The following is a 61,008-nucleotide window of genomic DNA, read 5'->3' on the forward strand; positions in this document are numbered from 1 at the left end:
GTGCCAAATTAGCCCTATTGCCCTCTCCTCTTTTGATACCTCCTTGCTGCATTCTCCTCCTTTCAATTCCTCCTTCTCCACAGCCACATCAGCAGCTGATGACCTGCATGAGTCTCAGTGACTTGCATCAAGGCAGCAATGTGACGAGTACAGCTCTGTCGCTGCTGGGATTTGAGCACAGCAGCTCACAGGCAGCTCTGGTTTCTGAGTTTCTGAGCCACACAGCACCGCTCTGCTGGCAGCAAAGAATTTTGCTACTCCAAAGGTTCAGGCTTCCTATTGTAAGAGAATTCAATGCTATCCCAGGTGAAGATTTCACCTTCTGTAAAAAGATCAATGCCAAATGTGCATTGTTGAATACCAGCACTTCCAGTCCATTTTGTTATAATATCTCTAGCACAACCTATTTGTTAATTGCTTAGTGCTAATTATTGAAGTCATAGTTAAGAAACACAACCAAGGACTTACATCGAAATGGATTATACACACATAATAATGGATTCATCACACATAATCTCACACTCTCTACATGCTGCGCATACACGTAATCTTTGCTGAGTAGTTTATAAACAGGACTTTTCTCATAGCTGGATACAAAAACATACAGTGCTTTTAAAAATCTCAGTTAATGCACTAATTTAAACTGGATTTGTTTCTCCTGACTACACACGCACACAATTGTACAGATTTTTTCTAAAAAGAAGTCGTGTTTACTCTTAAAGTTTTCTGACATCTCTACTAGTCACTTTCATTAAATGCAGCATATTGTCGGAACCAAGCATTTAATAGTACGATGAAGTGCTCTGGCAAAAAAAAATCGATACTGATCAAATAATTGAAATAAAGAGGAAGAGGCCAGAGAGCAGCAAAAGACATTTTGAAAAAATAAACTTTATTTAAACATTATTAACTCCTTATAGCTTGTAAGTAGTGTCATGTCTGCGCAACAGTAAGATGTGAATTGCAGCTGCCTTTCACATGTTATTTAGAAGCCAGTTAACGTTAAAAAGGAAGCTACTCTAGTTTGGAGTGAATCCAACAGTCTAATTAGCTTTGCTGTGCTTTTGAAAAACAAAGCACTCCGTAATCCTACTGAAGCAGGGCCATGATTCATTACCAAAGCATCATTTGCAAAGTCCGACAGCAATAGGTTATATGCATGAATGAGTGGTGAAATCTAATCCTTGGCAAGCAACAGATAAAATATTATTTTCAGCATTGCAACAAGAACAGCAAAAACAGGCAAAATTCAGAACTCAGCATGGGATAGTGAAGTCTATGAAGTCCAGCCCCTGCCCTAAAGGGATGTTTCAGCTGGCTAATCACAGAATATATGGAGTTTAAAATGAAAGTTCAGGAGGAGGTCAAACCCTAATCTCGCCCACTTCCACCTACATACTGTATAAATAAATATCACACTCCTCGCTTGTGCATTTCATTATCATTTCCCTCCCTCCTCCTCCTCGACCTTGCAGTACAGTAGCTCTCTGGCTTATCCTTTATTAAAGCCTCCTCCTCTTCTCCCTTTTAATTGGAGGTTTACCAATTTATTTACTGAAATAAATCTTTGTGTGTGTAAATGATAAGGTACCTTTATTAGGGATGTTCCAGCCATAGGGAGTCAAGTGCCAACATATCTCTGATATCTTGGCACATACTCAAAATATTTTATCAACAGAAGGTAATTCCCAGCAAGACCATATGAGACAGAACTGCAAGCTCCTTGCCTGCACATTACACATCCATCCAACTACACTATACATCAGCTCAACCCAGATGTGCTTGACTATTACATTTCAATATAAAAAAGTTTCTTTTTTCATTTTGGCATCATTTTTATTTAACGTATAAATGAGTTAAAGAGATCCAGTCTCTTCTGCCTGATGTATTGCAGATTGTATTGGAAGGTTTCTATACAAACCTATTAAACAGTTATTAAAAATTCATATTGCATGTTTTTTTCAGATTACAATATGTAGAGCATATTAAAAAAGTAAAAGCAAAAATAGACATTAAATATACTCATTAGCTTTTCCCGCAGTGTAATAAATTATGCCTTAGTAAAAATGAAAACTTATCATGTCCTTAAATTTCTAGACCATTAAATGATTTACTTATAATTTTTGTCAACTCCTGTCATCACTGTATAGAATACAATGTATGTTGATTGTGCGGGCATGTCTTGAGGCATGAGATAAATGAGCCAGCTGTGGAATAATTTGCAATATGAAGAGCTATCAGGAAGAATGGAAAAATCTATTTGAGCATTTCAGTAATGAGTTTTAGATTATAAAGCCATAGAGCAGGGCAAAGAGCAAGGCCTAATCCAGCCGTCTCCCCTTGCCTCAGGTACAGAATGGCCCTCATTGGCATAAGATGTCATCAGGCATTCTTAATTAGTCTCAGCCCAGATGTTTGTGGGAAGAAACAAAAGGGAGCAAGGGACCCGAGTGATTACACAGCTGTCAGCTGGAGCAAATCAAGAAAATTCTCTTTCCTCTCTCATCACTCACACAGAGCTGAAATCAATAACTACTTTCGTTTTTAAGGGAGATATATTTATATGGCTTTACAATTCAAGGTCAAACGGTTTTCAATTAGTAAAATATATGTACTGTATATGGCACATGCAACTGGCTTTCGCAGCTGTTGGTGAACTTGGGCATGATTCTCATTTATTGTATTCTACTCTGCTCTGACAATCTGAGCTTCAACAATTATTGAGAACCTTCAGAACTCTGCCTGCTAACTGCTTTCCTACTGAGTTTCCCTAGTGCAAAGAAACAGAGGAGGAGTTGTCAGTCATTTTGAACTTGCCTCCCCTGGTATAATGTATACCACATTATAAACAAGAGTAACAAAGCAGGATGAGGCTGCATAAGAAACCGTTTAGTATTTCGTGAATGCTTGATTCGATTTTCGACTGAAAAACATTGTGTTATTAGAACTATCCATTTATAATACGCTAATGGAACCTATTGTTCATAATGAAACTTATCATAATGCATTTTCATAGAATGATGGATTCCAATGCATTTTCACCTCTAGGCAATTTTGAATTAAATGGATGGTAATATATCTTTTGTTTTGTTTTGTTTTTTCCTGTAGGTTTTTTCTGTATTGTATTGCACTGCACTTTAAATAATACTTTTAAAGTTAGCAAGTGAGCCAGGAGATACTGATTCCAATGATACTGATAGATTCTTGGACAATAGAAAAATAAGGAATATACAACAATGCAGGCATCAGTGGAAGATGGATAAATAAAGAGAGAACTTGACTTTAGATTGGAATGGTCCCTAGGACACATCTGAATGTGCAGATAACCTATTGTACTTTTCTTGAGCAAAATATTTTAGAACAGAATATTTCCCTCAACATTAATCTCCAGTGAAATATTGAATATTTGCTTAATATTCCCTGTTCGTTGTTTCAATAGACTAGAACGCCAGTGTGACTTGATCAATGACCCATCTTATTTACAGAAGGATGATTTGGTAGGGAACTGAATATGATTGCAGAGCACAGAAAAGCACCCATCTTAAACAGGTGCTATGACAAGAGATACTGTCTATGAGTCTACCTTTCCACAAATACTTATATTTAATGATATCAAAGATTTATTCACTGTGTCTCTAGGAGAAGCCTGCTGATAAAAATGTGAAATTTTGAAATAAATTTCACAACCTTATGTAGGGTCCTTAAGGAGAAAAATAACCTTAGGAGACTGCTAAACCTAATTACAATGGCAATGGATTGCATGTCTTAAAGGTTATAGTTCAGGTAAGAAATTGTATTTAAAAAGAAAGTTTATATTTTAATGCTGGTTGTTTTAACATAAAGATTTATGAAGACTCCCTCTTTTGCAGTCAAGTATGAATGCAAAATATTACATCTGCCTAGTTAAAACCATTATACAGTATCAAGTGCTCCCAGAGAAATTAACTGTAATGTTGTAAATCTATCAGAAGTCTCCAGAAGACAATTCAGTGGATTGAAGGACACTCTGCAGAACAGGCATAACAATAAGAATAATTGCTGTGAGAAATACCATTACCCAATGCATAAAGTGTTTAAATAAAAATGGGTCTAATTTCTAAAATATATTTTCTGCTTGTAATTGTGACCTGTTTAAAGTACTGTAGGTACTGTAATTCAACTGTAAAAAACTGTAAAAAAACCAAGCAAGTATTTTGCCTTCTAAGTTTCCTAGTTCTCCTTTACCTCTTGACTAGCTAATGTTTGTTAGAAATGTATTCATGACCATAAGTAATTTTAGATTATCTTCTTATTACAATCACATTATTCTATGTTATAAACCTTGAGCCCCTACTATGTCCCGATAGCATAGGAGACACAACTTCTGTGTCCCGGTTGTTTTGATTTTAATGGTTAGTTTTGGATAGTTTATTATATTCTGTCAAATTTAATGGTATACACTGGATACATTTTTAAAGACTAGCTATTAAATGTTCTGAATATGATAATTGTTCGTTACACACTTTTGTGAACGCACTAATATTAAAATAAGGCTTGCAAAGGGTGTCAGAACATATGTTAGCCACTGCACATGGCACAAAGCATGATTCTGTTAGCTCAATTTGCTTACTTTCCTTGAAAATATGTTAGCCACTGTGCCTGTAAAGCTCTGACGACTACAGGCAGATGGTGACATTCCTTCATGTATCAGCTTTGTTACTCACAAGGTGTGAGAATGTGGCAAACTCTTCACCAGCTCTCTCTGATTACTGCTGCCCTAAATAACACTTGTACTCTTCACTGTGTATCTTCTTAAATGAACTGTAGCATCTAACACTGTGTCAATGTTACATTTTTAGAATGGATGCGTTCCGTGGCTAGTAAATCTACCGCTGAGCTGCAAACATCACAAACATCTAACTTTAACCACCTAAAATAAATTCCTCAGATTTGCTGGATCTTCGTTGGGCATTTCCTGAACAAGCTCTCACATCGCCTCGGCAATAGATGGGAAGACCTTACTCATGACTGAACCAGAGCATCTTTCTTTTTTAAAATATACTCCCCATTATTTTTGCATATAAATCACTACTAGTTTGTCCATTATATCAATGTATATCTCTGTCAGTGCAGGTACAGGTGTCTTTCCATTAGAAACTGCTTTAGACACACAAAACAAGCGATTTGACTTCATATGCAAATGACTAGATCAGTTAAATGATGGAATACAAATAATCTACGGTCTTGAAGACTGAAGTTGCTCATTTTTTATTTACTGTGAAATAATTATGTATAAAATGTTTTGGATAGTATTGTTATTAATAGCATTACTTCTAGTAATGTACAGTATTTGTAAAGCTTGAATACTACTCTTTCTGGGTTTTAAGGACAGGATATTAAAATGTTTTAATAGGGTTAAGTTTATGATTTCTTTCCATATTGTTGCCAGATTGGAATTTTATTTCATGTGTAATTCAATAATGTTGCCTCTTCCTATTACTATTCCTGTTATAGGAACTATTACTTTTCTTTTGGGTGAATATACCAATACTATTCAATCATTGCTATATGAGCAGTTTTTATGCTTAAGACACAAAGTAATGAAGAAAATATTTTCAGTCATAAATGATTTCACTAATGATAATTTCAATCTCAAACTGAATTGATTGTGCATTACTGAAATGCTTGATGTACTTTCAAAAATACATTCATGCAATAAAGAATTTCATTAATAGTTCATTTACAAGACAGACTATTAACTTTGTATCAAAGCTATACTGAAATCTATTCACAACCTAAATTTACTGAAACTGTTGTGCTGCCACACAAAAATCATTTTATTCCTATCAATTCTTTAGTTGGTGCCTTTCTGAGGAATCTGTTTTGCTAAGGATGAACAAAAAATGATGTCCTTGTCCATAACAGCCACGTTGCATTGTGTATCATTCCACACAGACTGTAGTACGTCTGATTTATTGTCAACAAGGAACTGTTATCACACCACAACAGAATTTGGAATCCCAATGCAACTAAAGAGAGTTTTGGTTTTCTTCTGTCATATAAGATTGGATATGGTGACAGCTCTTTTAAAGTGAAAATGTAAATACAGCAGTATCACACGATCCGTTATGCGAGGGGAATGAAAGACTGCTTCTCCACTGGTGTGACAGTCCTGACCTTGGTGTAAAACAATTTGGCGTTACAATGTCCTCCTAGATAGGAAATGCATCACACCAAGAGAAAAGCCAAAAACACAGGGATCCTTTAGAGGTTCAAATAACACAATCCAATCAAGTGATTTCCTGCTCTTAGTGTGTGTACATTACACAACACTAAACATAGAGAGTTTAACACTTTGGACTGTCACAGCATGTGACAGAATGTTTGTCCTGCAGAAGTTTGAGGTACATCTCCAAAGACCTAGCTAACCTGCAACTGACACGATTACTGGCCAGTTCAGGAATACCTGGGATTCAAATGCTTATTGCATTTTCATGGAGTACCAGAGACCAGCAGAAGCAAAAACCTCAACAGTTGGCCATGAGATCTGTATTTGAATGCTGCACATGAGCATCCAGAAATGAAGTGTGGCTGGATCGTCAGTGTCAAAGGGAGGGGAAGGCAAGAGTGTGTCTCTGCTCTGTCTGAAAAAGGCATGACACTTGCGTCTCCCCCCCCCCTACCCCCATCTAAAGCACAAAAGACCAGTGTCCTACCACTGAGCCGCTCGGAGAAGACAGATTAAACACTTCATCCCCTAGCCCACAGCGTCTTTCTGAATCTGAGCCATTGTGCTATCAAGCAGCCCTTCCATATTTTATGTATTTTTTTCACGCACCTTTTTATAAACTTTTTTTCATCCTTTTTTCTGCTGTTATTGTAGAGAGGCAACATTGCCATCTATTGGAAAGAAATATATTCTGCATAATCACCTGGAATGGAAAAGCACCTTCTTTTATGGCATCTGCCTTTTTTATGAATGGCAATCCTATTTGCAGTGATGTAAAAGGTTGTGTGCTCAGCCTACAGTGTGCAACTGCTTAGAAAGTGCATATCAATCATATGGTATCAGTTACTGAAATCACATAAAACACTGAAATGAATCTCTTAGTTAAATGTACTGTAGCTATCTAGGATGACCTGCCATAGGTAAAAGCTAAAAAATAATTCAGTTTTCTGGTTTCCCACAGCTGTAAGATTCTGAAAGGCCTTTAAGAATCACTTTTACAACATTTAAAAGATATTTAGCATTTAAAAACCACCAATTTAAATTTGCTGTAAAGCAACTGCATGAAGGTTTAGTGGACAGTTATTACTCTTTGTCAGAAACGTGCCTATGTGTGATAACTATGGGTTTTAAGGTGTATATTAAGTATTTTTTTTATTCAATATATGACAGTATATGATTTTAATTAGTAAAGAACTAAAAATGTAGAGATATATTCATTATAGTCAGTATACAGTACTAGTGTTCTTTCCATTCATGTACTGTATGTTTATCTATATTGCCTATCCCTGCAAGCAACAGGCACAAAGCAGGATTCACACTGGATAAAACCCCAGTCCACAGCAGGGCAGACACAGCAACAAACACACTCACACCAGGCCAGTTTTCCCAGAAGCCTATTAACCTTCCAGTATGTCTTTAGGCTGTGCAAGAAAACTGGAGCACTGACAAACCATAGTAAAATCAATGAGCAATTCTTCAGGCCTTCGTATTGCCTGTGGGAGCCTCATCAGTTTCTCCATCTTTCTTGTTGTGTACCCACCTTATTTTGGAATCAACAATTGTTTTGATGACTGGGCTCTCTGGTAATGACCCCTGTCCCACTTGGGAGAGGAAGAGACATGTGGGCGTACTCCTACCCTGCAGAGCTATTCATCTATTTGACAAGCTGCAGGCTCTACAGCACCTGACAGTAGAGCCAGTGCAGACAAGGTGAGTGGCCAGTCACACGATGACATCACTGGTAGGCTGTAGGTAACAGCACTCACTGTTGGCTGGGATGCTAAGAAAACCCTAGATTACTAATTCCAACTCTATCCCAGCAGCAACTATTCACAGCCACCTAAGGAATCGTGGTCATAGTCTCCAAATGTTACTTATGACAAATGTCTCTGACAGGCAGGCATATCAGAAGAGTCTATAAACATGTTGTCTCTCATTCACCCCATGTGGAGCAGATGTGAGCAGCAAAGCACCATTGGTAAACAACTGGCATTTCCAAACAAGGTGGTTACAATAAATCAGAAAAGAACTGTGATTTTAAATATTCAAAAAGCAGTCACTCTAATTCCAAGTCCTGTGCGTACTTTGATATTTGATCACTACGACATTTATATGTAAATGAACAATAACAAATACTGCATACTGTAGGTAAAGATTAGATTATACCAATTTACACCTATATGTATCTATATGTAATTTACAGGGGTTCTCTATGTATTTGTTAATAATATGGAAAGACATATATACATTTGGGCATATATTTTGTCATATAGTTCTTTCAGTGCAACAGAAGAGAGCTACAGACTTGTTTACCTCCTGTATATTAGATTATCAGATCGCCTGCTGCTGTGTCATGAGTTTCCTACACTGAGCTTTAATGCCAGGATACCGATTTCTGAATTAAACAGAATGTCAAAGACAAAATAAATAAATAAAGCACATTTAATATCAGCCCTTCTTTCTGTTCCTTATCTAAAGTGGAATTGCTTCGCGTTTTTATTAACTTTCTTCTTGTGCGGGCTGCAGTGAGACTGACTGTGATACAGGTGAATGAGTAATTCACATAATTTACAAAACCAAACAACTGAGGCAGAAAATCTGTGGACCAAACACAAGTGTGCATATTAGGGAGTCTCCTTATAAGAACATACATAACTTGAACTGATATCTCAGGAAAGGTGTATTTGTTTCAGACCTATAGTACTTTAAATTACTTAAATTCACCATGGATGTGTCCAAAAATTGACAAGTAGTAGTAAATGAAATAAGTTCTTAGATTAATGTTAAGTATTTTCAAGCAGACCACATATAAGATTTACATTCATTTAAGCCCAACTATGTGTAATCCAACTGAAATGTTTTATTCATGCTTATGTCACTGACAAACAATTGCATTTTTCATGTGAATTTGAACTACTAACAAAGGGAGTTTTATGCTCTTGGATTTATATGTTTTGCAGATTAGAAGACATAGTTCAATGACTTGAAGTCACAACTCATAGAACGAGCTGCACAGCCAAATCCTATTTCCTTTTCCAATCAGCACGTATGTAATCAAGTTATCGAGTCAAGCCTTAATGGGATATACAGTATGTCTCAGCTAGGTCACATTAATTAAAGGCTCTTCTCTCTCTTTTAATACTATACTGTAATTGGAGCAACCAATTGCATGACTGGATGTTTGCCTGCTTGTTTGTTTTTGAAATTTTGATATTGTATTCAGTCTCAGTTTGGGACACTTAGGATTCAGTACTGCAGAGGTAAACCAGAATTTGATGACAATTTGATTGTCACAAGATCATGCTTATGACAGTAATGCATTTTGCACAATGGGCACATTGCAAATGTATGAATACAGACTTGGGTCTTTGCACAGTCTTACAGTCTTATCTATTTACAATGTGCAGAGTGTCTTTGTTTAAGTTATTTCAGCTTACCTGGAGGGAATTAGTCAAACCTCCCATTAAAAAAGCCCCAAGGAAAAAACTGATTCCTGAATTAATGAAGCACGTTAGAGAAGAAACCAGGCCGGCTATCACCAGATCTCAATCAATTCCTATTTCTATTTCACAGTTTCTACTATTTACCTCTGCACCTCAAGGACATACAGTAAATCTAAGTAAATCTGCTGTAAAAGTCAAATGCATGCTTGTTAAAAACATTTGTTCAGCAAACTTGTAAAAAACAATCCACATGAACATTTTTCAACAAAGTTAGAAACAAAGTTGTGAATGTTGGATGATAACCTAGAATGTATTTGCAACTTAATGTGTTTGATTTTTTTCCATACATTTAAGATGAAAGTCAGGTCAGAGAAATGTTTCTTGATGGATGTGGTTAATTATGGCAGTGTAGATCTGTCAGGTAGAACAATCAAAGCAAGCTTCAATGGAATAAACATTTAGCTGCTATCATTTTGAGAGTTAATCTTTTTTTTTAATGCTTCATTCAATGTTAGTTGATGTGCTTGTTTTGGATGTTTTATCTTCGTACTGTATATTAAATGGCACTTTGGACTTAACATTTAATTACAATATGATTTTTGTTTTGTAAAGTTAAGCCCTGTTTCATTTTTTTACAGTTTGTTTCCAAGGGCTGTACAGAGATGTGCCCATTAGCCATTAGTTAGTGCTGCTGTTTTACAGATCTTGGATCATGGGTCCTGTTTGGGGCTGAGGCCCATTCTGAGTTGAGTTTACATGTTGTTGTTTTTTTCTGGGCTCTATAACTTCCACTCACCTGGCAAAGAAATGCTCGCTTGATTAAATGTAATTTCCAACCCGTGCTTGTATGTGTCAATCCCATCCTATGAATAGTTCCTCTTTCCACTCCGATTTCTTGTGAATTCAGGATAGTCTCTTTGTTGCTGTGGAATTTATTACAACATTCTGTTCCTATTTTCATACTAATGACAGAGCTTTATGCTCTCAGTTTTTTAAATCCAGTTTTTAGGAACAAAGATGATTGTCTGTTTCTACTTGTTGCACAAACCCTTAAAAATTAACTTTAAAAATATGGAATGTTTCCCATTCACTGGGGAAAAATGCATTTTACATGCAATAAAAAGGTTGAATTAAACCCTGAACACTAAAGTAATTCCATTCAGCTTCTGAAAGTATCTGGTTCCATTCTTGTGTTTATTTTCCAGCCATAACCTCAGGTATTTACTAATTATGAAATCAAAATTCATTACAAAGAAAACAAAAATGATGTAATGGAGAATATTTAGAATGGTATATCCTTACTGTTTTAAAAAATCACTCAATTCTATGTTATTTTCGATTTGAAAAGAGAAACAATGAGCTCATTATTGAGCTAACCTCCAGAGCATTGCATGTTTCCAGGGAAAATAAATTTGTCCAATAATCAATTAGGTTTCCTGAGGAACATGAAAATACCCTTCACTGAAATTATATCAGTTATTGTTCAGATTTATCTTAGTACTGTGGCTCACCTTCAGTGACCAGAGAAGGGGAAGATAATACACTTTTCTTTTATGAAATTTCATATCTATTTCAAAATGAAGGTGGGCTTCCATCTGAGGAAAGGAAAAAAAGAGTCAGGGTTGGAAAAGCCTGTAATCTGTTATTAAACCATAGAATAGAAAAGAATGGGTTCCCTCAATAAAACCATTGACAATATGATATTTATTGGTAATTTAGTGACAACATAACCAACACACCTTAGATTAATTTACCAGTTGCAGCTACAATCTATGTATATATTGTTTGTGTTGCCTGAATGCATGTTTTACCATTACAGTGGACCAGAAAATACACATCTATTTTCACCTGGTCGAGCCTACTTCTACAAATGTCTGTTTTTAAACGGAAGCTTTGCTAACCAAGCTAAACGCTATTTAATCCTTGAATGTGTCATACAATCAGATATTTTTGAAGTGCACAAAAATGGGACACATTTCCACACTTCTCATAAATCACTCCTTAGGCATTCAATTTGTTTCATTTGTAATTTGAAACATTTGAAATTTGTTTCATTTCATATGTATTTCTTCTCTATTATACTATATGCATAACTGTAATTTCATGCATAGACGTCTTGCTGCTTTGAAACATTCTTACCAGTATATTTTTGTCTTCTTATAAAATCAGCTACAGCATGAGGCTAAGAGTTAATGATTTTTTTATCATAGCAGTCCATTTCCACTTCATTTCTTCCTTTCCATCAGGGAAATGGATTAATAGTTTATTTCACATTGAAGATAAGTAGCCTACATCCTGTGTGTACATGTGTGTGGGGAGCATGGAGGGTTGACATTAGATCAGTTTTAAGTCCTGGCCTTCTATTCTGATGCTGTAAGCATTAAAGCAAGTGGTGTAAGGTTAAATGGTCCCCCATAGTTGACAGCATCTGAATCGGTTTGGCTTCTGTTTTTCAAATTACAGATTGCCCTGTCTTTTTTTGTCAGCAAGCTCTTGATCAAGACCTCCCTTTCTCCTGTGCTAAATTCTGGAGGTTTATTTTTCAGAGACTCACATTTTCAAATTTGGCCATGGAATAGAAAACCAATTAAATGAGCCTGAACTACTGTAGGAAGAGTTTTACTAAGCCGAAAGCCCTCTTAACTTATGTAGAACTTATGTAGAAAAAAGGCTTGCTTACCTGCAATCAGAATGAAAATCAGAATGACTCTGTTTTGGAAAAAAATAAATATATTAAAGAAAACTATATTGTGACATTCTGCAATATGTAAAGATTTGGATGATTTACTATCTACTCCTATTAAAGCCCTCTCATAAAAATGCTGGGTGAATTCATATTAGCTGGAGACATTACCATTACTTATCACTTACTAAAAGAGTGAAAACTTGCGTCTGCTGTATGATCATGTGAAGCACACTGCAGTGTTTAAAGATAAATCAGGTGTTTTAAAATTCAGTGACTATCACGCCTCTGCATTTGCATTCTATCCCATCCTTTCTGACATTTAACAACGTACAGTACTGGTTTTGACAGGAGAGAGCACCATTTTGACAAGTTGTTTACGTTACCAGAAAGCTGAGATGGATTAGTGTTTGTTGGCAGCACACAATACCAGGTTGGTTCTCAAGGGAAACAAAGTGTTTGAGTAGGCATTAATAATGTAGGTCCTCTGTGTAGCTTTGTCTCCTATTAACAGCTCTGTTAACACAAGAGGGATTAAAACATTAAAATGTTTTAATGGGAAAAATAAATTAGGCGCTTCAAAAGGACTGCCTAATAAATGAGGCCGACTCTACTTCAAAGTCTGTGAAACGCTCAATTACGAAACAGGTAAAAACAGGGAAACCATTGTCTAAGCAAGATTCAGAGTGAAATGACCATGGGGACTTAAACCATCCTCTTTCACTTCATCAACAAATTATACATGAATTCATGTTCTTGGGCTGACTTGTAGTATCGACAGACAGCAGTTATGTTGAAACTCTATGTAAGTCCTAAGGTCCCTTTCGGTAATCAATTGGCTGTTCTTTAAGACGCTGATTAAACCAAGTGGAAAGACTTGACACCAACACTCAAACTGACCTTGGTGCTTGGATTGCCATAGGAAAATACAATGACACCAATGTGTTGTCTGACTGTTTTGTAATTGTTTTAAGTATGTATAGATCATTGTGGTACTGGGGTCACTCTTGTAAATGTGTTGGAAGGCAGTGTTGTTTTTAACAGGCTTGTAAAATCAGAATGGCTCTGATTCTTTGAATGCTTGGACAGTACTTCACAACATTTCACATTCAGAAACACATTAGATTGCTGAGGCTCATGAGTCAGGCCAGAGCAGTACCTGTGGTGGCCATGTTCAAGTTAGAGAATCACTAGAATTCTGGAAAGGAGCAAGCAAGCCTGTCACAGGTCTTCTGGGAAAATGTTTATTTTTTTACATTTCTTCCCTACACCTTTGTTGAGAGCCCACTTTTTCAAGCTTCAGCACTGATTACAGAGCTGTATTTAGCTGCAAACATTACAGAGCTTATTTAATTTATTTTGATTATGAAAATTTTCTTCTCTGAAGTTTTCTGGGCAAATGCTGTTAGACACCAATAACTCATGTCATCTTCTGGCTAATGTTGACACCGACACAATGAGCTGTTGCTGCTCTCAACAGCACATTTGACTTTTTACAAGCACTGCAGGTTATGCTCTGGGGCAAACTTAAGTATGAATGGGGGTTTCATAATACAGGGCACACAGGAGCGTGTATTTTACATAAAATACATCAAAAGCAGGAACTTTATTCTATTATTTAATTTCATATGTGAAGAACATATTTCAAGAACCTAAAGGGAATGCAAATATGGCATTATTCAATTTAAATGTATTAATGCAAAAGAATTTTAGAATAAAAAGGCAAAAATGGAAATGGAAAAAATATAAAAAATAAAAGTGTGATCTAAAATAAGTGTGTTGATGTGTTTAAAAAATGTATTTGGCACCCCAAAGTTATTTTTAATAACTTAAAATTAGAGGTCACCTCTTTCCTTTATTACTTAGAGGTCAATTGTCATTGAGGCAGTTCAGGCACATGGAACTATACAGAAAGAAAACCAATTGGGAACATTAAAATTAATAAAGATGGATGCGTGACATTGTATCATGTGATAATTGACTGAAGGCAGTGCAATAAAGAACTGAGCAGTATCCTGGGGATAGTTAAGCCACAAATTTGAGCTGGTCAATGGACTTCAGATATCGATACAGACATGTGATTTAGGAGACAAAAGAAAAGGACAAAAGTCTTAAACATCTCCATACCCCAGTGTATAATTAAAAGAAGTTATCTGTTATAGCTTCTTGCCACTGGAGTCATTGTCTTTCCTCACCTTAAGAAGGTCACAGCATCTCTGTTCGGAATAATTTACACAAATTGTTGGGACTGGATGTGATTGTGGTCCGGGTTTTAATGTATCTGAAGCCTTCTTCATGACATAGAGAAGCTCTACAACCCTTTTTAAGCAGTAAAGGACTCGGAATTGGCTTTTTGGCCAATGAAATTTTTATCTGTAGATATCTTTGCATAACCTTTAGCTACCCTTGGTATCAAAAGTCCCAAAACATTTATTATCCTTATGGGTATGTAGATCTACTGTATGTTCGAAGAATCTGTCACAGTTTAGCAGACCTAACACTAGCAAGGAAACCTGTTATATCAATGGCTCCACCCACCTGGATACAAAACCTGCTCCAGACAGAGCAAAAGTGAAAAAGCAGGTTATTTCTTGCGTGCTCTTGATTTCACTTCCTAGTTGATCTTTTGGCCTGATTCTGGGTATCAATCAATTAATAAGACAACGAACGGGGTTGTTGATTAATTAATCATTAATCAGAACACAAAAAAATGTAAATGTCAGCAGAGAAGTGCACATGTTTTTCCATTGTAAAACCTCAAAGCATTAACTGTTTTAATTTCAATTACATTTTATTATTGAGAGTTTTCAATTCCAGGCAAGGCAAGGTAACATTGAAGAACCCCATGTAATTAGTGTATCAATAAAAAGCCATTCATGGAAAGGAAGGTTGCAGACTATAATTGACGATAACACAGTAACTATTCCCCTGTACTGTATGTGTCATGAAGCTTTGGAAATGGTAATAGCTATGTAGATAACAAAGAAAATCAGTAACTTAAAAGCAAGGCAGAAGAGTCATAAACTTCCACACACAAAGCTGCTGCGATTATTATTTTATTTCCCCCTGGTCTCTTCTGGAGAGGTAATGGGTGAATAAATAGGAATGGACATCACTTGGGCTTAAATCTGCCTCTGGGGCTCCTCAGAGCAAATCACAACCACAGCCTCTGCATCTTTGCTCCTAATAAATACAGAACTGACTACCTTGTTTGCACTATCATTATGCTATACTGTCACACTTTAACTTTATTTCAAACACATTAAATATTTAACCTAGTTGTTAAGAGGTTAAGGCTACATGGCTTGGTAGATTATAATCAACAGTGCAAATCTTTCTCAATGTCTTCTCAGTAACCGGTTATTAGAGACACAGCATAGTCCTGTGGAAACACATAGGTTCAATTCATATGCAGAAAGTACTTCTATTTACCTTTTCAAAATCTTGGCAAGTTTTTCATAATACATTTGTCATAATTTTGTGAGAATGAAAACATTTCAGTATCTTCAGTCCAACTCTAGTATAAGAGCAGTTCAGCGTATGAGCAATTTGAAATACAGACAGTTGGTTGTGATAGAGCCTTAGATCTTCACTCGTGATCTTCAGTCCTAAACTTGACTTCACGATACAGTATGTTGACGACTGTTGTAGTTCTCCAAAAAAGACTGAAATGGGGAATATATCCAGCAAGCTTGCAGAATGTTTGTACCCGGGTGCATAATGTGCAAAGAACTTTGTGATCAGCCAAAATGTTCATCTCTAAGCAAGAAAAAAGATCAAATGCAAAGAGCAACAGGCTCCAGATTTAATTATGCACACACTTATAAACCCATACTATATGTATACAGTAGGTATGGTATATACATATATGTGTGTGATGAATGATTCCTCTTTTAGAAGCATCCATGTAAATGACTTAACACTCTGACTGTCAGAATACATAACTCACTTCCTTTAATCACCATCCACAGGGTGCCCGAACAGGAAATTATTGCTGAAACTTCGCTTTTAAAGGCCGAGAAAAAAAAATAATGTAATACCTTATTGTAAGTGGTGCATGGGTGTTGAAATCATTAAGAATAACTTATGGCTTGTTAGGCTGCATTGCAGTATTGCTGCCATTTCTTAATTGTGTCACTTGGAACATTTCAAACAGGATATTCTGACTGCAGTTCTTTATCATTTTAATTTCACTGCAGCAAAATCTGTGGTTCACTCCAGTTCAACAGGGCTTCATTGTCTTACTCAGCTGGTAATTACTGGAAAGTCTTTTGCCATAAAAAAGAGAGTAACTACCAATGTGAAAACCACAGGGAAACCTTACATGAAAATAGCCCTGCCCAAGCTAGGAGTAAGTAAGATTGTAGAGAACCACCAATATAAAAGAAGGTGTTTGATTAAGTATTATTGGGAAAAAAAACACATTTAATGAGCATTACCAGCATAAACCATTTTAATAAACGTCTGTACTTACACATTGATCCATTTTATATATTTTAAGGTACATTCATATAAAACAGTTTGACTTTAAATTACAAAAGAATATTACCACAGCAATAAAACACAGCATTAAATGCAGGACAATACATTCATAATATTAAACCGATTGTCCATTTATAAAAAAAAGAAAAGAACATGAGTTGCTAAATGACCGTTTCCCATAGAATTCAGGTTATATTTCAGTAATATTTTCACAAAATTAAATTGAATTTTTGTGTCTTGCGATTCTTCATTTTCAGTACTCAATGTTCCTATCATTCTTATATATACAAATAGACAGGTGACAATGTGCTCATTTGTTTTTTTGCGTGATATTTTATAGTTAAGCATCATCTTTAAAAGAATAAAAATACCCATAATTGTCTTAACCAATACCCATGCACTGGTTACTGTAATTCCATTTTACTTCAATAGGTAGATGAATATGAACATGTTTAGAAATGTTAAGAAGATTAGTTAGATTCATCACACCAATTGGAGCAAATCCTTTTACATTGTGCATTTTTCACTTCACCAAATACTGTACTCTTCCTACCAATATGTTCTCTCAAATGCACTTGAAATCAATATCTAAATGGACTTGAAGTTATTTTTTTAATTGAAATAGACAGAAACCCAATCATCATTTGTCTAAATAGCAACAAGAGAAATTCTTACTATTCATTTGGACTGCAACTGATGAATTTTTTTGTTGTTTTGAAAATGCATTTGTTTGGTCAGCTTACTCACCCTGGGATATTTGCTAAGTGAAACAGCAGTTGGCAAGCTGTTGGATCTTTTTCTCAAGCTTTTACAAATGTTGTATTCTCCAAAGGGCAATTCTGTCTCTGCTCTTGAATCTCATGAACTAGTGGACCTCCGCTGAACTCATAAAAATGACGCAGAACGAATTTTCAGTAAACATTTGAAATATAAAGTTATTACGCATGAACACTCCTGTCATTCGGGGTGTACTATTTTCTCTCACTTTCTGATCATGTACCATTTCGTTTTCTTTCCCTCAGGTGGCTAACCTTACCTTTCCTTTTCGTTCTTTGCAGAAATACACAACAACTTGTTTCAACAGTTCAAGTAGGCTGTAAAGGAACAGGTAAAGGTTTATTCCATGCTGAAAAGAGAAGAAAAGAAACACAACGTTTCAGCTTCGGATGTCCTTCGGGTGATAGTTCCCCATTTTGCCTTACAAAAGTAGCTGTGGTAGACCGATTCAAGAAGCGGCTGCAGTTTCAGTCGATTTACCACTAGATGCCGCTATTCAGCCTCTTATACTTGTAAATAGCTACAGTGGGATTTCTTATCTATTGTGTGCATGTAAGCTTTTGTTTGGTATTCAATGGGAATGGAGCTACTGGAGCTGGAGTTTGTTTTCAGTGCTGAAATTCATTGTTGTTGATATACAATCTGAAAAGGATGATAATACAGCCTCCTGGATTCTACTTCTTGGCTAACATTTTGGTTTGGTTTGGTTTGGCTGTCACAGTAGCCTTTTAACTTTATGGGTGTTTAGAAAGGAAAAAAAATGTTGGTGATGAGGAACACCTGAAATTGAGCCAAATAGATCTGCTTGGTAGACAGAATGGATTCGCTGCTATAAACACACTGGCTGCTCATGTACAGTTTGCTTTGAGTTGTAAAAATCACACACATGGTTTCCTTCTGCCTAACCCAAGCTGTATTCAAGTCTCAGTTTTAATAATAGTAGAAAACATTAGTAGAAGCTTTGAATAAATTGTTGATGATCATAACATACATTTCTTGGAACTCTTGATTGTGTTTGAAATATCTAAGCCATTTCCACCGCGGTGTATTTCCACATCAATAGAAAGGAAATTTTAGCATTGGCTGTAGTATGCCTCCTTGTCTTCTGTAAATAACAAAAATAGTTTCTTTGTAGTGTAAATTATGCCCTCTCACATAAATTCCCTTTGTGACTTATCACCAAGGAGCAGACTGTCCCCCAACCCTTGCTTGCTGAAATTGTTTCAAGACTGCTGTTCAAGACATGACTCCTATAACACAGAGGGCATTTAATGTATTTGTAGAAAATAAACAAAGTAGAAAACATTCTGAGATTCATAATTAGAGCCTGTGTCCATGCATGACCTATTTACATTTCTTTTTATCTGCTTTTTGCTTTCTTTTACTTTTCCTTCTGGAAATGCAGAAAGAATGTTTCCTGAGAAGACAAACTGCTGTGTATTTTTTCTCAATTTCTCAGTAATGCTATAACTCTTTCATTCTGTAACATTCTGTGGGCAATATACAACAAAATAGTTCAAATGGATATCTGTAGATATTTGACTTTTGCTGGCTAGAGCTCTTGTTTCCTCCATTTCAAATTCTTTATGTGATTTATTGGTGCCATCTGCTGGTCCCTTCCATTTTCTTTGGACATAATGGAAAATAACTGTAGCAATGCCGCAAACCAATGAAGAGATTGAAAAAGACACATTGCTTTTTGTGAGTGATTCAGTGTGTCTTTATTACTCAATATTTGCTTTTCTGAGATAGGATGGATTTGTTCTGGGGAAAGCCACTTTCTGTAAAACCTCAAGGGAACACTGTTTTTTTAATAAACACATATTAATAGAAGCATTATTCTTCTTTAGTATTCAGTAATTTGGCCTCCCACTCTTTTATTGTTGCAGCATGTCTTACAGGGATTCATAACCCCAACCTGCACACGTAAATAAGGTGAAATAGCCATGACAGCTGCCTTCTGTTGAAATAAGCTATGAAGCTAGCTTGCAATATGCCAGATGAAAAACAGGACCTTTAGCATTAGTATCGTAGCTGGAAGACGTATATTTACATAATTCACTATGTGGAACTGACATTAGGTTATGAATCACAATGACTGAGAGAATCACAATGTACGGTGCTGTGCACTCATTTCACCGTGTCTCAAGGAACTCACTGGCCACACATTTATTTCAAATAATCTATTTGTGGTGCTGCACAAATGAATATGGTAAATACATGAGTTAGACAATAAAGGTTATGTGTAACCTTTATAAAAACATAAAATGTACTTGATATTGGAGATACTTCCAATAAACAATCTACATTAATAACTCCCAGAGAAAACAAAACCAGTCCAGCTGCTGGCAGAGCAGATAGGATGTTGTTTAATGTTAAGCATTGCCAAAGATTTGTTCTTACTATAAACTGGAGGTGTGACGTTGAAATTCACACACATTGAATATACAGTGCCTTGTGAAAGTATTCGGCCCCGTTGAACTTTTCAACCTTTTGCCACATTTCAGGCTTCAAACATAAAGATATACATTTTTTATTTTATGTGAAGAATCACCAACAAGTGGGACACAATTGTGAAGTGGAACGAAATCTATTGGATTTTTGAAACTTTTTTAACTAATAAAAAAATGAAAAGTGGGGCGTGCAAAATTATTCGGCCCCCTTGCGTTAATACTTTGTAGAGCCACCTTTTGCTGCGATTACAGCTGCAAGTCGCTTGGGGTATGTCTCTATCAGTTTTGCACATCGAGAGACTGAAATTCTTGCCCATTCTTCCTTGCAAAACAGCTCGAGCTCAGTGAGGTTGGATGGAGAGCGTTTGTGAACAGCAGTTTTCAGCTCTTTCCACAGATTCTCGATTGGATTCAGGTCTGGACTTTGACTTGGCCATTCAAACACCTGGATACGTTTATTTGTGAACCATTCCTTTGTAGATTTTGCTGTATGTTTGGGATCATTGTCTTGTTGGAAGATAAATCTCCGTCCCAGTTTCAGGTCTTTTGCAGACTCCGACAGGTTTTCATCCAGAATGGTCCTGTATTTGGCTGCATCCATCTTCCCCTCAATTTTAACCATCTTCCCTGTCCCTGCTGAAGAAAAGCAGGCCCAAACCATGATGCTGCCACCACCATGTTTGACAGTGGGGATGGTGTGTTGAGGCTGATGAGCTGTGTTGCTTTTACGCCAAACATATCGTTTTGCATTGTGGCCAAAAAGTTCGATTTTGGTTTCATCTGACCAGAGCACCTTCTTCCACATGTTTGGGGTGTCTCCCAGGTGGCTTGTGGCAAACTTTAGACGAGACTTTTTATGGATATCTTTGAGAAATGGCTTTCTTCTTGCCACTCTTCCATAAAGGCCAGATTTGTGCAGTGTAAGACTGATTGTTGTCCTATGGACAGACTCTCCCACCTCAGCTGTAGTTCTCTGCAGTTCATCCAGAGTGATCATGGGCCTCTTGGCTGCATCTCTGATCAGTCTTCTCCTTGTCTGAGCTGAAAGTTTAGAGGGACGGCCAGGTCTTGGTAGATTTGCAGTGGTCTGATACTCCTTCCATTTCAAGATGATCGCTTGCACAGTGCTCCTTGGGATGTTTGAAGCTTGGGAAATCTTTTTGTATCCAAATCCGGCTTTAAACTTCTCCACAACAGTATTACGGACCTGCCTGGTGTGTTCCTTGGTCTTCATGATGCTCTCTGCGCTTTCAACAGAACCTTGAGACTATCACAGAGCAGGTGCATTTAAACAGAGACTTGATTACACACAGGTGGATTCTATTTATCACCATCAGTCATTTAGGACAACATTGGATCATTCAGAGATCCTCGCTGAACTTCTGGAGTGAGTTTGCTGCACTGAAAGTAAAGGGGCCGAATAATTTTGCACGCCCCACTTTTCATTTTTTTATTAGTTAAAAAAGTTTCAAAAATCCAATAGATTTCGTTCCACTTCACAATTGTGTCCCACTTGTTGGTGATTCTTCACATAAAATAAAAAATTTATATCTTTATGTTTGAAGCCTGAAATGTGGCAAAAGGTTGAAAAGTTCAAGGGGGCCGAATACTTTCGCAAGGCACTGTAGTAGGAAGCTTTTTCTAGCTCCCTATTACCACGTATGATAACACATAATCCAAAGAAGAGAATGGCTCTTAATTTACAGACGTAGAAATGTGAAGTCAACATACCAACAGTATTTGAAAAACTTCACAGACTACAAAAGAACAAAGGAGAAGAGTGGATCCACAGTACACTTTTCTCTTTTCTTTGCTCATTCCAAGTTAAAATCAGCAATGTCCCAGCTCCCTTCCACTGAACAAAATCGGATTTCTTCTAGACCCTTCAGTGAAGAAATGATGGATTACAACTGATACCTATCAGAGTGTTTTAATGTAAACCATGGTTACTATCACTATGTGATCCTGCTAGAGCGTATACAAACAATATAAAAATGTTTTTTTTTAAAGAGAAACAATAAATCCTTTTTGATCAGGCTCTGTAGCCCAGAAGATGTCAAGAAAGATTTGTGGAAGAATGTATTTTATAGTGGTTGCATTCCTAGGCTAGGACCCGTGGGACACTGAGACTTTGGATTTGTGGAAATTGCATGGTTTGTGATCTGTACAACATGGCATTGGGAAATTATGAATTAGAGACACTTTCTCTAGGGTCAGAAGTTTGGCTTTGCACTTGCCAGAAACTACCCCTCATGTGATCTTCTTAATCACCTCCAGGAAGGTCTATAAATTGGAAGCATCCCTCCACTGGCTACTTGTTGGAACAGGAGTCTCAACAGAGGGCACAAAGTTTCAGCTTCCAAATTCCACACTGTGTCTGAGCTAAGGAATCACTGACAGCCTGTTGTGCGCAAAGATCTGTAAAACCCTCTGAATCAAGCTGTTTTGTCTGTTTCTAGTCATTTTATCTGATGTGGCTTTACACAAGGGTTTCAGTGGATGAAAGTTCTTTTGGTATGTTTTTTTTTTATTATTTGTAACGTCTTTTAATATATTCCATCTTAGTAAGAGTCTTTGTCTTTCTGTTCCTTAACTCTCATGGTTATCCCAGTGGTTGCTAGTGCCTGCAAATAAAAAATCCCACCTGTGGTACTCTTTAGAAGATACATGTATTTACATTCCCAGTTTGCCAGCAAAACTAATAAACAAGTTAGAAGATGATAGACATTATGAACATATTTTTACTCTTAGCAAGTTTTCTGTCACAAATGATGAATAACACCTAAAGGAGTCTTTTGCTTACAGCTCTCATTTAATACCTATTTTTCTTTTAATATTATCCAATTGTTATGGATCTACTAGCAATATTTTGCATAAAAGAACCTTATGATGCTATTGTTTTAAAATATTAATCGAAACATGAAGGCCAAACATGGATCAACAATTTAAATATACTAAGTTGCCTTCATAAGTTCTGGTGTTTTTAATGACATATTAGATGAGAAATGTGCAAAAAGTCATATTAAGCAAGACAAGAGTGAGGTGCACTTAAAGAGCTTTAAAGAACATGCAGTCTATCTTTCAGTTTGAAACAAGGAATATCAAAAAATTAAAAAGTAAGAAAATATAAGTTAAAGATGAATGGAAAGTGTATCCCTTGCTCAGATACACTGACACTTATCACACACTTTATATACAGTTTCAACAGCAGCTGTATGCCTTGGAGCTTTATTATTTCACATGTCACTCAGGGTTATTGTTCATGTGGGACTGTAATGTGATTTGCAGGCACTTACAATGCATCAAGTGAGGAACTGTCACTTAAAAAAGGTAAATCAAACTGGTATATTGTTATTTCTCAATCCATTATTGTACTGTACAATTGACCATTGGAAGTGATGCTATGAGATACAATTTATCAAAAACAATTCCAAGCACTACTGAAATATTAAAAAGGTAAACCAAAACTAAGTATGGCAACATACAGTATATGTGAACAACCTACTAGAATGCCACAGACATTAGTACAGTATGTGTGGCCGATAAGGCCTGTGTGCTCAGCAGTTAACACTGACATACACATTAAGCAGGCAGGACCTCCAACAATTTCACTCCATTAAGTTACTGGAATCATACAAATCAGGAAAGATCCAACTGAGCAATAGCATTTCTAACCGGGTATACAGTAGCTACTGTATCAGCTCTCTTATCTACATAATAGAGAGATGAGAAACAATAGCAACCATCAAGAAACAATAAATGAGGGAGGCCTAATTCTTCTCCTAAGAAGCTAATTTAGTTTGGTAATATGGTCACATTTAAAAACGTGCTTTATGATTTTGCTTCTCCTCTTATTCTCTATATATGTTGGATCTTCACATTTTTCTTTATAGTATTTTCTGTTCTCTTCACCCATAAAAAACAGCTTCTGATACAGCATCTTGGAGAACCATACACAAAACAAACAAGGTTTTAATGGGTAACCTGCACCATTAAAGAGCAAAGGCATAGTAATTAGTTCCTCTTATTTTAGACTTTCTGGCAGAAGTCTGAATTGAAGCAGTGTTTTTGCTGTAGCTGTACAAGTTGCAAAAAAAGTAAGCTAGGAGAAGAGAGGCCTACATAAAATTCACCACAATTAATTGTAATTACAAATACAATTGTACTTACAAATACTTGTACTTACAAATACAATTAAAAGTACAACATGATGACAGTGAATTCATTTTCTGTCTTACTTATATACTTATCTTCAAAATAAAGATACAAATGGAAATTATAGGACTTTTTCAAATTGGCCAATTTTTAATTGTAACCTTTCTGTTGTTCTCGTGTACTTTTAGATTAATGGATACAGACAGTAACCTGAACTGCAGAGTACAAATAAAGTCATGTAAAAGAAAATAATTTTGTTATTGTATTATGCATACATTTCACAAAGAGATTGATCATTTTTCTTTGTTTTGGAGTGTTTATCTGACCCCTCAACCCCCCCCCACCCAACTCTGGTTGCAAGCCTGAGGCATGTGGCACAATTGTCACATTGTGCATCACTGAAGAGAGAGAAAATGTCAGACAGTTCATGGAGTTCCACATGAATACATGTCACACGTACACACGCAGCTTATTCATGCTAATTCTACTTGTGATCTGCCAAAGCAATGAGCAGGGGAATTGGAGATTTCATTTCAAATGGACCAGCTGAACAATATGTCTCTTTCTTCAGCTGCTTAAACTCATTCCACCAGCTGGTGGCCATGAAGTATTCATGCCAGATATATTATTCAGATAACAACAGAAACTCTTACCCTGCGGATGTGTCAGGCTTTGGAATGGGGAAAGAGGGGCCTGCAACAATTGCATGGAAGTATTCTGTAACTTACACTAAATTCAGTCAATGTTTTGAGAATTCAGCATTACATTGGCAAAAGAACAGTAAAGGATAAAGCAAATGGTTTTAGAGATACTAATGGGAAACATTATGAACAGGAAATGGCTAATATATTAAATGAATATTTCACTCAGTGTCTTTATTGAGGAATAAATTGATAACAACCCCCAGGCAAAGCAAAGGCAAAGTTCTGTATTAAACAGTATGAGTATAAGTGTTACAGGTATTAGAAGCATTTTAACAAAACTATTCTACTAAATCTTACAACAAATGCTCAAGACAGGAATATTACCACTTAGTGGAAATCAGCGATCCTGTGCATTGACTTTGTAGGCTAAGTACTATAAGAATTAGACTAATTGAGAAAGTCCTGTTTTGAATATCTGTATAATTTTTAAAACCTTATGTGTATCAAACTTTTTGATTCATTTACTCTCTTTTGTGGTGGCTCTGTTGCCCTAGATAACTTGATATATCAAAAATGGAAGTTTTTACCTGAATGACAACCTCAATCACTAGGTAGTCAATAGGTATAAAATTGTGAGACAGTATTTTAATTTAAAGGTACTGAGAGGAATGAACCCTGTTTGAGTTGAGTTTTTTTATATATTTCCCCATCACTGAGAAGATGACATGTGATGAGATAGCTGCTAGATCACATTACATCATCAAGCCTGACTAAAACCATCTACTTCTTTTATGTGAGATCTTGCAGGAAACAGAACAGAGGACAAACTATTACTTAAGCTATTGCTCAAAAATAAATTTATATTCTTTTTCCCACTGATATTTATGCTTTTTCCAAAAAATTAAATAACTGAGTAGGCTGAGTCGGCCTAGAGTTTAGGAACCATTCGGAACCCCCAGATATTATAACGTATTTATTAAAGAAGTTTTTCAAATGCATGCTGCACAGCACACACAGACAAAAGATATTTAAGATATTGCAAAGTTAGTCCAAGTCCATTAAACATGAGCATAAGAAAACATAAATCATTAAGTTGGTGAAGTTTTATGCACGTACATTCAAAGGCGTCTTTAACTGTTCAGCAGTTTGAAGCCTCCTTGTTAATATTCTGTATTACAGCGGGTGCATAAAGCCTTTAGCAAATCATCTTTAAACGTACTTTGAGGGGGAGCTGGAGCCTATCCCAGCAAGCAACAGGCATAAGGCAGGATACATCCTGGATGGGACACCAGGCCATTGCGGGGCACACACACTTACACCAGGGCTCATTTTCCCAGAAGCCACTTAACCAACCTACATGTCTTTGGACTGTGGAAGGAAACTGGAGTACCCAGAGGAAACCAGCTCAAAACACAGGGGGAAAATATAAACCACATACAGACAGTACCCCAGGTCCGGAATGGAACCCAGACCCCAGCCCTGAGAGGCACGACTGTGCTTCCCACCATCATAACTTACTAACTCAAACTCCCAATCCATATTAAAATAAATGTATATCTCCCAGGTGACTCAAGTAGGAAAAGTCCTTGTGTGCAGTACAAATTTAACTGTAAAGTGTAGACATCTTCAGTCTATGCTGTGCTATGTCATTAGCCAATTGTGTAATGCACAACTGGCTGAGCACCACCACCCAGCAGGGCTCAAAGAGTCAGGCAACAGCATCTCCGAAAGCTTTCTAGGCTCTTGTGAGCCTGCAGTGTTATCAGTGAGCACCTAATTCAATACTAACTCTGCTGTAGATGCCCAGTTTAAAATGATGAAAATGGCTCAGCAGCACACATTCTGGAAGAAGGTGCCTGCATTGTTTTCAGCTCTCCTACAATTCTGCAAGGGCCATACTGTATCCCCGAGCTGAGCTGATAGAAATTTGGCATTTCCTTATTCGAGCACGCAAAGAAAAAACAGATGGCCAAGATAAACTGTAAAAAGCTAAGGAACATTAAGTTTTTTGGGTTAAGATTTAATTTGATAATGTCTTTGTAATCTTGTTGGATAATTTTAATGTTACTCCCAATAAAAGCTTTGCTTCCGAAAAACAGAGTTGTTTTGTTTTTTTTTGGACAGTTGAGAGCAAAATTCTTCTTTTTATTGAAAATTTAGAAACCACATTTTTTTTAATTTGAACATTTTCTGAAGCAATTAGAAGTTTCTGTTTCTTGGGGACCCGTCAAAACTGTGGAGAATTTTTTAATGAGTTATTCTTGAATTAATCCTTTTTTTCTGTTGCTTCAAAAGTGCTTAATTTATAAAAGATGGCAAACTTACTTTTAAAGTAATTTGATTCTGTAATTTTTTTTTGTATTGTGCATGTGCTCAGTCTTGCTCTTGAATTCGAGTTGTAAAATACCTTTAGGCCCAGACAAAAAACAAACATGTCTCACAAAATGTAGGACATCTTTGCAGACAGGACTTATACTCCAAGAAAACTCATGTAACACAAGAAGACATGACAGCTCTAGAAATGTTTCAAGTGAAATGATCTAAATGTGAAAAAATGCAAAATGTGTCTTATGTTAGTCTTTGTCTCCACCAAGTGGTATAATAACATACATACACCTAACATTTATCATTAAACTGTTTTCATTGTGTACATTTTATAATAATAATAATAATTGCTTACACTTATATAGCGCTTTTCTGGACAGCCCACTCAAAGCGCTTTACAAGTAATGGGGACTCCCCTCCACCACCACCAATGTGCAGCATCCACCTGGATGATGCGATGGCAGCCATAGTGCGCCAGAACGCTCACCACACATCAGCTCTAAGTGGGGAGGAGAGCAGAGTAATGAAGCCAATTTATAGAGGGGGATTGTTAGGAGGCCATGATTGATAAAGGCCAATGGGAAATTTGGCCAGGACGCCGGGGTACACCCCTACTCTTTTCGAGAAACCCCCTGGGATTTTTAATGACCACAGAGAGTCAGGACCTCAGTTTTACGTCTCACCCGAAGGACGGCGCCTGTTTACAGTATAGTGTCCCCGTCACTACACTGGGGCATTAGGACCCACATGAGACGCAGGGTGAGCGCCCCCTGCTGGCCCCACTAACACCTCTTCCAGCAGCAACCTATAATGCTATGTTAAGACTTGAACCTGCATAAAAATGTCTCCCCCTTCTTGAACTTTAATATTCAATTAATATTTAATGTGGTGCTGCAGTGGTGAGCATTGCTGTCTTGTATCTCTGGGTTCCTGGGTTCAATTCCGTGGGTGCTGTCTGCATGGAGTTTGTATATTCTCTGCATGTTTGTGTGGGCTTCCTCCCACAGTCCAAAGACATGCTGGTAGGTTAATTGGCGTCTGTAAAAACTAGCCATGATTGTGTGCATGTCTGTGTCTGTGTAAGCCCTGTGATGGAATGGCATCCCGTCCAGGATAGCACATGGATTTTATAACTCAGATTTATGGAAATAAAATAGTGCAGGCTAAGTGTCTGCTTTCATCAAGGGTATGGTTGTGACGAAAAAGCAAAGTTTAGATGGTACTGTATGATCATTCTAAAACCTTGTTTCGATTTCACTGGATTTCACTTTTGAATCGAATATGCACTGACCGCATTACCATTTTAAGTAAATTTCTTATGACACTTCAATTTACATGATTCTTATGATCTGATTTAAAGGATACCAGTATAAGAGAGTGCCAAAATATCTGCAGGAGAATAGGAATGCCTCTTATTTTAACTGTTTTTTATTCATCCTAATCGATTGTACAGTTATAAACACACTCTCTACATTGCTCTCAAATGTTTTATTCCAAATATGCAACACAGAGGTTTATTATTTAGGTATACGAAAGAAATTATGAACAAAGTAACAAGATTTTCTATAGATTCAGGTATTGTTATCAAACTAGGAAAGTTTCAGATAATACCAAATTTGAAACATTAGCAATGTCCATTAATTTAGTAAATGAAATTAAAAAAGATACAGACCAAATTCAAGAAAGGCCAAACACCAGGCAGATGACATTTATTGTGGACAAGTGTAGGGTTTGGCACTTGTCCATTCTCCCTTCTCCCTGCTCCCTTCTGGGAACTGTTGTCTAAACTCCAAAATCAGAAGGAAATATAATGAATACATTCTTAATACATCATTAGACAAAATGTGCAATACAAAGCATGTCAATCATTACCCATCTTCTATTTATAGTTTATGTTTTTAATACCTGTATGCAAAGCACTGCCTGGTATTTGCCCAGTCTTGAATTTTACTTTAATCTTCTTTTAAATTTCATTCGTTGCATCTACAGTGATTTCTAATCTTTCTAAATCGGTATTACGTGAAATCTGCCTAGTATACCAACAATACCAGAATCCAGATCCATGCTGTAAATTACGAAGAGCAGAGGTGTTGGTACAGAGCTCTGTGTTACTCCACTAATTGCAATAATCTGCAATTTCCCTCACGGGATCAATAAAGTATCTATCTAATTACATCACCCCAATTTTAACATTCACCTCCTGTTCAGAGAGTTCAGAAAAAAAATGAGTACCACTTGTTTTCTATAAACCAACTTAATTCGAAATTAACCAGTTTTCTTTTTTTTTTACCAAAACCTAGGCTGAATGGTTGTTCTGCAATGATAGAGAGAAGAACATCACAATACAAAGTTATACAATATGCTAGTGCCAAAGATATCTGACTCCAAAGCATCTCATTCATGATTCTATGTAAGAAAAAGGAAGTGTATAAGGCTGAGGAGCTGTTTTACAATTTAAGGTAAGAAACCTGATTTTAAAATCTATTAGCTTTATAGGTCCTCTGACATTAAAAAGAAACACCAAGTTTAAGTTCAGTACTTTATTGCCATAACAACTAATTACATGGAATTTGTTTCGGTGAGCTCATTCGATTAAAGGCATACAATACAAATAGACAACATAAAGCCGATACTGGAATGCATCCACCCACCATCCTAAACAGGCCCCAGTAATAAAATAAAGAACAATAAGAAAAATAACACTGAGGCCTGGTAGAGTGCGATGCAAAGCATTTCAGAATTAGAGTGCAAAGTTTATGCATATTACAGCCTCTGGACAGGTTTTTTTTTTTTAATAATAATAATGTTGCTTTATTAGCCCTATACAATTTCTTGCATTAGGAATTCGTCTTTTCGCATACCCCAGCTTGCTCTCCATGAGACACAGACACACAGACAGGGAGAGAAGTTTGGGGTCAGAGCACAGGGTCAGCCATTTATACAGTGCCCCTGGAGCAGTTGGGGTTAAGGGCCTTGCTCAGGGGCCCAACGGAGTAGGATTCCTCTGCCGGGATTTGAACCGGCAACCTTCTAGTCACAGGCACAGATCCTTAGCCACAGAGCCACCGCTCCGCTGCTGTTATGAAGCCTGGTAGTCTCTGTCTTGACGGACCTGAGTCCTACTAGAGAGGAGGACAGGATGGGGAAAGTTGGTGAGGATCTTGTGAGCTCTGAGTTTCAGTCTGGAGAGGTAAAAGTGGGGCTACAGAGAGTAGGTGACATCCTACATGTTTGGAGGCAACGTACACACCTCTCTCTAGCTGCTTCTTGTCCTGGGCAGAAGTGCTGCCAGACCACACAGTGACAGAGACGGTCACAGCACTCTCAACGACAGATCTGTAAAAGAGGGTTCTTGCTTCCCATGATGCTCCAGCCTCTGGTGAGCTTTCCTGACCATAATGGGTGTGCTGACCTGTGTGTTGGAGATGGTGGTGCCCAGGAACTTCAAATTCTCCACCACCTCTACAGCCTGACCATTGATATATAGTGGTTGGAGTGCTCCTTTGCAGCGCTAATGTTCATTACAAGTTCATTCGTTTAACTGACATTAATTTCTAGGTAGATTAGGCTGCACCATTCAACCCATTCAGCTACTGTACTTCATTCCTGTATGCTGACTCGCCGTTCGTTGTCTGTGATGAGCAAAACACCTCTATCTGCATGTTTAGTGTAAAAATGGGGGTGTAACCAGAGGCGTGATGCTCGCATTGTACAGTATACACAGTAATAATATAAAGGGTACACATTATGGGGTCATGGGTAAGTAAATATATGGTTTAAACATGAAAAAAACATTAAACTGATGTAATGATTAAGCTGTCACAACAAGAAACAATACAGTGAGCCAAGACCGAGTGGCCTCCACTCATTTCTAATTATAAAAATATAAGAAAGGCACTGTCACCAATGAGTTGAAACCACCTAGACTATATACAGAACATTTGGTTGCTAAAATAGCAACCGATTTATCTGAGGGTCTCCCTCAGCTTCACAATCATGGGTGCTTAATTCATGGCATGGAATGACTCAAAAAAATGTAACTTCTCCTCATGTTCCGATTGTGTGTTCTGGGTCTACTCAAGTATATCTCATGTCTGTTAGTGGAAAGCTGGGAATATACAGAACAGGTTTCCTCTGGGAAGCATTCACATTTAAAAATACTGTGGCTCGAACAACCTGCAATGGCCGCCGTCTGCGTTCCAATGTTATCTTTGCATTGAAAGATAATGAAGGTGAGCGCGTTTAGGTCCCTGTCTCATCATTTTTCAAGATTTTCAAACAGTAATAGCTCGGTTCTTTGCGCATATAAAAATAGCCTTAATTAAACTGTACATCTGTTCGCTCTGTTTTTTTTCACTGAGCTATGCCAAACACACTTCTCAAGCGTGACACAAAAATAGGATCACGTCCAGTTCACCGTCGCCACACCTGTTACCGTAATTTACACTGCGGACAATTTCGCAAATTGTGATCTTTTCCGGACGTGACGTCGATTTTAAATCTGTCAGACGAAACAACTATATCACATGGAAACAGGGCTCGTAATCCCTACTGGTGTCCGAAAAATGTCACACAACAGTTATTACCAAATAAACACAATGTTGCATAATGACCACCCACTCTTACCTTCGGCTGTGCATGTTGCTCGGCTTCATATTTATGTCCTCCCTGGGAGATGTAGTGCGAACACGTTTATTCGTGTGAAATTAAACTGGGTTTTGTGACTACTTTTCCCATGGTGCACCTGGAAGAAGAAGAAGGCGAATGTTTCCATGTTGATGACGTAACCGGATAGTAAATTGGTACAGTGTTGCAGTATGTGATCAGCTGAGTGCCTTTGTCTCGCTTGTGTAGTTGTAGTACAGCTGTTTCGTTTCGTGTTTGTTTTATTGTCGGTTAATGTATTTTGTTTTATTTAACGTGATTCCCTGTTGTAAAAAATGAAATAGCAACTCCCATAAGTACACTAAAATCGCTGTTATATATGTATAATTGACTATTTTTTTTGTACGTTTAATACGGTTTACGTTCACTGTTTGCCGAACAGAGAAAGGATCACAGTCGGTTGCTTGGCTGTACAACGCTGTGATCACCGATCCAAGCCATTTCATTCTGTTCGTTACATTTCTAATTAAGACACCGTTTTAGCTATTTTTTGTTTTAGTTTTTTTTTTATGTAAGTGGGTGCCCACGTAGCCGTTGACTAGCTTATACCATATATTAATCGACCACAATCAGGAACTGTCAAACCCGGAGAACAGATTCCGCCTCTGGCAGAGAGATGAAAATCAAGGATGCTAAAAAGCCGTGTAAGTAGAAAATCTATCCGTGCTGCCGTACATGATATGTATTACAGAGTAACAGTACATTATTAAAGAATTTAAGTGTGTTTCTTTTTCACCGAGGATAAAGATTTTATTGCCTAAATTCGGCGATAATATTTTTTATGTGGGCGGGGGATTCTCTATGCACTTTATACTGTACGTCTTCAGACTCGAGACTGATTTTCCCGCTGTGGCGGACTGTCCTTTCAGTAGGAAATTAATTTCGTTTCCAAGCAATGTTTTGTTCACCGTGAGCTACAGTAAAGGACCTGGTCTGATTACATTCGAACACATTTGAGGTCACATCGACGTACTGAACATCACACCTCTTCCTGAGACGGGAAACATGTCTCCTACATGTCTGTTCCAAAGTCCCCTTATTGCATGTTCTAAAGGCAATGAGAATCACATGGGATGTTAAAATGGACTTAGTTTAAAGGAAATTCATTTGGTAAATAATCAAACCAAAACCGGAACCAGTGGTAGAGTTTTGTTGTTGGTAACGGCAGTTCTCATTTTGCGTTGTTACTTGTCAATCAAGTACTGAGGTTTGTTATAATATATCATGAATAAGGTTCTAAGGTTAGAATAATAATTCGAATACACAAAATATTAGACTGCATATTGTTTAAAATGCCGTTTTTCCTGATTTTTCATTAACAGAAAAGAGACTTAAAAAATAACATCAATTTATGAGCCCAATACAATTTCTTGCATTAGGAATTTGTCTTTTTGCATACCCCAGCTTGTTCTCCATAAGACACACAGACAGCCATTTATTCGGCACCCCTTGGGCAGTTGGGGTTAAGGGCCTTGTTCAGGGGCCCAAGGGAGTAGGATTCCTCTGCTGGCTGCGGGATTTGAACCGGCAACCTTCCAGCCACAGGCGCAGATCCTTAGCCACAGAGCCTCAACTCTGCCCCAAGACTCCCCCCAGACTTGCTAAGCTGTTAGTGGGAATCTTACATAATCTGGAGAAGCCACCTTTAAAGGTGCTATATAAAATAAAGTTTGTTTTTACTATTTATTTCATTTGCTGTGGCCTTGTGAATTCAGAACTCGTACCAGTAAACTCAGTGGGGTTTTTTGTTACGATGCCATCACAGTAGCTTTACTACTAATTAATAAAGTGGTCTCACTTGTAATTCCAGACAACTTCTGAGTTCAAACCATGGGGAAAGTCAGTGACTGTAGTCTGATTATAAATGGGCCCCCATGAAAGGTGATTAACTTAGAACTTTTGATATTTTAATACTGTTTGTTAGTCATGTTTTGATGGTTTTATTAAAAAAGGATCCATCCATGGAAACATGGAACTTTATTCTTAATCATCTGCTCCATCTGCATAATGTACTGTTCCAGGGAAAGCTGTCTATGTACAATGGTACAATGACCTTTGATAGATTTCTATCTAATCAGTTTCACTAGGCAGTAAACAAGACTCTCCCTGGTTTGATGACCAGTTCAGTGATTGTTTTGTGGGGGTTGTTTACAGTAACTTATACTGATCTCGTTATTCACATTTGGTCCTCAGCTCTTCATTTTCTTTAGAGTAGGAATTGTTCTGAAATCATGTCTATTTTAAAATAATTACATCTATTTTAAAATTCCTTTCAAATTCTGCAATTTCCCTCTCGGGATCAATAAAGTATCTATCTATCATCTATCTGTCTATTTACATTGAACAGTTTGGGGAGATCTGGGCTGAACCCCGAATTTAACTTTAAAAGATATTGATATGCTACAGTGTCCGTACCCCTTAAATTGACATAACAATGTGGAATTCTTTTTTTTTGTATTTGTGTCTTTAATATTTGTATCCCATTACAAAAGCTATTGTGCACAGTTCCCTCTGCCTGTAGTAGAATAATTTCTTAATGTTTCTATTCTTTTGTTTCCAGATTAACTTGCTGATACTATAAAATGTTGTAAAAATATGTTTATTCTTTCCTCTACTTTTAAGGTCACTACAGTACTGAAATTGACAGTATTGTAATGAAGGACCACTGCCTCTTAGTTTTCAGCCACCTTAGGCCACAATGTTCATGAAACATTTACCACTTTGATAAGATTATACTTAATATAAAAGCAATAAGAAAAACACATTCGAGTTTTTGTATGAGAATCATCCCACATTTGTCTTGTAATACATGTAAGTTACATGCACCTGTTACTTATCTTCATATGTTTTGGGACTGTTCTGTTATTGCAGCATTTTGGAAACAAGTAGCTGATGTGCTGAGTTCAGGCCTAATCACTGTTTTGCTTCTGTTTATGATGACTTACTGAGCAGCTTTACTGCAATGTCACCAGGAAACCTTTACTGCCAGATATAAGGAAAATAATTCTTAAATTCTGGAACAGTCAGCTTCCAGAATGAATGGTACTGACCCACTTAAATTAGAGGAATGGGATTCGGTCTTCTGGTCAAGCATCTGTTAAACTGATTGATTAGTCTACAGTAGTTTTAGTTTTAGTGGGTTTAATTAATTAAAATATGTGTATGAGCTCCTTATAGTTCCTAGTGTGAATGCTTTTTATGTTTTCTTTTTTAAAAAAATAATGAACTGTTGATCACCAAACACAATAAGAAATACAATTAAGTTTTAACCTTTGCAATCTATAAAGAGACTGATTGAAGAGTCCCTGTAGACCTATGATTTTATTAGTGTCTTTAAAAAATGCTAAAGCAAAAAAAATGTTGTTTGGTTTTGTCCTGTCTATGAAATTGTAATTTCTTTCACTGTACAAAGTTCCATTCACAACCTTTTAATTATAATGTGAATGAGGAAAAAATATTTAATTTCCTAAAGGTCATCTTAACTCAGTTTTCAAGCAAACAGTAAATGTTCTCTCACATCCTCCTGAAGTTATCACCACTGATTCATTTTGGCTTCTGCCCTCTTACACAAAGGGTGCTTTGTGCTTTTCTGATGTAGGCGTAGGCTGGTGGATTCTAATTTTTATATATGAAATTTATATTGAAATAAACATGTTCTTTACCATCTTCTAATACAAGTGTTAAATCAAGAGAAAAACACTTTACAAAAGATCATTTTTTTCTACTATTGGATCTTTTACTCTTTTTGGACAGTGGTAAATCAAAATTAAGAATAAAATATGTTTAAAAACAGTTCCCTACCTTATCATGACACCCAATGAATGCATCTGTCTTTTATATTTATGTATCAGTGTTTACTGACAAAAGCCTGGGTTTTGAATCTTCACACATTGAATAAAGAAAATGTATTCCATTGAGCTACAGCTGGGTTGCTTAGCACCAGTGATGCCGGATAAATGTGTTAGCTCAAAATGCCCGCTGTTCTGGAGAAAACCAGCAATTGCAGTAGGAATTATTTTGCAAGTTAGTCAGACTTTTTTATCCACATTATTACTTTATTAATATTATTTTGTTACCCTTCCCTGAATATTCCTCAAGACAAAGCCAAGAGGATCCCGTTTAACCTTTCAAGATATCAAAGGGGATTGTGCATACTTGAACTTTCGATCGCAAGTAAACAGCTTAATTATTTCTAAAATAAAGCATATAGGTGAGCTTTATCAGAAGTATTTTCAGGACCGTTACTATAATAAGCCTGTACACTTAAAGAAATGTCAAAATAGACATCATAAAGACAGGAAACCTAAAATCAGCATTTTATTTTATTGTTCCTATGCAGTTATCCTTGAACAAATGTGGAGTAATAATGTGTTTAAATAAATATAATTTTATAATAGATAACTTAAGCACTGCAGGGAAGTTAAATACAAATTTAAACATCTTTGGCTCATTTAACCTTTATCCTGCTACATAACACTTACTGCCTGAGTGTGGTTGATTCTGTACACTGTTGAGATGTAAACTTTCTGAATTGGAATTAAAAAATCATATTTATATTTTTTATTGATTTATTGCATGATCTATGTACTATAGCACTATACATTCCTGGGGTTAAAGTATAAGTGTTCTCAGCATACAGTGTTCCATTTTATGGCCATCATAAACAGAGCTGAGATTAAATAACAAAATAGGCCAAAAAGTGGTGCATTAAAATACAAGCTAATATAAATGCTGTGACTGTCTCATCATACATTGTTACAAAATGAGATTTAAACATCACCAAAGGCTATGTAATGAAATTGTACTTCTAAGGAAAAAAAAATTATCTGCAAAGTCAGACCATCGTGCCAATAGCAACGTTGTTCCTGCTCATCTACAGGGTGACAGTAATGTTTTTAATGGAAGAAGCAAAACCTTTCCAGAAACTATTGCGTGATATTAAAATGTTTGTTTTGAACTGTCTTAATTGTATTTACAGATTTTTATGATTTCCTTGTATAATAACTGTGATTTTGGGACTAGACCCTAGGCGATATTGCAAGGCTTGTGCTATAATCAGGTTTTGAACTGCATATGGTAAAGTGATCAGTGAAAAGGCCAGAAAAAACCAAAAGAACAGACCTTGAACTGTCTTCTAAAGTAGCACAATTGTATTGGATTGCGCTGAAGGAACAAACGTGGACACACAGAGACTTCAGCACCATTCTTGTTTTAAGACACATAATATTTGGCAGTAAGCTGCCATTCTCTTTAGCCTCCCCTAAAAGAGTCAGAGATGACATATTTATACATGGGTACAGATTACTGCAGGTTCTACTGAGATTACCTTTAAATAGGGCTGAAGTCTTGAAATCTCCAGTGCCTGTTATTGCCCTATCCATGCAGCAGTACAGCTCGTACTTTTGTTATCCAGTACTCCTGCTGTCACAGAGCTAAGTGGATGAGGTAAAAAGCAGACCGAGTCTGTAAATGAGATCATGAGACTCTCCTTCACATTTTTCACTGTGTGCTCTTGCATTTGTTGCAGCCATAGACTCCTGAAGTAGCAATGTTTCGTGGTTGCTCATGCCATTCGTCTCATAAAGAAGTAATTAACCTGATTGCATCCCTCCCAAAACTGCACAATACAATAGGTTAATAAAAATCACTCTGATGCTTGCACGCTGTCTCCGCAGCTTTCCCCTGGTTTGGGATGGATATTGGGGGGACCTTGGTGAAGCTCGTCTATTTTGAGCCGATCGACATCACCGCCGAGGAGGAGCAGGAGGAGGTGGAGTGCCTGAAGAGTATCCGCAAGTACCTGACTTCCAACGTGGCCTACGGCTCCACAGGCATCCGCGACACCCACCTAGAGATCAAGGACCTCACGCTGCTGGGTCGTCGTGGCAACCTGCATTTCATCCGCTTCCCGACCCACGACATGCCCACCTTCATCCAGATGGGTCACGACAAGAACTTCTCCACCCTGCACACCGTGCTGTGCGCCACCGGGGGCGGGGCCTACAAATTCGAGGAGGAATTCCGAACGGTAATGCCCGGACCTGAAGATTGTCGGCACGATTTTCCTTCTCAAAGCTTCTTTGCTACTAGGCAGTAAAAGCCTGCTCACTCTCAAAGCTAGAGGGGTTTCTGGCTTCCTGCTGCTAGCTGAGCTCTTCATGAGATAATTGAATCAATTAGTGACCTTTATTGGTCAGCTGTAATATCTGAGGCCTGATGTTTTGGAGGTAATTTTGAAAGTGTAAAGGTGCAAAGTTAAAAAATGCCTCCACATATGGAAATGAGAGTAAAAGTTAATTTTTTTTTGCTGAAATTGAGATAACAGTTTGGGAGTACTAAAAGTAAAGGTCTTCAGGAGCAGGTTTTAAAAAGTCATCTTAGAAATATTTAGTGTGCACAGAGAGGAACACGTGTTTTTGAGTGAAAAGAAGAAAGAGATATCAATAAATATGATATTATTAGAAGCATTTCTAAAAGAAATGTAATACAACATTATCACAATGTGCTACACTTACGATAGCATTTTAGAAGCACACAGCACCTGGAACCAGCTTCAGGACATGTCATTTAAATTAGGGTTTGATTGGTTAAGTGCCTTACTTGTAAAAAAATGTATTAACATCTATAATGATGGACTCTTGTATTCCTAACGGAGTTTTGGTGTGAAATAAGCAGTATTTAGAATGCTGAAAATGCTTTAGTTTAGTTCATTATCATTTAACCTTGCAACACCATGTGAAAAGCTGCTGAGTTAAAATATGATCTTTTACACAAATATATGCGTTTGTGTAAATCAATAAATCTTGTTTCACTAATAATTTGCATCTTGAAAGTAATGAATAATACGCAGGATACCCCAGTTTAAAGCTTTGACCATGATATAAGTGGTGTTTAGTGTTGTCCTTTAGTAGAAGGTTCAAATAACCTTGTGAAAATAACTTGAAATGTTCCTTTTACTTGGTCATAGAAATAATGTAATAATTAAAAGAAGAACTCTCCAGAAGATATCTGTTGAATAATAGTAAAATCAATTAATTCATATCATTGGCAGATATAAAGTGATACTTTGGGCTGAAATCTTTGGAAATCCTGTTGTTACATAGTAAAGTATGGCCCATTAACACCAAGCATTTTCAACAATTAAGTGTAAGCTTTAGTGACAAATAATGGCAAGCCTTCAATGCTTTGAAAATTGAAACAAGAATCAAAAATCAGACAAGGGAAAAAAATTATGTAAGTGGTTAGATATAAAAATACAGGTTAGATAATAGATATTGCGATTTAATGTAATTGCAGCAGCTCAGACGTCTGTTTTCAACACTGTAGGGTCTATTTCTAAAGTCTCATTTTTGTTCCTTCATATATCTCAGTTGAATACTGTGCTTGATAATTGTAGTCCAAGTACCTGTACTTCAGAAAATGTGCATTAATATTATCTCTCGACAATGAAGTTGAACCCTAAGCAAAAAAAAAAAGATTCAGCTTTAATTCTAGTACAGAAATAGAAGTATTAAAACGGTTTAAAATCTTTAGACATCGCATTTTTTAAGTAAATCTATATAATTTTGGATTGAGGAGAATAATGAATAATGTTAGCTGCACCAAATGCAAAACCGACTGAGAAACCACTTCTGTACAAAGAAGGAAATGAAGTCTCTCTGCTTTTGAGACCCAGCGGGAATAAGTCTTGCATTTGCATTTGACTCCGTGACAGACAATAACCTCACCTCATGGTCTCTCACTGACATTGTAGATATTTTGCATCTGTTTGTGCACATTGTAGATACAGTATTTTGCATCTGTTTGTGCACACTGTAATAAGCCCTGCTTTTCCTTTGTTGCTTTTCTTCCAGATTGGAAACCTGCAGCTTCACAAACTAGACGAGCTGGACTGTCTGGTAAAAGGGTTGCTTTATATAGACTCACCCAGTTTTAATGGCCAGGCCGAATGCTATTACTATGAGAATGCCTTGGATCCAGATCGCTGCCGGAAGGTGCCTTATAACTTGGATGATCCTTACCCTTTGCTTGTGGTCAATATTGGCTCAGGGGTCAGCATCCTGGCAGTGTACTCGAAGGATAACTACAAGCGGGTGTCTGGCACAAGGTAATAAATACGGTCTCAGGTTTATGTTGATATGTGTAATCAATCTTTATACCGGTTTTTGGTTTGGCCTAGTTTTACCAAAAAGTTTATACTATTTCTTCATTTTAAGATTTGCATCTTGATGAATTTTCCCTGATTTTCTGAGCTTCACGCTGCACAATACAATCTTTATTGTCTTAATTCTGTCTTTAATTTTATTGTTCCTATGACATCTCCAAGATCATACTCAGAGCAGTTCTGTCGGGGGGTGATATTGCACAACTACATTAAAAAGCACCCCCTACGAGGTTGTTTAAAAGACATCCTGACACTGAAAACAAACATGTAAGACTGTGTGAAACAGTGTAGTAATTCCAGCTAAGGTGCAATTTTCCTGGCCTTCTGTATACATTGTTGTTCTGTGGTGGCTACCTCAAAATTAGCTAGTTACCAGTATCAGTGCAAGCCTGAATAATCTTGCAGGTCCCGCACAGAAAAATTATGGGATTGATAGGGAGAGAAAATGATACAATTGTGTGTTTGCCTAATTGTCTATTTTGGAGTGGTCACATATTATTGTGAAAGTTAGGATGTGATACACTCAAAAACTGCTTTTCATAGAGAAAAATAAAAAGTCTAGCTGCACAGTGAACTGCTGAGCATAGTGGGAATGCTGCTCTGAGGAGCTGGCTCGCCCACATGAACACTATGATAGGCTGCCACCCTGCTCCTGGGCTTGGCTTGCCTTGGTTTCAGTCCAGCTGAGAACTGGGGTGTTTTTTTCTGCTCTTTCCAGCCTGGGAGGGGGCACGTTCCTGGGCCTGTGCAGTTTGCTGACGGGCTGTGACAGTTTCGATGAGGCGCTGGAGCTGGCATCGAGAGGGGACAGCACCAATGCTGACAAGCTGGTTCGCGATATCTACGGGGGGGACTACGAACGTTTCGACTTGCCAGGGTGGGCTGTGGCATCCAGGTGAAATACAAAAATCAATGTTTTGACTCTCTGCTCTACTGATGGATGTCTCTCATGCAAAAAATATTTAAAACATCAGATTCTGCTTCACATAACACATCAGAGAAAGATCTGATAGGAATCACCACAATGAGAACCACAGAATGTTAAATTGTGATGCTCTACATGATGTGTATTTGTAACAGGAAAAACAAAAATTACATTCATTTACAGTCATTTATCTTTAATTTGCCCTTTAGTTTTTAAATTGTGTACAAGTATCTATTACACATGCTACAATGATATGCTCTTACGTTTATATTGCATCTATTTTAATGTTATTTAATATGCATTTATATATTTTTTACATGTTTTCATTTTAACCTTGTAATTTTCAAATTCTTCAAAATCAATGAGCCTCATAGTTATTCCTGTGTTTAAATAACAGTTTAGGTAGCTACCCCGTTCTTTAAAACACTAAGGAATCTTCAAACACTTAGCTTGTAAACAGAAAGTCCATTTTGTCTGCATGTAATGAGTTAATCAGCTAGGAATTTGAAGGGAATTCAGCTGAAGTCTAGATCCCACTGTCTTCTGCAGTGAGGGGGGAGGAAGGTTCAGGCTGTGGCTCCACAGTCATCTGAAATAAAGACAATTCTGGTACAATTCTGCTTTTCAGCTTTGGGAACATGATCCACAAAGAAAAGCGGGAGGCTGTCAGCAAAGAGGACTTGGCAAGGGCAACCTTGGTAACCATCACCAACAACATTGGCTGGATAGCAAAGATGTGTGCTGTGAATGAGGTGAGGGGAGAAAAATACCCTTGAATTACCTTCAGGGTTTTACAAATGTGATATTGTGTGGTGGTGAAATACCTTCAGCATTCATTTCCTTTGATCCGCACCCCAAAATCACACACTCTGGAGAGTTTTCTGTTTTCTTGTCTCTATTTTATCTTGCTTTTCTTGGCACAGGGGCTAAGCCAAAGTGTCAAGCCTTTCGAAGGTTGGTGGGAAGACAATTGAATACGGATCATAATTGAATCCTAAGTACGGGTATTTGAATGGCTCGTATAATTAGTACTTCACCTGATTATGCCTCACATCGACTGTTAACATGGCACCGCCTTTATTGGCAGAATGGAAGACCTATTACTCAGATGAACCACATTGAGCAACCTCATGTTCATTTTCTATATTTCCTTTTTTGGTTATATAATGATACACGTCTCTGAGATGACTCCACCCTGGGTTGCCACAGTCAAACGAGTTCTTTATTTTAGGCCTTGCACAGCTTCATTGCCAAACCTCTGTTAATTAGTGGTTCTGTGCTGAACCTAGTTTAGAAAAACAAACACACAGTAGTACAGGTACATGCTGCAGTCCAGATCTCTTTGCTTTCGGCTTCTTTACAGTGCTGCCTTGTGGCTTGAGAATCAAGCAGCATTGTACAGGGCTATGAAAACTTGGAGAGATAGCATCAGCAGTACACATCAGCTCATTTGTGGTCAGAGTTGTGAGAACATTACTTACCGTATCTCGGATGACATCTGAGTGCATCTATGGGAGCTAAATTTAGCATTTCTTAAAATGTTATTGACTGAAAAGGGACAATAATACTAACAGAAGGATGTTGGAAATTGATTGAAAATATACTGTATGTCATTTCATTAATGTGTAAAAGGTAGCTCAACGGTTCATATCATAAAACAGTTGCTGGATAGTTTTAGGATTGCCTGTCCTGCATTGTGACACTTTAAGAAACAATAAATTATGTTGGCTTTAATTCCCTTCCTAGGAGTTTTTGATGACATTAATTTGAAGAAAGAACGACATTCTTTTTCTTTCTACAGACGTTTTTTGAACTACAGTACATTGGTAATTTTTGAAAACTTGAAACCAGATTAAGCATCTCTTTGTAAATAGTTTAGATGAATATCTTGGTGGAGTTCACACAAAAACAAAAGCATCTGAAGGAGAAGTTTTTCACCTCTGCCTTCCCTTCGTTCATGGAATAGACAGCAACACTGAATTCCTCTATCCTGGCTTCTGACTACGGCTGTCCAGGAAAGATCTAGAACTACATGATCAGCAATCAGTGTGTCCAGGCTGCTCTGACTCACAGCTGAATCACTGGGAATCATGATCATTTAAAGATTATGTAAATGAGCTATCATGACTTGCACAAATGCGTGACGGTTTCACCATCTTGCATATGCTGAGTTTATTGCAATAATGATGATGGAAGATTTACTTTTCCAACTAACCAAAATTAAATTTTTCTTTGCAAGCCGCATTGTGGTCTTACTCTCAGAAGAATTAAATGAGGTGGTTAAAGAATAATATTCACTCTCTGAAAGTCCAGGACTGTAAGGACATTGAAATGTTCAGACCACTAGGGCTTTATAAAATAAACTGAAGTATTTTAATTACAAAGGGTAAACGGCCTCTGTTAAGTCATGTTTGTTGAGAGCCAACTCCTATTGCAGAACTAATGTATTTGCTGCATAACACCAAGCCTAAAATGGAACAGGAACAGTGGTATGGTATTGTTGGATTTGTACACAGTCCTACTTGCAACCAAACGGAAAGTTGATATTGAAACTAGAGGTACTGGACATGTGATGGGAAAATTACACATAAATTAATCCACATGCCCTCTTTACTGGATATTTTGTTTTCCTTTTTATCTACCTTTAGAAAATAAACCGAGTGGTGTTTGTTGGAAATTTCCTCCGTGTGAACACTCTGTCTATGAAGCTCTTGGCCTATGCTCTGGACTACTGGTCACAAGGACAGCAGAAGGCGTTGTTTCTGGAACATGAGGTATTTTCTTTATGTACAGTATGGGACTAAAGTAATGATGGCTTAGGAGTAAAATGTATATTCCTTTATCAGTGTGCTATGAAAATATACACTAAGTATTTAAATGTCCATATCCATGGAGTAATAGGTATATAGGATCTGAAGGCTTTAAATCATTAGACATCAATGAACTGCAAAGTGGCAAAAGTGAAAAGAATATATAGAATCTGCTCTCTCTACACATCAGTTCGTACTTTGTTACCTCTTAGTCACTTTAGGCTCAACAAGGCAATTTAAATTTCTGAATTAAAGTGGGCTATAGCACAAAGGTGAATTCTTGACGGACTGTCTTTTAATTCGAACACAAAATCTAAATACATCCCCTTGTCACTCTGCATTTTTGATTGTACAGCAATTTGTAAGCTAATGAGCGTTTTTCAACTTGAACTCGAACTCTTTTAACATTCTTTAGCAATAGCAAAAAGAGCATCCGTAGCTGAAAAGTTTATTTTTATTTCTTTTTTTTTTCCAAGGCCTTTTACTACACTAGCGCATCAAATGACAAATTGGGCAAATTTAGGTTCCCCTGAGTGCTAATACATTCAGAAGCGATAAAGACTAACTCTAAAGCCCAAATGTCCATCTTTTAAAATCCCTTCCATTCATTCTTCTAAATACACAACAACTATGTGAACAATGTAAAAAACAAAGCCTTCTTACTCATCAATAGAATGCGGTTGTATTGCTTTTTTTTCACGTTGGCATATTCTGATCTCTTGTAAATGTGTTATAAATTTATTTAATGACTGAAGAACATTGAGGCCTATTTTTCCTAGAGAGGTACTGATAATTCCATTTGTGTGATGACAGGTGACAGTCAGTCACCTATACAGTATACAGTATTTTCCTTCCAGGGGTAACTTTAAAAGCCTGCCCTAACTTAAATCACCTCTCTTGCAGGGTTACTTTGGAGCAGTTGGTGCGCTTCTGGGCCTCCTAAATTTTACTTAAAGTGCTGCTTTTTCAACTGGTTGCCGCTGTCCCGCGCTGACAATGACACAGCTCACAGTCAGGTCTGTCTGACAAACCACCAAAGGACTGCAAAGAGACTTTTTAAGCTGTTTCACACAAAGGAAGAGTCCTAGGGAACATGGGTTCTCTAAAGTTTATAAATACGTTTCGACACTCCCTGGAAAAAGTGAGAGAGCGGAAAACATGTACAGTAGAGTACCTGTGAATTACATGGTCCAGTATGAGTGCCACTTCTCAGTTATTACCTGAACATTGCTACACAGCCTCTGACTCATTTGATTCCAAACCCTGTTCTGTTTGGTCAAACACACAAGCCAATAAAAAAAATCTGAATTACTGTATCTGAGAGAAACTTAGATATCTACTGTATCTAAACAGCTATTCAAGTTTTAGGTGATAATGGTTTACACAAAAATATGCTGGTAAGGGGCCAGTGTTATAAATGTTGTTTAACACCTAGCTATATGCTGGGACTAATGGGTTGTGGGTATGAGATTAATTTACTCTTCATCTGATCACAGTGTTACAGTAGAGCAAGCTTGTGGCTTCCAATTACACTTTTATGCATAAATCAAGTCAATGTTGAAACCTGAAAGTATCAGCGATTGGAAAATGCTAAAATACTTGATAAAAGGGCTTGATGCCTAAGATGCGCATTTCAACTACATAGCGGTTGCTCTTTATCATGGGAATCAAATGTACCTTGCTGTTTTTCTTAATTCGTTTTGTCTTGCGGTCTGTCAGGACTTGATAATGGCACACAATATATGTGAATTGAGCAAAATTCCCAGTTTTGCTCAGGCACTCAAACAAAACAGCACTTGTATAAAAAATAGATTATTCATCAACAGCACTTGTTTAAAAAGTACATTAATCATCACCACTGTGAAGTTTAGTTTTATGCTTGGACCATACTGTAAGTTCATCATATGAGTAAAGTGCTTATTCATTTAGATTTTATATGTGCAAATTAACAGCACATAAGAATCTGAAATCTGAATAATGCTTCAGTATCAACATAATCCTTTCTTGCTTTCCTCAAACAAAGCACTTAAAATCTGCTGTATATATCAACAGGTGTGTATTCCCATAGCTTTGTAGATAGAATTTAAGTGCAAGGTGATAATATCTGTGTAGCATAAACCTTGGGAATTAAGAGCATGAGAAGTCTGCATATCTCTATTTTGCACTTGTAGTGAAAGTGGACAAAAAGGGATTTTGCACTGGGAGTTACTGACACTTGTAAAACTATCTTCAAAACCTCATCTACAGATAATTTGAATCTGTCAGGTGACTAACCTTCTGTTTATTGAAAACCAAGTCCAACTTATTACATGCAACATTTGCAAATTATTCTTAAACATTCATATATTCACTATATTAAAATGTTTTAAATAGCTACTAAAACATACAAGCTTAACTCGACCAAGTAGCCTTTTTGGGTTTGTAACATTTCTGAGCTATTGAAACACTCCTTAAAACAATTTTTGTAATATAAAAGACTTTGCCTTTTTAAAAGATTAAACTTACTTTTTTAGTAATTCCTTTTTGTGTTAATGATGTGTTGTTTATATTAAAGATGGGCATTACTTCAGAGACAGTAACATTGTGGAAATGTAGTACAGTATCTTTTTTTGTAGTCTAGTGCCATTTATCTGTAAACCACAAGGCCTGGCCACAAATCTCTATTATAATTAATTCAATTTGGCTATCACTTAAAACCAATCATAATCACAGACCTAAAGCAATTAGTTTGATTACTTGAAGTCTTAAAAGAAGCTAATATCATTATATAATTGAAAAGATGCTAATAACCTTTGTCAAATATGAAGGATACTAGATGCTCATGTAACAACAGAAAAGTTGAAAATTGTCCAAATGACACATTTCAATCTTTGCTGAAAGAAGTCCCAGTGTATGAATTCATAATTGACCATCTGGTTTGTGCAAGCAGAATTGCTAAACTTAAACTTGCATCTTAATACAAGTTGTCTTTAATTAAAATGAAAAGGAAAGGACTAAAATGAAAATCACAATTTTCCTCATTTTTAGTGATAATACAATGTGTGTGCATGAAATCTGGCCATTTTCACCAAAACAAAGGATGTGCACCAGTGAGTAATGTGGGGGTTCTTTCACTCTGCTTTCACTCTGTGTTTTTCTTTCATTTTTCTCATGTCTGTCTATGATCATACCTTGTTGAAGACGTCATGAAACAATAAAACAAACAAAACATTACAATATAAATCGTAGAAATATCACAGTTTTGCTGCCACAGCTTTCTAATATTATTTCAACACTGAACTGAACAGTGCTAGGTTTCATTTACATTTACAGGCTGTAAATGAAAGGCTGTAATGAAGATTTAGTGTTTATAGTTTTGTAGGTTTTTTTTCTTGGGATCAACCCTAGGTTAATATTTTCATGGGATCATTTTTTGGGGACCACTTGAATCGTTAATTGTTTTTTACTATTGCCTTATTATTTTCTTCCTTTGCATTATAAAGACCTAAAAACAGAAGTGGACATTGTATATAAGTTTTGAAGATGCCTTAATTGTCACTTTTTTAATATTAGTGTTTTTTATTATCCAGAATATCCATATCCATTTTTACAAATAATGTAATATTCCTTTTATGTCTACCTCATACTAATACATTCAAGCATAATTTCAGGATTTTAAACCGAGTCCTACTGCTACATAGGAATTCGTAATACAGGTAGTGTTTTCATGCTATAACAATGTCTACCAGTAGAGGGCAGGCTTTGACAAGTAGGGCATTGGATTTTTCTTTCATACTTAAACCTATGTTAAAAATGTTAGGTTCTTCTTTGTGTTTTGGAATAACAGATGTTTCAGAGGTTGTGTGGACAGAACCAATACTGTCGGTAACACTGTATTTAATTGATTTTAATCTATTATCTCTGCTGGCAAATCCTGTAAATAACATAGTCTGGACCATATTCATTTGCTGTAAAGTCTATACACACTGTATTTTTTTTACTGTCATAGGTATTTAAACATTACCAAGGTATCTAAAGTATTTTCTGGAAAAAAAATCAATAATATATGTTTAAAAGAGAGTGGTAAATGTTTGTTCTGACCAATATTAACTGTAACTTTTATTTTATTTTGAATTAGAATATGAAAACAGGGAATCTGTTTGATGCTATAATTTAAAAGGTTATGTATTTCCTATTTTCTTCAAATATTGCAAACAAAGAGAGTCTTGACACTCTCCATATAAGGGATAATAGTAAAAGGTTGATTTATTTTGTGGGCATTTACTGTACATAATCTTTTATCTTTTTTATTCCATTGAGAAACAATTTAGATTAGTTAAGATATCAAGGAGTATTTCTAATTGGAAAGCCTAGTTTAGAAAGTTTATGCAAAAATCATACATCTTCAATAACACTAAAAATAATTTTGAGTTTGTTTTTGTGTACAACAAAACAGGAATCAACTATGTTCTGGACAGTACTTATGAAGCCAAGTGACCCTAAATACTTTGTAAATGCTACATTTTAAAAAAGTTAAATGGTACTATAGGCCTCTGTGTTTTGAAAAATAAGTATTCTGTGTTTCTGTATAGCTGTGTGGGTCTGTAAACTCAATTATATAACCAAAACACATGCCACTAAAATTCAATGATCTTCAGAGAGACATCACTTATCATGATTGTGAGAGCCTCAATTCACAAAGTTTTGTATGTCACCATCTTAATACCAGTTTCTAAAAATCTGGAACAATTCCATTATAATCAATTGAACAGGTGATGTGTTAAATCTGTTTTAAAAAGTAATTTCTCTTGAGACCTTAAGGCCCATAATTATCTTAATTGAACAGATTATCAAATTGATTTATCGATGGTTTGATTTCTAAATGTATAGGTGGTATAAAGATCTTTAAGAATAGCATCAGTTTCACTGTATGTTGAAGGTAAACAGTTCAAAATTAATGAAGCAGTGGTAAAGACCCGTTTGTACCTTTAATTAAAATTAGTAAACCAAGGGATTATAACTCCTCATTTGCTTGTTCCTTTTACCTGCAGACATATTCTTCAAGTAAAGAGTGAGGTGGTGTTGGCATCTTTGACAAAGGAATTGGCCTTAATTTAAACCGCTAATGGAATAATACCTTCTGTACAATTAGAAATCTGTCTGTTCAGTGATGTGTATGAGGGCAGTGTTATGCAAGTAAATTGCAACAGATGTTGAAGTCAGTCACTGTGTTAAAGGAGAATACACTACTCCACCCACTGCTGCCACATGTAATTCTGATTAAATTACATGTAAATCAGATTGGTACTGATGATATCAGCAGTATTGGGTTAAAGAAATGCAGTAGTTCTTCTAAAGTATTGGTGAAACTAAATAATACAATATTGGGTTACGGTAAGCTTCTCTGTGTTAAAATATTCTGGACTCTGTTGTATTTCTGTTATGTTGAAAGTACTGTAAACATTTTTTTAATTGTTCCCTCCTACATAATGGTGTATCATCCGGGGAAAGAGACTTTTTTGAATTTGTCAAATAAATTCCTATGTCGTTGGATTTAGTGTTGTAGGATTTACTAAAATGATCATTCAAAGTTAACCTTGTTACCAGGTACCTGCTGTGATTTGACATTAAAACTAAACAGGCCTTATCTAAAACTAAACTAAACACAGTGTCCTTATCTTAACGTTTTTTTTTTCTTCATTTTTTCTCCATAAAGCATAATGGCTTGGCTTATTGATATTGTGGCTTATAAATACACTCTTGTGTGGTACACAAGCACCAGCACATGTACATGTCTGTTAGAACGCAGTGTTCTTTAGCTAAAGAAACAGTTGAATGATGCTGTAATTGTTGAGCAGTAATGGAAACTGGCACAATGGTACAGCTCGCTTTGGTTCAGGTTATATATATTAACCAAAATGAAATGCCTTTAAAACCATCTAATGTAAATTGTTTTTTTTTTGCATTTTTATGGTATCCATAATTTGTTTCCCTTACTCTGATGCATAGTATATCTTTGCCTAAACTGGATATTTTTGGAGGTTTAGGGTAGAAGAGATCCCATCTCAGACCTTCTTTGTGGCTCGATCTCATTTTCTGGCTTTAATTACACTGTAATAAAATGAAATAAAACACTCATAAAATGAATGCTGTGGATTCTGAATTTTCTCATTTAGCTTGCTGTCTGCAATCATGAAACCGGTAATATCACCACTAAACAGATTGCTGTGGGTCAGTAGAGGCCCAGTTTTATCAAAATGTTAAAATTAATATACTGTAGCAAGGACATACCAGAATGGAGACGCTCTCCCCTGGTGCAGAAATACAACTGCTGGCACAACCATGCTTCTCCGGCGTCCTCTTTGAATTTTCATAGACCGTATCCATAATCATGGTTTTCTTCTACCAGTGAAGCTTTTGAGAGGAGATGAAATGGGAATCATAAGACTCTTCTATCATAAGAGTTTAGCTCCAGAACAACTGTCTCTGTTCAGTGAGAGCATGTTAGATGTTTAGGGGGAGATCTGTAACAAACCCCTAAACCAGCTAACTTTTCTCAGTCTAGAGAAAGAGAAACTGTACTCGGAGTTTCTACTGGACAGCTGAACCTCGTCCCCTGGAAAGCAGCCCAGAGAAGCAGTATGATTTCTACTGATGATACCTGCAATGATCATGACCACATGTGAGGATAAGGATGTGGCTCTAAATCAGGACACATGAGACCAATCCATGGCTAATTTCTTTCTTTGACTTGATAGCTTATGAGAACTCTGTCCCTCTCTTCACCGTAAAGTACAGAAAATCTGGATGTATAGTAGGTCCAATAATATGAGCATTAATCAGTCATTGACATATGACTCAAGGTGCTTTGGAGTCGGGTATACTTGTGTTTGAACATGGTGTTCATTATGGACAATTCAGTTATTATCGCAGATATCCAAGGTTGAAAAGGCTGTGCCATTTTAGCGCAAGAAACTACCATTCACAAGTATGGCTTTATACATGGAATTGAGGCCGAATGCAGCTTCTACTAGCTCTGTGTCCTACCCTGCCAGAGATGTGACATTTCACATCCTAGTAGCATCACTCCACTGCTAAGGTCCAGTTTAATGTGATTCCAACCTGTGGCTGCCATACTGGTATCCCTCACAACCCACACCTTTCCCCTCACAAGTGGTAATCCTGCAAGCTAGCTGCATAAGCTGTTTCATGCTGAGCTCGGACAGGTCTCATGAGTGTCTGTGTGGGTCTCATGGCTAAACCATCCTGAGGATTTTGGCGGGGTGTGGTTTTTCATCTCTGAACTCACCACATACTTGTTTGCCAGTTGAGAATCGTTGTGGTTCATGGGAACACACAGAAATCCACCACTACAAGGTTATTTGTCCATAGAGGGTTTTCCCCAAATCTCTCTCTCAGAAGTTAAATTCATGCATTCTTGGACACTGAAGAGTGCTAATCTGTTGAGCTAAACTTCTGAATTTCCTGTGATAAAGTAAGAGTAGTCATTACATTTTGTTAATGCAACACTAAAAACGGAATTAATACATTATTTACATTTGCCCAATAATCATCTTCTTAATTAAATGCAAACTTTGATATAAATGCATGAAAGCCATACATTTTGTTTATTTTGTTTATTCTGAACTATATCTGTCAAAGAAGTCTGATCATCTTGATTTGCTGAGTTGATACTTGAAAATTAAATAAATATCTCTGTGTATACATTTGTACAATTTTAATTGTTAAGCATTCTCTATTAGCCCTGCAGAAACTGCAGAATTCAGCAGTGCTAACAATTGTCGCCTGCTCTTGACAGATCTCAGACACTAAGCAAAGCTGGGCCTGATCAGTATTGATCAGTATTTCTAAGGAAAAGACACATTCCTATTGTGTTTTTTGCAGACCAGGAGATGGAGCTCTTCGCTCTGGACCAGAATTCCCCCTGCATGCTGTGCTTTAGGAGTTGACATCCTTTGTATGAGACATTAAATCAGAGTTACTTAAGTGCCTATGGCCATTAAAGATCCCAAGAAACCGCTCACAGGGATGTTCACCCCATTGTCCTTCCTCGGTAACTTCCTCTCTTGGCTTCAAAAATCTAACTTTCCTGAAATAACCCCTTATTTCAATTAATGCAGCAATTTCTCACTTCTCCTGATCTTTTGTGTGGTGAGGCTGCTGTTGCATAATGGGTGGATCCTGTACTTCAGTGAGGAATAAAGAGAGTCTGCTTTTACATGTAAAGCGTTTGGGGAAATTGCTTGATGCAATTATTTCTTCTTCTGTACACTCTCAGCTGTATGTGTTTGTATGTGGGTCTGACAGTATCCGGTCTGTGTAGCTTTCTTTCTGTCCTGTGATTCTCCATCTTTCTATCCATTGTCTATGAGAAAACAGCCTAATACGGGGGCAGAAGCAGTGGAATGTTGTGTTTCACCATCTTAGGTATTCTCTTGTGGAATTGCACTAATTTTACCAAAATATGTTTCCAAATGAAGTTAAGCATAATGAACACAGTCACCAATCATTTTAAATGGCATACTTTATTTTTGATCATGGTGCACGAAGGAGGAAAAAAGAAGCGAGTGAATATAGAGTGATATCTGAACCACATAAAAAATTGATTAGCCTGGATGTATGCAGAAACTCTCAAGAGGCGGCAGTATCTTGCCTTAATTTATGTTGCTTACTTTCCCTACAATATTGCTGCTCTTTGATCTCCCAGCATTAAAAAAGCCCACAGAACAGGATCCTCAAAGTAAAAAAATGCAATTCTGGTAATGCTGGGGAAAAAAGTGAGGATGTGAAAAAAGAACTCTATCAATCTCTGAAAATCAGTGGGTGAAACACTGTTTTAACAATTAATATTTTAAAATGATTCAAATCAAAATGTGTTGAATTCTTTATGTTCCGATCTATATAATGAAGACGGACCTGTGGTGCTCCTGAATGCATTATGGTTTATTGTTACAGTAGTTGCATTACTTATGTGTTATCTGTAATACAGCATATCAAGAGATATACCAGTTTCAGAACAAATACCTGTAAAGTACACCAAATGGTACACCAAAAGATGAATGCATACAGTATATGTATCCTGCTAGTAGTGTCACATAAGATATTGGGGATCACTTATATTTTTACAAGAAATGCTTTGCCATTAAGATGTAACATATCACTGTGAACAATATCCCTTTCTAAAAGTACCTTGCTCTGCAATTACAAAACAAAAGATATCTGCATTTTTTATTGAAGACCAGTGGGCTACAGTATATTACTTGTTTACTATACTGTATGTGTGCAAATACATGTAACCCCTCCCTGAAATGTTTAATCATTTTATTGGTACTAAAGCAGAATTAAGTCATTGTATGAGATGAATGTCTCAGAAGAAAAGGGAGCAAAAAAAGAATGAACTATTGCTGTGAGCAAGCAGTGGGTACAAAAATATTAATTTATGTCAGATTTAAATATTTAGAGAATTTTTTAGTAAAAAATATTAACCATATACTGCAGTTTCCAAATTGAGAACAGAAAAAAACAACAGAGTTAGGGTTTGGGAAGAAAATACATTTTGATCTGGCCTAAATATGCACTTTCACAGCAAATCAGACTGAGCTATATAGTAGCACAGGAAAACCTCTGGGAGCCCATTGCAGAACAAGGGTAATTTTTTATGTTTGATCTGCCTTGTTCAAATGCAGAGACTGTGTAGTCCCAGGGTGACCTTCTTTTTAAAAAGCCATGATGGTTTTAAAAGCTGGAGATCAGTGAGATTTATGACTTTCACTCAGGGAAAGAAGCCATGGACAAATCTTTACCATGCAAGATATTCCCTTTGCAGTGCAGGTGCATCTTGAATTATTTTCCAAATCAAGAATCAGCCCTTAAAAGAAAGGATGAGTGTAGGTGGATGTGAAGGTCATTGTGGAATTTAGATGAGAATTGTATGAATGGAGCTGCAGTTTACCTCGACATCCACAGCTTTTCAGTTCCTCTTTGCAGCACCAGAACAGTAGAGGGCATCTAAAAGCCGCCTGACCAGCCCAGAGATAACAACAACACTGCTGATCATCAGGTTTGACACCTCTTATTTTAATTGGCAAAAGGTATCACATTTAGAACAATTAGATAAATCTGACTAAAATGTCAGAGCACCATAGGGCAGTAACTGCCCAGCTGTCTCCTAATAACAGTCTCTAAAGCTGAGAGATTTAGGCAGGTACAGTAGGTTAACCTAGACTTCTTTACAGAAGCACATATATGCTTAAGCAATCCTGCTAGAAAATTACAGAAAGAGAAAAAAATCTATTTTGACTCCTCACAACCATTTTACCGTTTGAAGATTTTATTCAGGTGATAACATACAACAGGAGTTATAACACACCTCTAATACATTTAAGAGAGAAGTAAATCAGACGTTTTTAGCTTTGCATATTTGACTTTTAATCAACCTTTGTGATTTAGACACGGCTACATATATTTCCAAGGAATTATATCTAGTTTACATTGAATGTTTGGTTTTAAAGCATTATTGTCATTTAAGAAAACAGGTACATATATTTCCATGATTATGAAATCTGTATCTTTATTAGCATCCATTGATTTATAATACATTTTAGAGAAACATCAGTGTTGTTTATTTCTTATTTTAATCCCACATTATTGACGGCCATGACAAAGCACTATCTTACTGGGGGAGGTGGGTGTACATGAGTAGCTACTTCGACCTTTTAACCTCCCCTGTTTCCACCTCCCTGCCTTTGAAGAGCAGCTGGTTTGGGGGAAGCCATCTTTACCTGGCTGTTCATCCAGTATTCACCAAAACAGGCACCAAGCAGGGTCCTCTCAATCTGCTGTCACCAGGAAACCCGATATCAGAGCTGACTGATGATTCCACCCTTGACACCAGAATTCTGTGTTACTGGTTTTTACTGATTTTCCAAATGGGGAGGATCAAAAAAGAAAATAAGACTAAATTAATTAATTGAGGAAGTAGAGAAAACAATTCTTTAAGCCACCATTCCTACAGTTTATAACATGTATGTAGGGATTTATGGGTCGAAGGCATTTGTAGAAGGAAAAAGAGCCGAGGAGGGGTTACATCGTGAACTGGAGCCCCTTCTCTCCACCACACTCTGTGTTATTACTGAGGGATATAAATATATTGTCTTGCAATGGTACCTTGGAGGATGCGCCTTGGTTTTCCATGTTAAAAAGATTAGAAGATGGTTCCCGTCTGCTGAGTTTAAGAGGGTGGGCCAGCCTACCGCCAGTTTAGTCCTATGGGGGATGTGGTCAGCAGATAAAAAGACAGTGTGTCTATCTCCCTCTTTGAGATACCACAGAAAATTATTGTATTTTAATATAAAATACTCATTTGTATTGCTTTTAAAAGTTTTGATTTGAATGTCACCTGAGACAATTTTGCCTTGCTTAATCAGGTCTCTGGTGCTTTCATTTTTCTTTATGACATTATAACAATATTATGTTACAGAATGTGTCAAACCTATGGAGGAAACATTTCCACAGTGAAAACATTTATGTACTGTATTTATTTTTTTCTTGTCACTTCTCAGCAAGGTAATTCGACCACTGATTGTTTCCGGGCAGCTTGGACAAATCTTTAAACTTAAAATACTGTATAAGGTTTACCATTTAGCTGAATTTGTATTACATTGGCAAAAACAGTTTTATGACAGATTTACATTACAAATACTACCAAAAACCAAACATTTAGATATTATAGACACCCAGAAATTTAATCACTATAAAGTTGTAATCTTAGTTTCTATGGCCTCCTATCTGGGCTACTGTAATTGCATTTAACAATCTTTTTCCCGCTTTTAAAGCAGGTTGTGTATGAAATGCTGAAGACAAGTATTACTATAGAAACTGATTGGCTATTTTCTTTCCAACACGCATAGCAATATTGCTTCAAACCTACTGCTTTTTAAGTACCACTGGTCTGTGGTGTCAAAGGTCCAACTGTTTTTAGATTTAATTAACGAATCTCCTCACTCTTTTCCCAGAGGGAGGCTCTGTGTGCCCTTATCTGCAGGCTCCCTTGATATTGGATGGTCCCTTTCATGCTTAATAAAAAAGCTAAACAGATCCAGTGGGTGTGTATTGATCAGTACTGTAACAGAGGTGGTGAAGGCGAGTGAGATCAGGGTAGCTGCAAGTGAGGGAAATTCATTCTTTTCTTCAATTACCAGAAGAACTCGAAACAGGATGTTAATGATGTAAATGTGATTATTTTCCCTGAGCTCAACAAACAGGCCAGGAGTCTGTTAGGAAACAAAAGTAAGGAATTCATTACCCTTGTGAGGTTACTGAAAATATAGTCCATCTTGTACTTGTCTGTGCTGAATTGTATACCCAAGGCTCTTTTCAAAGTTGCCCACTTGTTGAGGCTCACTAAAGTTGTCTAGTTTTCATTTGTGCAGCTTGTCTGTCATAAATAGCTCAAAACATCTCTGAATAATTGAATAATTAACTTCACTAATTTGTCTCACTTTCTATTCCTTTGTTATTCCTAATGGCTGACTATCATATTCAAGATACAGTATGAGGCATAGTCAAATGTGGCCTCAAACAAAGGCCAGAAAAAGACTTTTCGGTTTTCATAATGCCCCCGGTTTTAGAATTTAAATGTGTTGTACAATATAGGCCTTCATAAATCAGCCTACTTCTCTTAATTCTTAAATATTCTAAAATATTCTCTGTAAAGGGAATGACATTATGCTGACTTACACCAAATACAAAAAAAAAAATCAATAATAACATCTGATACCAATTTCAAGCATAGCTGTCTTCTCATTTCTCCTAATCATTCTCTTCCTTTTCACTCCCAACAGACTGAGTGAAAATATGTGCATTCTTAGTATTATTGCAATGGGCAATTTCCTTATGACCTGTAATCTGTAGATTTTAATTGAGTGTGTTTTTCAAGATTATATGCTAGCATCTTGAGCTTAGGGTAAGAAAAAAATGTTCTGAGAATTTCAGATGTTTTGCAATCAGCTGATCTGCAAACATGTTGAAAGTGACGTGACACTGCGGTTTATTTTTACTTCAGAATCCATTTTTAAAATTGTGCCTCCTCCTGTTTAAAGGCTTGGGTGAGTTTCTTGGTTTGTGCTTTTTTAGCTCTTCAGAGTTGATTATCAAGGTAACATCTCTGAAGCTGGAATTTTTTATCCTGCAGATATCCAGATTTTGTACGTAAAACAATTTTTGTATGGTTGACAGCAATCAGGTTTGGCATTACTTCAATTTTCTGCCAGAGCCTGACCTGGACCAGACTAAATTGTAATATTAATCTAGCTTTGTGTTACAAACTCATTGCTTGATGGCAGATTACATTATGGTAAAAGGAAAGGCCTCTTTAAAATAAATTGCCACCATAGAGTGTCATGTTTACCATTGTGATTGACAGATGGATCTAGGTTTTTATTATCTTGAAAGAACATATTTCTGGGAGAGAAGCTGACCTTTTTATTTGTCTTGATTTCCTACTCATTAAGTGTAGAGCTTTTTTACACTCTTTTGTTGTATGTTTTTTTGTTGTTTTGTCATTTAAATGTATTTCATCGTTATTTCATTAGACTGGTAGCAAGCCATACAAAATTAAAAAGACACTGTGAACAAAACCCCCATCCCAATCAATACACATTCCCCCTTCAATTATCCTCTAGTTACTGAAGACACAACATCATCAGGTTTCTGCAGTACATCCCAAGCAGAGAAGGAGGAGTGTGGTTGATCCCAGCCAAAGAATGTTCTAGTTAAATACCATCCTTCAGGCTAAGACCTGCTTAGGAGAAGCTGTGAATAATTGTGTCTTAAAAGTAAATGATTGCAATACAGTACAGCAAGGAGAGACAGAAGAAACTACAGTAGCATCAGTCAAATAAACAGTTCTTTGAAGAGGAGAGTGATCAATGGCTACAAATAGTGATGACTCCAGAGGCTTTCAAGATTATTAAGTATCCTTGAAAATGTAAAAGCAGCCTGTTGTTTCCAAAATTCAGTGTGAACCTCAGAACATATGAATTATGATATCATAATGACACTGTTTACACTGCTATTTTGAGTGCTGTTGAAATGGAATGAGGTTTTGAAATGTTTTTAACAGGAATTGCACTGGCGAAGAAAATTTAAGATACACTGTACCCTGCCTTCTTTTTTGAATTAGAACGGACTTTTCCCATGACATTTATTCTCGTTTAGCTCAAAAGCTGTCTTTTAAAATTTGTTTCAGCTTTTGAAATGAATAAATCTGTCAAATAATAACCCAAGCAAACAAGACCCCCCAAAAAACAAAACAAACAGGAGTGGAAAACTGAAATGCAATCTTAGTGATCAATAAAGTAACCTTGAAACTAAAAATGTAACGCATCTCAGATCATTATAATCTGTAGCATTATTATTTTGATGAAAAAATCTTTGAATTTGGCATTTCATTTGATATCATATATTATGTAAAGTATGATGTCAAAATGTCTCTAGGAATTATACATCCATTGAGAAAACAATATTCATGCAAATGCATTATGAAAGCCATAATTTCATTAAATATGCTCCAGCAAGAAGAGCAGCAGCCATTAAGAAACCACAAACTGAAATAACCAGGCTCTGGGCGTTAAGTTAATGTATTTTAAACCTACAGCAGCTCCATGACTCACTCAATGGGTATAGAAATGTTTGCAGCAAATGGAAACACAAACTAAAAACAGCACAGAAAACTGTTAAATCCTGAACATCATACCAAAACAGTGAGGGAAATGAAATCATCATCTGATTTCTGAAGGGTGTTGTCCATACTAGTACAATGACTTCCATTTTTCTGTGCTTCTGGTATGCAAACCATGTCAACAACGTCTCTTGATCGCAGGTACCTTCTTTGAATTTGTTAGGATTGATCTGCAAAGTGTGAAAGGAGCAAAAAGAACGGCAATCTTAAGCTTGGCCTTTTTCAGCTGCCAGCCACACAATCAGTGCCTCTTGAGTACCAAACTACAGTTGTGTGCTAAGAAAGACCTCTTTCAATATGTCAGCAATGTTGGCATTCTGATTCAAGGAATCTTTGTAGTTCAGACCTGCCTATAAAGCTTTCCCTACAATTCACATCTTGATGGAAGAAGTTAGTTTCTCTTCCTTCTTAATTCAGTTGCCAATACAACCAGACTTGACGGAGCCTCTGACAAGGGAAGCAATTTCCTAAAGACAGAAGCAATTTCTGTTAAACCCATGGAAGAATGCAGTTGTTAAATAAGAATTTCGATATCAGAGGTATCAGGCAGAGGGGAGTCTGAACTAGAAATACACATTCCTGATGGGTATTCAAGGTTGCATTTCCTTTGTTGAGCTCTGCCATTTTTACTGCCAGTTACCCAATGTGAATCCAGTGAGAGACAGATCTGCTGGAGTTTCAATATGGAGCCTTTACTGTTTAGTAAAACTAGGAGATCACTAGAAATCAAATGTGTTGTTCAATTTTCATTCAGAAAGGAATGTAAGAGACTGTTTTTAGGTCTGTTTTTTCATGTAAAAGCTTTCTAGGTTTCCCTAGGTGTTTCCTACTCTGCCTGTGAAGACGTGGAGACTACATTCATTTTGCTAACCTAATCCATCATCAAGACTCATCAGATGCAGAGATTCTGAAAGAATGATTAATGACATCGATTCCAGTAACAGCAGATGAAAATCAGTTTACTTTTGCCAGCTCATATAAAATATAGCCTAAATCTAAATTAAAACCTCAATCATATGTCTTAATGAGAGTTATTAAACAGAAGCTGTGAGGAAATGTTACTGTATATGACATACAGCAGCTGAGTAGCTCACACTGTATTGTTGCATACTCGGTCATACAGGTAGGTGTTCATGTGATATTCTTTGCATGTTAAAGGTCTGGGTCATTAATGAGAAACGTGAATTGTAAAACTAGATCCATCTCTCTTTTCTGTTGCAGAGAAATGCTGGAAAGAAATGTCAGAGAATCCTGTCTACATAGGATTGCTGTTATTGTTGAGGATGTCTTTAATGTGGTGATTTTAATCAGGTAAAGTGGTGCTAATGGCTTTTATACCCATGTAACATTCACAGTTTTACCAATCTGTTTCTGGGATTAAATTATTAAAATAAGAGTTCTGAGTTTTTTCATAAACGGTATGTGGGTTTATAATCAATATATTGGCAATAAAAAATATAGTTTTCCTCTTTTAACTTGATTATTGTAGTCCAATGGAAAAAATATTGTATGCAATCAATCCTGAAAACTATCATATTGTTGTTATTATTAATACAAAACTAAGCTTTCATCTTTATGAATCTGCTTTCCTTTGTGGAAATTTGTGCTAGGTCCCTTACAATCATGATGTTACAAAAAGAAGTCGTTGCTCTGGAATTAGACCAGTGAGACAGGAGCTGCCAGATTCATTTCGGAAACGTACTACACTGACAGGCTGAAGAAACCGAACCTTTTCGGTCTTGGAAAGAGAAGACCAGGAGGGCACCTGATCCACATCTTCATAATCCTCCAAGACACTGACAAAATCAACCCAGTGGACTTTTTCTGGATCAGCCGGAAAACACAAACCAGTTGACACAAAAGGAATCTATGTGGGTTTCCAGCGTATTTAAAATCGAGAACAGGAGGCACCTCTTTATGCAGTTGCTTGGTGCCCCCAAATCAAATTGTATTTAAGCCTGGATTCAATAATTCAGCAATATTGTTTAAAATGGAACTATCTTGCGCGTTACTGAAGGTTTCTTAAATTATTGATACTTTCAGATTAAACAAATGTACAATTCGCAATGTCACACTTCATTTATCTCTATTGCATAAAGACTCGCTAAACCGCTGCACATCAAACAGGTCTCAAAATGAGGTTGACGCCAATTCCCGTAAAAGTCAAGAGATCTGTTCATCTCTGCACCATTGCATATATACTGTATATACAGTATGTGTGTGTGTTGTCAGTGAAGGGAAGGAATAAAACTGGGTCAGCGATGTGTCTAAGAGAGTTAAGCGGAACTGTCGATTGGATCTACAAAGGTCCAATTTGCCGTGGCTTCTTGTATCGTCACGTGATATTCACCTACACATATATACTGTATATATATATATCGTCTTCGTGATGTATCTTTTAAGGTCTGTTTCCATTTTTTTTTACATTTCCATTTCCATTTGCTCTTTGTTTTGCTTGTTAACTCCGGTGCCATAAACCGCCATGCAGATGGTTTGTACTGTCTTGTAAGAGCCAGATCCATTCTGTTATTTTA

General features: G+C 36.7%; 1 protein-coding gene and 2 long non-coding RNA genes across 3 annotated transcripts in view; 1 reads left to right on the forward strand and 2 right to left on the reverse strand.

The window, feature by feature from the left end:
* Positions 1 to 12,821, reverse strand: part of LOC148650609 (uncharacterized) — a 23,339-nt gene extending 10,518 nt beyond the window's left edge. Inside the window, exons 1-2 of the long non-coding RNA XR_015926168.1 lie at positions 12,332 to 12,821; positions 11,163 to 11,246 (exon numbers count right to left, since the gene is read on the reverse strand). This is a non-coding gene — a long non-coding RNA (uncharacterized LOC148650609). The remainder of the gene's footprint in view (positions 1 to 11,162; positions 11,247 to 12,331) is intronic.
* Positions 12,822 to 29,695: 16,874 nt separating this feature from the next.
* LOC148650610 (uncharacterized) lies at positions 29,696 to 31,910 on the reverse strand. Its single transcript, XR_015926167.1, has 2 exons — positions 31,797 to 31,910; positions 29,696 to 30,292 (listed from the first exon to the last, which is right to left on the reverse strand). It is a non-coding gene; the product is annotated as an uncharacterized LOC148650610 (long non-coding RNA).
* Positions 31,911 to 31,959: 49 nt separating this feature from the next.
* On the forward strand, positions 31,960 to 49,860 carry LOC148650611 (pantothenate kinase 3). The gene is made up of 7 exons (XM_088604613.1): positions 31,960 to 32,479; positions 37,511 to 37,863; positions 39,689 to 39,942; positions 40,718 to 40,894; positions 41,553 to 41,676; positions 43,573 to 43,698; positions 44,638 to 49,860. Exons 1-7 carry the CDS (start codon positions 32,452 to 32,454, stop codon positions 44,686 to 44,688), a joined length of 1,113 nt encoding a protein of 370 aa, XP_088460739.1. The 5' UTR covers positions 31,960 to 32,451; the 3' UTR covers positions 44,689 to 49,860.
* The last annotated feature ends 11,148 nt before the right edge of the window (positions 49,861 to 61,008 follow it).

Source organism: Lepisosteus platostomus, chromosome 13 (genome assembly GCF_059453375.1).
Source record: "Lepisosteus platostomus isolate fLepPlt1 chromosome 13, fLepPlt1.hap1, whole genome shotgun sequence".
NCBI lineage: Eukaryota > Metazoa > Chordata > Actinopteri > Semionotiformes > Lepisosteidae > Lepisosteus > Lepisosteus platostomus.

Coding starts and splice junctions, on each gene's coding strand:
- LOC148650611 (XM_088604613.1), top strand. CDS start 32,452: ATGAAAATCAAGGATGCTAAAAAGCCGT. Junction 39,943..40,717: donor AAGCGGGTGTCTGGCACAAG/GTAATAAATACG, acceptor TGCTCTTTCCAG/CCTGGGAGGGGGCACGTTCC. Junction 43,699..44,637: donor CGTTGTTTCTGGAACATGAG/GTATTTTCTTTA, acceptor CCTCTCTTGCAG/GGTTACTTTGGAGCAGTTGG.